The following is a 72089-nucleotide window of genomic DNA, read 5'->3' on the forward strand; positions in this document are numbered from 1 at the left end:
AGACTTTTTCTTTAAAAAAGCAACCCCTACATTCCTATCACATTCTATGGCCATCATGGAAGAAGTTTTAATAGAGATATAGAGTTCTACTTCTAATATAAGACAACTAAATCAGACTCCTTGAAGGTATTGCCCAGTAATCTACAGTCTTACATGGATCCCTAACGATTCTTAAACGAAATAGTGTTAGTGCTTCCAAGCTCATCAAAATCCTAGAAAGTATAAAAGAGAAATTAAAACCAGCCTTTTACTTATATGATGACTAGATGTTATACAGGTCTGAAAATGTGGCTGTGTATGTTTAAATTCACTGAATGCACTGTCCAGTTTATTCCACCGTAAGAGCTCCATTAATCTCCATATGCCCTACTGTACCCGTACAAGGAAAGACCAGAGTTAAAAAAGAATCCCTCTGCCCAACAACTAGGACCATCTGCCTCTGCCTTGCAAATATTTTATAACACAGATTGGAAGAGAATGGGTCACCTTTGAGCCCCTTCCATTCCCTACCCTAGTCAGGGCCCCCGTCATTCCACAAATGAGACCCTGGAGGGCTGGTAGAAATGAGAAATTACTTTACCAAAAGCGACTCAGGGAAATTAGGGCCTCCCTACCTTGGAGGCATCAAGAGACAGTGGACAAGGGCTGAAAGAAAAGAGACAAAACGCCCATTCCAATAAGGAAAGGGCTTTAATCTATCAAAGTAATTCTCCTCCTTTCAGGAAGAGAGAACATGAAATTGCACAAAATGACTTACAGAATGGCACCCAGTCTGATTAGCGTGGTGAGGCCCAGAGCTCTCTGCACTTAGTATGTAAGGTAGAAAACCCATTTGAATATCCTGCTTTAAAAAATTCCACATAAAAAGGAACTAAAAAAATGTGTTCTTCTCTTCAAAGAATAGAAATGTTGGCAAAAGCACGTATTTGGGGGAATAACGACAAAGAGGTATGGTGCTGAGCAGGGTCATAGAGAGTCTGTGATGATCAGAAAGAGTGACAATTTTATTCCCGACCCCATACTGCCCCCAGATCTCTGTCTCCCTAATCTCACAGATTAACATCCAATCCCTTTGTTGTGTCCAGTCCACTCCAGGGCACAGACTAGGTATAGTAAAATTATTCTATAAAACAGGAGAAAGTAAATATCTCAAGTTTTACATGCCAATGGTTTCTGTCTGGGTTCTCTGCCTCTATTTTCACAGATCCAAGGTAACCACAGATTATCTGTACATACATAGGAGTTTCTGGTCTCTTATATTATATATGGACACTGAAATTTACATTTCATGGACTTTTCTTGTATAATAAAATTCCTCTACTTTCAACAATTTGAAAATGAAAATTAATGTTTTAAGCATTCAGCATAAAAATAAACAATGGGCCAATGTGAATCATAGGTTATAGTTTGCCCACCCCTGGTCTAGACTACAGTGTGTGTGTATGTGTGTGTGTGTGTGTGTGTGTGTGTGTGTGTGTGTGTGTGTGTGTGTGTGTGGCACTTTGTGCTCCTTCTGTAAATCCATCAAAAGAAATGTCTGTCTTTCCCAGTGCAGGATCCTTTACATCCAGGATGGATATTGTTTCCCTATTCTTTTTACCTCCAATGTCTTTTATTTCCTTCCTCAGTATCCACACAGTCATCTAATCTTCCAGCTCATCACCTTTTCTTTGGTAGCTTCCATAAGACATAATCTTCCCACATCCTTTATCTATGAGTCTTATCTCCTGTAAGAGATTCTAAGCTTCTTAGAAATTAAACAGTATCTAGCATCAACGAGTATTCTTCAATTACTTTCCTATAACAGATCTCTAAGATAAACATGGATATTATCCCCAATTACAGATGTTGGAATTGGATCTTGAAAGAGGTTATCAAGTTTCCTGAGGTTATTCAATTAAAAACAAACAAACAAACAAACAAACAAACAGAATAAGAACTCTTCTTCACGTACCAGGTGTAGCCCACAGGCCTGGATAGATGGAAGCCTTCCAAAATGCATAATTTTTATTACCTCAAACCTATGGGGCTCAGTATATCTAATGTGTTCCACTTATATGTCTTATTTGTGAAACTTTGGGAGATTACTCATAGGCATAGATCCAATTCATGAGTAATGACAAAGAGAGGACAGCTGACATCTGATATCTGAGAAGATGCTCAACCTTAGCTCCATAAACACATAAGGGACAATGTTGGTACCATTTTGTGAAGGCCTGATGACACCAAGAGCATGACTCTGAGATCTATGATGCATAGACAGGTCATGGTAGGAACACTAAGTCCTGTCAAAATCATCAAGTTAATTCTCGGCAGAAATCTAAGGGAAGTCTCTACTGTTTGGTCGGATGCCCAATTCAGAGGCCTTTGGTGGCATTGTCATGTTTGGCTTTTGAAAAATTCTGTTTGAAGATGTCAGATCTTTGTTATTAAATATTCGTATACTGCAGGATTCACACCCCAATGATAATGGAGACCCAACAGCCTTCCTATCTCAGCCATGTTGCAGTAAATCCTCTATTTTATCTGCTACTCATGCCTGCTAGTCTTGCCATGAACCAATTTCCCTGTTTGTTGCGGACTTGAAACATTAAATATAAATCAAACAGCATTGCTGAATTCTTACTGAGCTTGTCATCTTGTGCTGGATAATGCTGGTGTGAAACTAGTAATCACTAAAACCAGTCTTGTCCTTAACAGTGTACAGTCAAGGAAAGAGACAGATGAGAAAACAATGCATGGGTTATGCTGTTTTGTGCCAAGTGAGTAGCATTTCATCATCAAGAAAAAAAAGAGGATTGGGGGGAGGGGGCGCTGGCAAGATAACCGGTTTAGTGAGTAAAGTTTTTGCTCAGTATGAGGCCCAAGCTTGAGTCATCACAATACAAAGAAATCCAGGCATGGCAGCACGCATCTACTCTTACGATGAGATGGGAGGTGGAGACAGGAAAACTCTTGAAAGCTCATGGACCAGCTACCCTGGAGTATGAAGTTGAGAACACCAAGATAGACCTTGTTTCAAACAACATGAAAGAAAAAGAACAGCAGAGGTTTCATTCTGACCTTTATGTGTACACCTTGGCACAAGCACATGTACACAAACAGACACAACACACACACACACACACACACACACACACACACACACACACACACAAATATATATATATATATATATATATATATATACAAATATATATATATACAAAAGAAAAGCCTAAAATGATATGCCTTTCTTTCCAGATACCTTGATTTTAAGCATAGTCTTGGTCCCCTTGATCTTATTCTCCTGTGACTACTTGAGACCACAAACTGTGATGTGCAACATCACCCTAAATCAGTCTTAGGAACTCCTGGTATTTGATTTGTTCCTTACTAGGCTTTGTTTTGCTAGGTGATGTTCCATTTTGCCCCAGGCTGCCATGTGTTGTTCATTTTCTATTTCTCTAGAATGTGGTCTCTGTGTATTTCTCATCCTTAGATTTGCTGTTCTTGTCTTAGCGCTAATAAATCAACTAATACATTCCTGGGTGGAAAGAAATGTTAGTCACCATTGGGAGAAAATAATATATCAATAATGCCATATGCATTTTTGTTAAATATTTAGTGAGCATCTAGTGAATGCTAGGCTCTGTGCCAGCCACTAGAATGCAGAGGCAATGATACTATGCATTAGGGTATTCACTGCTGATAGGAAGGAATTATTTGCACTCTGTGCTAAGTTCCATGATTCACTGAATACACAGCCATTTAAAGCTTCTTCTCTGCCATAGCTCCTGTTCTGGAAGCCAGAGTTCTGGAAAACAATAATTTAAAAAATCCTTCTTTATGGAGCCTATTAAATCTTAGTAAATATTCTGGTCCTTTCCCTGCTAGACACATGGTACTATCATACTTTCCTGTCTATCTGAGTCCTACGAGGGTGACTTGACTCATGATAGTCAACAAAACATGAGTGAACGTGACACGTTTTATATCCAAGCAAAGCTCTTTAAGACCCACTCTGCAGCTGCCATCACCCTGCTTCCCTACCGTGGTGAAAGGAACATGATTCCAGATTGTATTTCCCTCAAGTGACTGAAATGAACAAATTACTTTGTGGACTCTTACATGTTATGTAGTGTGAATCAGAAATAAAACTACGTGTGATATTTAGACACTGAAATTGGGGGAAGTGGCATTGTATATTACTTCTATATCATCCCACCTCACCTGACCAGTGCAGGATACAAGTAAAAAGCAGACTTGGAATAGAAAAGAAAAAAAAAAGGCAAACTAAGCCTAAAGCTGACAGTGAAGTTTTCCAAAGGAAACGATGCCCTACCTGCCTAGATGTAACTATTAATGAAAAATAGAGATTACTGAGACCACAAAGAGAAGACATGGCCCTGGGCAAATGACTTCCTCTCCCTGAGCTTCTCTTTCCTAATCAGCAAAATAGACATAATGATGGCTACTTCAGTGGAATGTTGGGAAGGTCAGTTAATACAATAGAGTGCAAATGGTTCATACTGGGTTGTTATAAGCATCAAGAGTCATCATCATAATTAATAAACCAAAACAAAATAGCTTAAAATAACAAAAAAATAGAAATCAATTTGTACGTAACTTGTTAGTTAGGGATAATTTTTGGATATCTCTTTTCTCTTTCCCTCCTCTCTTCTCCTCTCCTCTTCCATTCCCAACTTGACTTTTTATGCTCCATCCTCAAGCAGATATTTGTCAGTTACAAGGCTGAGAAATAGTTCTGAGAAGCTTTAAGTTGGAATAACTTGAGCACTCCAGACCAAGAATACTTTTCCCTAGCAGCTTTATGAGTGTTAAAACATAAAAGACCCTGTCACCAAATTAACCACCACTCATACCTGTGGGACAAGGAGAATGAACTGTTCTATAAGGTGACAAAGCACCCATGCCTGTCTGGCTCACAGGATCAATAGTTTCACCAGATTCACCTTGAATTAGAATATTCTGTTTTCCAAGGGAAGAAGTGATAAATAGAAAAAAATATGTAGAGATCTCCCCTGAACTGAATGTTCTTTAAAGCAAGGACAGCATATAGATCACTTGATGGAGTATGCTAAGGAAAGTAGAGAAAAAGCAATCTGGTTTTGTTAGAGCACAGAGTGAGATATGCAGGTGATGAATCTAGGCAAGTGAGTTGGAGTAGAAGACTCAATGGCATGTATTGCATAGTATGCTAGCTAGTTTTATGTCAATTTTACATTGCCTCCATAAGATCAGGGAGCAGCCAAGCCTGCAGGGCATGTTCTTAACTAGTGATTGATGTGAGAGAGCCCAGGCGATGGTGTGTGGGGCCAGGTCTGGTGGTCCTGGATTCTATAAGAGAGCAGGCTGATCAAGCATGAAGAAAAGGCCTGTACACAGCAACCCTCCGTGGCCTCTGCATCAGTTCCTGCCTCTAGATTCTAGCTCTGTTTGAGTTCTTACCCTGACTTCCTTCAATGATGGGCCATGATGTGGAAGTGTGTCTTAGGGTTTCTATTGCTATGAAGAGACACCATGACCACAGTGATTCTTATGAAGGAAAATATTTATTGGGGTAGCTTACAGTTTCAGAGGTTTAGTCCATTATCATCACGGTAGGACATGGCAGTATGCAGGAAACATGGTACTGGAGCTGAGAGTCATACATCTTGATTAGCAAGCAACAGGAAGTGCACTGAGTCACTGGGCATGGCTTGAGCATATATGAAACCTCAAAGTCCACCTCCACAAGTGACAAACTTCCTCCAACAAGGTCATACCTACTCCATAAAGCTACACTTCCTAATAGTGCCACACCCTACGAGCTTATGGGAGTCAATTACATTCAAACTACCACAAAGTGTAAGTCAAACAAAGTCTTTCCTCCCCAACTTGCTTTTGGTCATAGTGTTTCCTCAAAGCATTGATAATCATAACTAAAATGCATACATATATCTTGATCATAAGACAGGCGATACAAAGTGTCACAAAATTCTAAAATAATCTAAGCCACAGGCAGGTAACTCTGCAGACACCCTGGTGTTTTACTGCAAGGAAATGACCAAGGAACATACAGTATATAGATAGAACTGGGAGGAAAGAGGAACCCATTCACCTCCTGGGACTGTGCCTACTTCTCATATGTGTGCTAATCTGATACTTGGTGATTGCCAGAAGCACTTGAAAAGCCAAATCTATTCTTTTTCATCACGGTTGAAAGTGTCACAGAGTGGTCCACACCCCACTCGTCACTTGAAGGTACACAGGCAGGGAACAGATACAAAGGGTCCACTTGGGCTTTAATCTTTTTATAGAAGTGAAAAGTATGGCTTAAAGAAGATAAAACTCCACAATGCAAAAAACCAAAGCATAGTGCCTGTGTACAGTGGAAGCCCAGTTTTCACAAGTTGAGAAAGGACTGAGTTGAGTTTAATGGCCAGGCAGATACTGAGTCATATTCTTGCTTCCAGTCTGGCTCTCTATCCACAGGAATCTACATCACTCCTCCTGTGCCTCAGTTGCATCATCTATACGATAGATATTTTACTGTCTCTTCCTCACAGGATTTCCATCAGCATTGATTGTAAGGGAATATAGTAGAGTCCCCAGTGACCATGGGGTTCATACCCAGGTCTTATCTCACTAGTCAACCTTAACCCCCAGCCCCAGCTAGAAAGCATCTTCTTCTGTTATGTATGCCAGGTATTTCCCTTAATGGGTCGAGGCTCCATGGGTAACTAGCTCCCTCTCTGTAGCCCTTCATGTCTCCAGTCAGCCACTACAGTTCCTGAAGAGTCACTAGCCCTTGAAGCATCATTCCCACCTTTTGGAAAATGGCTTTGAACAAAATCAGTAGTTTCCATTCATGAGCTAAGAGCCGGGATGCTTTGTGTACACTACACAGGATTTTTTTTTTAACACTAGTACTTGGATACTTCTGGGTACAATGAGAGCTCTGCCCATAACAGAAGTCCTCACCATTTCCTGGCGCCTCCCCAGCTATATTACACCGTGTGCATTACCCATATGAGCTGTGTGTATATTCTTCTAACCACTGCAACGTCTTCCCTACTCAGAAATCGAGGTCCAGGGGTCTGCTTGTTTTCTTTAAAAAAAAAAGTGTTAATTTTCATTCCTTTGCCTCTTCACTTGGCCTCTCCTTCAAGAGTGTGTAACTTTTCCCTCCTCTACTTCAAACCAGATTCTATGCATCTTTGATAGACTTTATCTCTTAGTTTTACTCATCCTATATTTCTTGAAGAAATATAATGAAATCAACCCTAAGTTAACGTCGCAAATAACAAATGCTTCGGGAAGATTTCATTGATGAACCACACCCTGGGTTTATACTAATAATGTGCACACTCAGTATCAAGACTTCCTACCACTAATGTGCCAGACATCATGTTAACCTGTTCACAAGACGCAACGGCTTTGACATGAAGGTGCTGCCATTTCCACTCTGCAGCGTAGGTCATCGCGTTTCAGAGAAGTAAAGCAATTTGCCCAAAGGCACACAGGAGCAAGTGGAAGAACTATGTTTAAAAATCACATTCATTTGACTTCAGAGTCACTGATTCACTTTTTCTTATTAGTATATGTAATAGAGTAATAATATCAAGAGGTAATTATCAAGGAGATAGATGCACATTCTGATTTGCAGAGGGCTTTTTCAATTACTCCTTTGATCTCATTAGGAGTCTGCAACAGAGAGAAGACATAGCTAATTCTTTCCACTTATGTATTAGGAAGGAATTTGGGGAAACTTCATTTCCTCTCTACCCAGAGAAGCACCAGCTATGCCTTAAGATTTTAAAGAAACAAAAGTCTCCTTTTTTGATTTAGGGCTGTCATCAGGGGCAAGATCGAATACATATCAATCTGCAAATATTTTCCTCTAAGTGTCTATTTCCGGTGAACATAAATTGGACTGAGTTCTCTTTACCTGCTAGAGCTGGAAAATCCATCCTTACAAATTGATCACTTAGCTCTGTCATTCTCGGAGAACAATTAGCTGATCTCTGGCAGCCTCCTTCTCTCTGGGCGTGCACCAGCACTGCCACTAACAGTCACTAACTCCAAGGTTTTTCTCAAGGGTGATCCACTTACTTCTCCATGCTTCTTTTTTTTTTTCTAGAACCAGAATGGGACACAATTCCATTTCTAGCTCTCTAATCATCTCTGTTCCTGCGTCTCTCATATAATCACAGCATACTGAAATAGCTCTTTTTTTATTTTGCCTCTTCTATTCTCAATACCTCTGCTCTGGGTCATACCATCACTGTTCTAGGCTGTGATCCTGCTTCCCACTCCTCTCCTTACTTTTTTCCCCATACCTCCCACACTTATCTTCATGTCTCTGGTCAGAGTGGTCTGTCTGCTCAGAGGCAAAACAGAAACTATCTGTCTTCTTCACAGAGGGGGTCATGCATGTACTCTCCATTCAGATTAACTATTCTCAACTCAAGGAAGATGAAAAAGACACCCACCCCCACTCCATATTGTGTGTGTGTGTGTGTGTGTGTGTGTGTGTGTGTGTGTGTGTATTTCTATTCTGCATAGAGTGGAGAAATATGTGGGGAAATTTTATGAGTTCTCATCTATTAAGAGTATACTGTGTGCACTCTGGTGAGAGCTATGTGTCATGGAGACTCCAGAGTGAAAATGGACCTAGGCCTATTACTGCCCAATTCACTTGTTGGCTGCATCACACATAACTGGGGAACTGGTTTTGCTCCCTTGGGATCCTTTCCACCTTTCTCTATCCTACTCTGTACCCTGGTTGCTTTCTCTTATGGTCTAGGAAACATCTTGCAAGAAACTATATCTGGATTACCCCACCATGTGTCCAGCCTTTTACCAATCTAACCCAGGGTGCACATCATTGAGAGCAGTATTTTTCTAGATCATAGCCACTGATTCCAGGTCCTGGGAGCTGTGCCCTGTTTTGCCCATAGCCTTAAGTGACCCACTGTTCTGTTCTTCAGCCACTCTTTGTAAGCAAACCTGCATCTGTCCTTTCTCCTCTGTCGTCCAAGTTAAGTGTGTTACCTGATTCCTGCCTCCCTCTCATTTCAGAATAGGATACTAAGTCACGCCCCTTCTCTGAGTCTGAGTCACCTGTGCTACAGGGTTGTAGTAATCAGGGTATAGTATAGAAGGGAGGGAGGAGTAATACATGGTGCTGAGAGAGGTACACCAGGGAAAGCTCTAAAACAGCCCAGATTCTAGAACATGTCCTGCAAATGAAGGTGCCTTTCATATTAGTAAATACCCCCTGAATATGTGGAAACTAGTTCCAGTACAGGGCAAATGACTTGCTGAAAGCCCCTCTGCACTTACAAGGGTAAAAATTCAAATCTGAGGCCTTGAGGTTTGAAACCAAAGCTGAGCTATGATTCAGTAAAGCAGTGAACCAAGGTTCAAACACCTCCCCTGAGATGCTCTTGCTGTGGCTCAGCCTTAGAGAAAACCTGCAGTCTTTTGAGGGCCCACAATGCACCTGGATAATCACTCTGTGGATGCTGGAGTGAGGGATGGGGGTTCCTCCTTGACCCCTGCAGGCAATCAGCTTAGCCCATGAAGCATGAGATTTAATTACCCTTATCTAAGCTTAAATAACTGTAAATGTTATTGTTGGTCACACAGAATTATCTCGCCCTTTGAAAACACCCAGCCATTTCCCTGACTCTGTGATTTCCTCAGCCAGGGAAACAATGTTGTTAATGTCACAGAAGCCCATTGCTAGGTGAGCCCCAGTGTCTTGTAGACAGTTGCTGTGAGATTTTGTAGCACCCAATATGCCAATGTGAGGCTTACTAGAAAGCAGCTTAATGGCTGTTTTCATGGCATCAGGCTTGGAGAGAAGTGTAGAGAGAGCACAAATATTCAGATTTCTCTCCTTGTTACTGGTACTCACTGGGGAAGCTGCTTAGCCTTTCTGGTTTTCTCTCTTCCTGTGACTCCTCAGCTTCTCCCAGTGTTTCCTGCTGGAAAGGTGGGAGACAAATGAATAGTATTTTGAAAACAAACAAGGAAAGTCATAGGCTAGGTATGGTGATGCATGTTTTTGATCATCCCTCACTTGGGAGACAGGGGCAGGCAGATCTCTGTGAGTTAGAGGACAGCCTGATCTACACAATAAGTTCCAAGCCAAGGGAGACTGTGTCTTCAAACAAACAAACAAAACAGCTAAGGGAAATAATGTGGATTCACCATTAGTGCATTGCTGCAGTTACCCCTACATAACCAGAGCAGAGGCTGGGAGAGGCAAATCCAGATTATTCAGTACAGCATGAGAAGGCAGTATGCATTTACACAGCAAAAATGAAGACCTGGACATACAAAGTAATAGTCCAAGCACAGCCATTGACTAGCTGAGTTAACAAAGCAAGTTCTCTTTCTTCTCTGAACTTCTCTTTTTCTTCCCAGTAAAATTAAGATAACCCCAACATATAGTATTTGATTAATATGATAGACAGTATAATGGTTTGAATAATAATGGCCCCCAAAGGCTCATATATTTGAATGCTTGGTTCCCATTTAGTGGAACTATTTCAAAAGGATTAGGAGCTGTGGCCTTGAAGGAGGTGTGTCACTAGGGAGAGGTTTTGAGTTTCCAAAGCCCATGTTATTTCTAGCTAGCTTTCTCTGCCTCATGCTTATCTCTCAAGTTATAAGCTCTTAGCTACTGCTCCAGCACCATGCCTGTCTGCCTGCTACCGTGCTGTCTGCCATGAAGGTCATGGACTCATCCTCTAAAACTGTAAGCCTACAATAAACTCTTCATTCTGTAAGTTGTGTGATCACGGTGTCTTCAAAGTACTAAAGTTCCTGAAACAGACAGACAGGCAGATTATAGATTGATGACAGGAAGACAGATAATTAATTTTTAGAAAGCTCTGATAAATCATAAGCAAGTGAGAATAATTATGGTTTAGCTATAACTATTTCAATAAACTATGAACAAGTAAGCAGATTGATATCCGAGATGATGACAGTGATGTTGAACATGATGACAATGCTTAACATCAGCTGCCTTTTCTCAGTTTTCATTAATAGTATACTAAGTAGAATTTCTTAATCAACTATAAAATGTCAACCTGTGATAATTATATTAAATGAATTATCAAAACATTCTTTACAGTCCTGAGTTGGTACTATTTCACCCATGGCTACTAAGAAAATGAGGCTCAGAGAAATTTACTGGTTGGTTCTAGATAGCGAATGGCTAGGGCTAGAAACCAGTTACACTTGACCATGGAGCCTATGCTCTAAATAAAAGAGGAGGATTCTCCATTGTGATAGAGAAGTCAAGAGTGGTACTAAGGAGCAAGATTCAGTGCAAAGAAAGAAATCTCTGGGAAGTCATGGGTAAAGGGCAGGGAAAGAAAATGAAGGATCTCAATCTAATGAAGTAACCATTTGTTAAAATGGTCAGTACCATGGACCCTGCCCTAGGTATCCTGCAGATAGACCCAGGTTAGAAGCCAAGGCTCACAGCCATTATGGTTATAGTTCTAAATATCAGGCCATCTTAACTTTATGAGCAACAAAGCAGGGAAGCCAGAGCTAAACAGACCTTGACAGAACCCTAAACCCATCATCTCAAAGCTGTGAGTTATAATTGTGTATTCTGTCCTTTCTAGACCTTAGTTTCCCAAGGTGTGGTATTGAGTATATATAGGTAGGTGAGTGACACAAAAATAGCATAAATATAATCATGCCCATTCCTACAGTTGGTACAGACATCATTAATGGATCTCTGAAACACTTTCTATGCCCAAACTGCAGAATTCTACAGTGACAACCCCAAGTAATCTACCAGAGTCATGGCCAGACTGAATTGCAAAGCAGCAGAGTGTCTGCTCCAGTCTTAGGCACCGTGGTTCTGCTACTTTATTTTCTGGCTTGTGATGTTATTATCTTTCCTGTCTCACTTTAAAGATACTCAGAGACGGCGATGGTTTTCAACCAACAGGCAGTGGATGAGCACAAAAATTAAAAGCCTACGGTGTCTTTGTATTTGTCTATTTAAGTGGCTTTTAAATTAATTGCAGTCCTCCAAGTTCTAGGGCTTCCTCAAGTTGGCTTGTCTTATTTAGAAGACAGAACCCCAAGGGCTGACATTCTCACATGAATCAAGGCATCTCTCTTTTTTCTGTTTTGTGGATTGAGATTTCAAATGAAATTTCATTTTTATCATCTATTCATGCAAAAATAATTCTTAAAACAAATGTGTCAGATTGTACACACTGAAAGAAAGGAAGGAAGAGAGGAGAAAGGGAGGGGAGGTCTGGGAAAGGAGAAAGGATGTTATAAAGCCACTGACCTAACCTGATTTACAAACAGAAAGTCCAAGACATTGGACAAGACAAGGTTAAGGTCAGTTTTCTGAAGTACTAGCTAAATCAAAGCCCTTTTCATGGTGTCCTAGTTTCTTCTGCCCACGAAAAGTTGGAGAATAAGCAGAGTGGAGAACCCATCTTTAGGCAAAGAGAACAAACAGGGACTAAATAAAAAAAATTAGAACATTGACAACAAAACTCACTGGGGCTAGAGACACATTGCTCACAGGTTATGATCCTCCACTGTTCTTCCAACAACTTCAATTCATTTCTTAGCACCCACACTGAGCTGTCCAAAACAATCTGTAGCTCCATTTCCAGGGGACCTGCTACCTCCAGCTTCCCTGGACACCTGCATTCGTGTGCATACCCATACAAATATAAACATATACACACAATTAAAGTTGAAATAAATTTCGGGAAAAGTAAAGAAAGTTGAAACCCACCAAAGGATGATACCTTTTAGGAAAACCAAAGCCAAAAATGACAGTATTCAAGCTATTATGAAGATCCAGCTAACATACTAAGTGACAATGTTGGAGCATGTGTGTAAATCCAGGGAGGCATGCCTGTGCCTTCCTAGGGGTGTATATGCAACCCATGCCTACCATCAAGCCATCCTCTGTGGTAGTATTGTATTCCCCAAATACTGTGCACTCTAATAAACTTATCTGGAGTCAGAGACAGAACAGCCACAATATTAAACATAGAGGTTAGGCCGTGGTAGCACACGCCTTTAATCCTGGCATTCCAGAGGCAGAAATCCATCTGTTCAAGGATACAGCCAAGCATGATGACTCATGCCTTTAATCCCAGAAAGCGAGCCTTTAATCCCAGGGAGTGGTGATAGAAAGCAGAAAGGTATATAAGGCATGAGGACCAGAAACTGGAAGCATTTGGCTGGTTAAGCTTTCAGGCTTCTAGCAGCACAGTTCAGCTGAGAGCCATTCGGACATGAGGATACAGAGGCTTCCAGTCTGAGAAAACAAGATCAGCTGAGAAGTTGGCCAGGTGAGGTTAGCTGTGGCTTGTTCTGTCTCTCTGACCATCCAGCATTTCACCCCAATAACTGGCCCCAGGTTTGATTTTATTAATAAGACTCTCTAAGATTCCTGCTACAATCCTCTGAGACATTTTATGATTGCTTCAAATTGCCCTGGAGTCATCTGCTTCCTTACACTTTTGGGTTCCTATAGGTCTTTATGCTGGCTCAAGTGTCAGCTTCTTCTCAGACCAGGATGCTTGTGGAGGTTTATGGTGCATCTGCAACCTACTTTGAGGCAATCTTGTCCCTGTGGGCAGATTTTTCTTCCTCTCAAGAGTTTAGGTCTCCTTTATCATTGACAAAATCATTCTATATCTACATTCTACATCATTTATTAGAATGACTTGCAGCCTGCAGTCTAGCTAATCCAACAATGGCTGGTTATGAGCAGAAAGTCCAAAAATCCTGTAGTTGTTCAGTCCACGAGGCTGGATGTCTCAGCTGGTCTTCAGTAGACACTGGAATTCCAAATAAGTAGGCTCTAAGCCAGGGAAGGGATGGACTTGCTAGCAAAGTGAGAGCAAGCAGGCAAAGAGTAAGAGCTTCCTTCTTCCATGTCCTTAGAGGCTTCCAACCGGTGTGGCCAAATTAAAGGTGTATCTTCCCACCTCAAAAGATCTGGATTAAAGGCATGTCTTCCTTCCTCAAATATGTGGATTAGAAGTGGTTCTTTCTAATTTAAGCAAAATTCTCTTACAGGTATGTGTAGGCAGACGTTTCTGTCCCACCTGGTCCTGCAGCAGTTCAGTCCCAAATAAACACACAGAGGCTTATAATTATTATAAACTGTTAGGTCTATGGCTCAGTCTTCTTTCTAGCTAGCTCTTTCATCTTAAATTAAACCATTTCTATTAATCTGTTTTGCCATGTGGCTTTCTTCATGTGAACCAAAGAACACCCTAAGCCCCAGAGGAGGCAAAGTACCAAGATGCTAATGTGTGGTTGAAATATCTTGTGTGGTCTGAAAAGTAAATTTGATTTTAATTATTCTATTAATTATTTATTAAATATTTATCAATATTAATCATATTCATAAATGTGACAAAGCAACTGTGATGGTTAAAATTGATCTTCAACTTGACTGTATCCAGAATCAACTATGAAACAGATCTCTGCACGTGACTGCACAGATGTTTTTCCTTTTGTTAATGGAAATGGGAAGATATACCCTAACTCCAGGCAGTGCCATTCTATGCACTGTGGTCTTTGATGAAATAAAGGTGAGAAATGGAGCTGGACACCAGCATTCAGCTCTCTCTCTCTCTCTCTCTCTCTCTCTCTCTCTCTCTCTCTCTCCTTCCCTCCCTCCTCTCCCTCCCTCTCTCTCCCTCTTTCTTTCTCTCTTTCTCCCCTCTCTCTTTTCCCTCCCTCCCCCTCTCCCTCTTTCTCTCTCTCTACCTCTCTCTTTCACTCTCTCCCCCTCTCTCTCTCGCTCTTTCTCTCTCTCCCTCACCTCCATCTCTCTCCCTCCCTCCCCCCTCTCTCTTTCTGCTTTCTGACTACAGATTCAATGTAAACAGCTTGTTCAACCTCTTGCCACCATGACTTCTCTGCTATGACTAACTGTATCTTTAAATTGTGATGCAAAATAAACCCTTCCTTACAGAAAAAGGAGGAGGAGGAGCAGAAGAAGAAACAGCTATTGTCTCATTCAGAAAGTAGAGTAAGTGAGTTGAAAGGGTTTTTTCCCCTACTAGAAGATGGTTCTAAGATCCTTGCTCAAGATCAAAGAACAGATGTAGTATGAAGACATTTCTGTCATTTGATATCCCTTAGGGATAAAAGATAAAGACCAGTCAGCCCCCCAAGCCTTCCAGTGATGAAGCAAGGGATTCCTGCATTGTTTACATATACAAATTCATAGCTCTTTTCTCCCAAAAGCAGTCTTCTTTGGTGTGTGTTTATAACACAGCATGTTCTTTCTCACCTCAAAGGCTGGAACTTCATACTCATCTACCCACCCACCTAGAATACGCTCCACCCTCATGCTTTCCTTGGCCAGTCCCTTAGGTCCCAGCTGAAATGTCACTTCCTCAGTAGGCTTTCCAAAAGACCCAGAGCCACACTCTCTGTCAAGTTATTTCCTTTCACAGCACCCCATACTTCATGGAACTGATTAAAATTTGAACTTTTTTTAGTTGTAGGTTTATTTTTCCTTTATTTGACTCCTCCACAAACAAACAAACAAAAAAATCATTTGCTGCCTGAGTGGGTGAGTGAGTGATGTTACTGAATTAGAACCATCTGAAAAAAATGTCTTGGTTCTGAGTAATGAAGGGAAGATGGAAATCACTTTATCTTTCTGAATCTTATAAACTTTCTATTGATATCAGAGTGAAGGTGGCACATTCATCTCAAAAGATACATTTTGATCAAAACCACAATATCACCGACTACAAAGGCATTTCTTAATTTATTTTGTTGCACCAAAACAGTATCCCTAATAATTCGCAGGTAGTGCCATCAAAGAGGATGCTTCTAGGAGAGGGACAAAGATCTTCTTAGAGCATCCTTAGCTTCATGCTCTATCAGTTTATTAATCCACTAGTGAAGTCAGAGTCCTGGTGATCCAGTCACTTCCCCAAAATCTATCAGTTGAGTGTCTGTGAGAGGCACTTCAGGTTCAAACAATTTTGTTTCATCTTCTCAACATTTTTACCAGCTAAGCTTGATGATTCTACTTGTTGATGAAAGAGGAAAAATGACCTGCCTAGCTCAGTACCTAGTGAGACAGACAACTAGGTTTTCAATCCAGCCTTACCCAACTCCAAGACATGTTAATTCATCTACAACCCAAATATTCACTTGTTCACCACCTACTCTGGGGCTAGAGCACTGTGCTAGACTTTGAGATTATGTATTATATAAAACAGAAGAGAGGAAGTTCTGGTTTTGCATGGTGCATACCTTGAGGATACCAATTGTCCCTGCTTCTACAAGGATCTCGTGCTACTGACAAGTCAGTCAGAAAGAGGCAGCACTGGAATATTTGAACTCCTGTGTTCAATCTGAAATTTCCTGCCTGGCTCCTCTGCCTTCCCTAGTGTCCTCATCCCTAGATCCAAGGTGCAGATGCCAAAAGTCAGGGCTTAACTACACTTGTCTGAGACGGGACTCTGTCTACGGTCTTGAGTTGGCCCTAGGACTGAGTGTAGCCATAGCAAGCTGGGCCAGTTCTAAAATACACCAGTGTTCAATAGTTTCCCATGTCTTTGGTGTATCCTAGGAGAGATAGATTGTGCTTCCAAGAGCCACTGCCATAACCAGGGTGTTTTAAGGGTGTACCCAGGCAAAGCTTGCCATTCATTGTGTGTGTATTCTTAGGGCCTAGGAGATTTCCTCCAGTCTCAGACACCCCCAGACACCATTTTCAGACTCACTATTCAGGAATTTAGAAAAAGATGAAACACTGCTGTTTTATCTACCCTGGGACCTCAAAAAGCCACGTACCTTGCGGAGCCTTGGCATTTGCAGCTGTAAACTAGGCCCTTAGGGTTCATCCTGGACTGTTGTAGCTCTACAGTCTAAAATTAAACAACACAATGTGGAGCAACCACCAAGGCTTCCTGGATAGGGATCACTGAGTGGCCAAGCCTACTTCCTTAAGTCTACTCATATACTCTGCCTTTGCTCCCTCTCAATAGCTCCATCAGCTGAGTCTTAGCACATGCTACATTTTTTTTTATACTAAGAACCGATCCTGGGGTGCAGTTCTCACACTCTTCTCGTGTGCTGCCTATTTTTACCCACTGCACAGCTCACTGCCTGGGTGGCAGGCACCAGCAGCTCCAGCTGTGAGGCACACAGTTCAGCTTTGCTTTTCCTCCTTCAATCTGCCAGCAACACTTCCCTTCAACACTCAACCTGGGGAATGCAGCCCTAGGCACCATTCCTTCACAGTTTCCTGAAAGTGGTGGGGAGAGCTTTGTGCCCACTAGATGAAGAAATAAGGAACATGAAAGCAGGAAGAACAAAGAGAGAAAAACAAAGAGATAAAGAAGCAAATACGCAGGAGTAAAAATACAAAGGATCTGAAAGACCCAAATTTCTACTTCAAAAACATCATCTTTTGTTTTATCCAGCAAACATTATATATACAACACTGTATAATGAGCACTAGAAATATAATAGTGGACAATATTAGCCCACTGCCATCCTGGTGAGAGAGACTAATAATATCCATTAACCCCTGTATTAGCTACTTTTCCTGTTGCTGTGATTTAAAAAAAAATACTCTGACAAAATGAACTTAAGGAAGGACTATTTTGGATCATAGTTCAAGGGTATACTCCACCGTGGTAAGAATTCATCAGGGAAGAAGCCTGAGGCTCCTGATCACATTGCGTGTACACTCGAAGAAACAGAGAGCAAAGAATGCTACTGTTCAACTGTTAACCTTTTTATTCAGTGGAGGATCCTACCTCATGGAATGGTGCCACCTAGTTAACGTGAGTCTTCCCTCATCAATTAACATAATCTAGAAAACCCTTCAGAGGCATGCTATGAAATAGGCTTGTCTCCTAGGTAATTCTATATCCTTTCCAATTTATAAACAACATTACCTATCACAGCCCCCCTTAATAACCTCTATCAATTAAAGTACCCACTTTAAAGATTAACTAAGACTTTAATTACTTGCCTAAAACCACTAAAAGGAATTTGGAAAATCTGAGATTTAAACTCAATACCTCCTGACTCCTTAGAACACATCTTGGGTCTACTTTTCTGTCCTCTGTCTTCAGCAGTGGGTCTGCTCAGTTGGAAACACATCAACAGTCACCTACACACATGAATAGTTAAGAGTAAAAAAGTCCTTCCCATACCATTTCACTAGCTCAACGAAACCAGAGAGAAGTAGAGCCAGAAAGGGTGAATGACTGCTGAGGGCTTCGTGATTCAAGGATCAGGGCTGGAACTAGGGCTTTCAGAGACTGGTCATCATCCATCTTTTATGTCCCCATGGACCATGTTACTCTTCTTTTCCTTTAGTCTTTCTGTAAAGGATGTATTTTTGATGATGTAAAGCAAAGTATCTCCTCTTTCTCTCCATTCCAGCTGGATTGTTTCATGCCTACTGCAGCCTAGCAATGCAAGAAGAGATTCAAGAATGTTTTTGCTAGCTGGGGAAAAAAATACACTTTCACTCAACTGGGATGAACAAATTAAACTTTTAAAAGAAATAAAATAGATTGAGACTTTGTTTAAAGAGCAAGGAGACCTCTAAATTCTCAGTGTTCTCATTAGACATCAAGAGTGCAACCAAGAAGATTCGGCATCAAGTTTTATTCTATGCCTGGGGTAGAAAAACTCAAGAAAAGACACAACTGCACCTTCCACCAGTCAGGCAGGCTGAAAAAAAAAATGTTTTGCCAAGGGATAGCTGTTTGGAAGTCATAAGCTTTTAAATAAAGCTTTAATCTTTAGGAAAAGAAATGAAGTCTAACAACGAGGCCTAGCCCAAAGGAGAGTCAGGAATACAACAGCATAAAGGAAAAATCTCTTGGGTCTGGGCTGAGTAAAGTACCTGTCACAAAGCTTGAAGACCTTAGTTCTGATTCCCAGCCCATATTTAAAAAAAAAGTTCAAGGCCTAGTTGCATACTTGGAGAGTGCAAGAGAGACTAGAGAATGCCAAAGCTTGTTAACCAGGCAGGCTAGCTGACTGATGAACATTAAATTCACTGAGAGGCCTTGTCTCAAAAGGCTAGGTGAGCAATAAAAGAAGACATTCACGTCAATCTCTGACTTCCATACACATATACACACGTGCATGCACACCACATACACACATGCACATACATACACTGCACACATACAGGTGCTCACACATATACACCAAAACATAAAATCTTCACTGCACCTCAGATATGGGGACAGTGTCTGAAGCCATCAGGCTGTTGTTTACTTACCACTATCAATGCACTAAGGCCGAAGAAAACAGTAATCCAGTGAAAGAAAACTAAAAGCAACTGATTCCACATTACCAAAGCAAGCTCCTCAAAGGAATGCAAATGTCTTCTGGGTATCCTTTGAAACTCATCAGTGGGTCAGCCAAGACCCAACTACACAACAAAGAAGCTTCCAGGGAGACAACCAACATTGAGATTCCAAAGTCTGTGCTTGATACCAGACTAAACCTGAATGTCCCACACACAACCAGTTTCATCGAGGAGTCTTAATCAAGGACAGAAGTGTATATCCAAACAGGAGGGGAAGAATTGTCTTCAAGGTCAGCAAGTAGTGGCTTCAATACAGCCACTGTCCCACTATCAGAAGGATAATTCCACTTCCTCCTGAATTTAGCAGGAAAAATAGCAGAAAGGAAGGAAAACAACATGTATGGATTCTATATATCTGAGAGATCCTGCATTATTCCAGGAAGGGTTATTTAAAATTGAGAGAAACTAAATTCTGAATTCATAATTCATATTCATATTCTCTCTCTCCCCTCTCTCCCTCTCTCCCTTTCTCTCTCTCTCTCTCCCTTTCTCTCTCTCTCTCTCTCTCTCTCTCTCTCTCTCTCTCTCTCTCTCTCTCTCTCTCTCTCAATGTTTCCCTTCCTCTTTAAGGCTTTAGTGATATGAGGGTTGAAGTGATATGAGTAATTGAAGAGACTTTTCTTTTTTCAAACATTTGTGTCTTGCATCCATAAATCATTCATGAGCAGGGTATTTGTTTTGATGACTCCCTGAAATGTTGTGATGGGAGAAACAGGGTATACATAGAAGGACTAAACCTCAGGTTTCAGGGATATTCCTCTCAGAATCCAGCATCTCAGCCACTCATTGCCATGTTCTATATCACTTTCACCATCTCTCAAATATGCTCGAAGTTAGAAGAGAACTGAGAGCTTTCACTAGCATGCCTCCCCAAGCACACTCCACTCATCAATCTGAAACATGATGTCCAGACTGGGGAGTGTTCCAACAAGGTAACGAGGCTCGTGATGTTCGTACCAGGATGTGCCCCAGATTTCCTGCTTCTGAGTTGAAAACTCTTTTCAGAGCACAGATTCCCCCCCCCCTTTTTGTTCTCATCTCTACTGTCTCACATTCGCAACACCTCCTTATTTTTATCTCCTTTATTTCTGTCAGGATTTGTTATTCTGACTGGGTAAATGCTGAGGACCTTCCAACTGGAACATTCAATGGCTCAGTTTGTCTTCTTGCTTGTCCTTGAGTCACGCCACTTAGAGTGAGCAAATACTTGCTCATTTTTAGAGGAAGGTGGGGTGACCACCAGTTTGGTGAAATAGTTGTCAGAGCCCTGCAGGCTGTCCTGAATGACAGACCAGTGTGGGTTGTCTCTGTCCCGCTTACTCTCCTGCACCACCTCCACGGCTGCTCTGGCATCTTTGCTAGTTTGTTCTTTCGCTATATGTCTTTCTCTTTTCAGGCAATCTCCAGAATTCCAAAAATAATCAAACTTCAAGATTTCTATTCCAATAATTTAGATTTTATGATAATTCACTCAGACCATTAAAAGGTTTGTTCACCAATGTGAGGAGGAAGGCAATCTTAATACCTTAAATAAACCAGTCACTCTGGGGCTCCATAACCAAAGCAAGCAGTAGTTGGCAATGAAGATGCAGACCTAGGCTTCAACTAGCCCTAATCTATATAAAATCACCTAGCTTGTTAAAATATCATTTTCGACTGTTTGATTTTAAAAGATCTCCAAAGAGCTGTATTATGTATGATCATGTTAGCCTCGTTTAAGTTTTGGTCTATGTATACTCATAGATTAATGCCAACTTTTTTTCCATTAAACTCTCTTTGGAACTGGTGATTTACAATATCCCCTTTCTAATTTTTCTAAATGAGTAAAGCCTCCACTGAGCATGTGGTACTGAAGCACCATAAGTGTCAGGAAGCAACTCAAAATATGTGTTCTTACTCATAGCATTTCCCAACTTGTCCAGTGAATTCAGGTAAGTAATGAACTTCACCCATCCTCTGCCATCCAGGAAATAAAGACACTACTGTAGGTTTATTTATTGACCTAATTTATTATTTTCTTTACCTCCTAAGGCTATAAGATGACAGAACGAAATCATTCAGGTAGCCAATCCACAAACACAGTACACACTGAATATTGATGCACAGAGCCTTTGGGGATGTAAGAGGGAAGTATTCATTCATTCATGCAATAAATATTAGTATATCGCCCATGTCCTAAGCCGTTGGCACACACTGAGAGAACAACACAGATATATGGTTTCTGTATGGGTTAAGTTCTTTTAGTGAAAGACCTAGGTGATTAAGAAAACAATAATAGAAAATAATGACACCTAGATTTTTGGGAAAAAAAAATGAGATGGAGAAACACATGGATGAAAAAGATGGGTGTGGTTTAATGTGAGTGGCCTCGGAGACACACAAAAGGAAACAGTGTTTAAACTAAGACTTGAAAAAAATGACAAAGAATGGCAAATGTGTGTGGGCAAGTATTTCCAACAAAAGAGCCACTTCAAGCATTCATGATTTGGCATTTGGTGCCACACTTGTTTTGACACTGAATTATCTCAAATCATTTAGATTTAAAAAAAAAAAATGTGGATGTCCCAATTCCTTTAACTCAGGAATGTTCAATTTAATTTAATAATGAAACACTTTTCCTAAAACTTTCTTAAAACATCCATTTTATAGGAAACCTAATATGGAAAAACAGATGAAATCATAAATTAATGAGAAGCATTTATTTTCTACTTTCCTTTTCACAACACTTACTTGGGTGCCCATCATCAAATGCAAAAGTCTTTTTTCCATAAAAGTAATAATATAGGAACCTGAAGTAATACTCAGGTTTAGTATGAGTATTTAATACAGTGAGTTATTTTATTTGAGGTTAACCATATTGAGAAAAACCTCCCTTCACTCAGAAAATTAGTCATACTCATTACAGTAATCTATAAGATTGGAAAAGAACATTGTGGGGTTAAGTTCCATCCTAGGATTATAGATTTCTAATTAATGACAAATTCATATTTTTATAATAGATAGATGGATAGATAGATGATAGACATACAGATAGATTGATAGGTGATGATAGATAGATAGATAGATAGATAGATAGATAGATAGATAGATAGATAGATAGATAGACAATATCACATGATACCATATATCAGATGAAAAACTTTGAGGCCATAGTTACATGAAAACTCTGCCTGTACCTAGTACTAGTAGGGTGATCTCCATTACACTGTTTAATCCCTTCAAGCATTAATTCCTACATCTTAAATATTAGGATTAGAACCCTTGCCCTGTCCATTGCTATGAGACTTCAAACAAGGTAAAGTCCACACAGTGATGAGTTTGGAGTATAGCATGTTATTATCGCAGGTCCTTAATCAGTGTTTCTTCTTTGATTTCAGCCCTGCTCAGTCTTTTCCTATATAAACGAGTGAAAGTGAGATCAGATCTTAGATTTGTTCAAATGTTTCACTAAATGCTCCCAGGTTCTAATAGCATCAGCTTGTCAGGCTGCATCTTCTATGTTTGTAATTCAGGTAGCAAATTGATTTGTGAAAGCACTCTGGGCCTACTCTGTCCATGTCAGATAAGCTCTGAGCATTAATTATGCACCAATATTGACGTTTTTGTCTGACAAGGTCTAATGTCACCATATTCAAATCTGGCTGCTTCCTTATTAGAAAATCCTTTGAAATGTGGCCTTGGAAGAGACAGCAAGTGTCACCTGCAATATTTGAAGTGTCCTAGGATTGAAGCCCTCAATTAGAATTAAAGACAATGCATGTCTTTGTCCTGTGCCCTGAAGAAAATCAGCTGATGTATTTCATGAAAGCAGACTCTGGTATGGCTTCATCAAGCACTGCTGGAAAGATGGCAACCAACCCTTTTGGTGAACTGTACACATGATGATGCAAGGGGATTGAATACTTTTGGATCTACCACATGCACAGACCTGGCACTTCAGTGTGTTAGGAAACCTACCCCTTCGCTGATTAGTATGCTCCTACATATATATCCATCTAGATCTATATCCTTAGAACTGGGATCAACTTTATTGTTCCTGCCATCCCCACCCAAAGAATTCTTAGAATCATGCAAATATCAATGACTTTGACTTTAACCAAGAGAATAAACTACAGACAACTTCCACTGAAGGTTCGTATTAGATGTCTTTAATCCATTCAACAAATGATGTAAATAATTTGTGCTCTGCCTACATGCCAGGCATTCACCTAGACATTGAGCACCCACCAACTAGGGCTGCCCTGGGAAGTGCATCTCTTAGATACTCCAATTTCCCAGATTTTGGCTTAAATTTAGGGCAAAGTCAGTTAGCTAAACTCTTCTTTTCTGTGAGTTTAGGGCTTCAATTAATTTAAAGTCGTTTTCTAATTCTATCTCAAGAAACTCCTGAGAAACATGCTCAAGAGTTCTGAAGATAATTAATGTTTCTCTCGTTTTTAGCTACATTGTGTTTTCATATCTGAAAAATAACAGGGCTCTTGGGAAAATGATTATTCTGTATTTTCTGAAGGGGAATAGGACAAGAGGCTTGCAAGTGCCTATTTGCTCACTTGGTAAAAAGGACAGGACTCTCACTCCTGAGAATGAATGGTTAATGTTAGTGATACTTTAGTTATCTGGGGAAAATGGAGGAGGAGGAATTTTAGCATATTCCAAGATATTTTCAACAATGTTCAGCATGTACTTTGTCCAAGGAACTATATAATATTTGGAGATTACAAACAACATGTAATATGACCCATATAGTCAAGAAGTTCACAGAAGGAGAATAAATCAAGCCTACGTAGTATAGGAGTTAAAATGGATAGCTTTGGGATATGAGAACAAAAAGTTTAGATAGAATAATGAATTAGACATCTAAAGATGCTTTGTTCTTTTCCTGTGTCACATGAAGAGACCACTAAAACCTTCTTTATTGAAAATCCTCATCAGAATGAAAGAATTTCGAAGAATTGTTTGCAAGTATTACTTAAAATCTTGAGAATGAAATGTGGTGGAAACAGTGATTTCCAAATGGAAATGATGGGACACGTTGGTTACATTTTCTATAAATTTAAGAGAGCAGAGTGTAATGGTAAATGCAGTAATAGCTAGCCTTCATTGCTCACTTAATTCACGAGGCCCTACTCAAAGGCATTTATGAACACTAACCAATTTAAATATTAAAATTAGACGTATGAAGTAAGTGTTACTTTTACTTCCATTTTAAAATAAGAGCAGGGAGGTGCATAGATGTTCAATTATTTTTTAAAGCATCACAAGAAGTGACATAGACCAGATGTGAACTGGAAGTCTGACTCAGAAGCCACTCCAGTATTTTGTACACTTAAATATCTTTAAAATTCACCAGGCCATCCACTTTCAACTATAATGATGGATAATCTATAGTTTCTACCTTGAACTGTTAATATTTTACAGAGGCAAGGTCATCTTCAAGGCCAAGCTCTTCCTCTCATTTCTTAACTTGCTGGGACCAAGGAGCAGTCCACCTGCAGGTGGAATGCAGAAACAGGTACTCCGTGTAGCTTTATAGCCTTGGGCCATGAGCTCTAATCTCAGTTTTGTCAGAAAGGCTTTCCTTGAGAGAACAGGTCGGTCTATAATTATTAATAAAGTAATACCCAACACCTTAATCTTTTACTGATGCATACATAAAGCACTCTTAGTTGGAGCCATAGAGAAAGGAAGAGTGGACAGCATAGCAGGGTTTAAGCATTTCTATGTCTCTTGCTGAAACTCCATGCCAGCTCACCAACACCTTATTTTCAGAAGTGTTATATGTTAGGCATTTCACAATCTATTATCTCTACCAAACCTCACAAATGGCATATGGTAGGCCCCTAATAAACACTGCTCCTTTGATTGGCTCTATTTTGTTCAATCTTGCATCAAGTGTGAACAGGTCTATGACTTATTCAAACTCTATGAGACACTACTACTACTTCCATTCCATCTATGGATAAATAAGGCTGTAATAGCTTAAATTAGTCACTTCGTGATTCAAATGCAGGATTATTTGATGCTAACCCTTTTAGTCTTTTGGATAAACTCAAGGACACGATCAGTATTACCTTCTTTCTTTCATTCTCCCACCCGTTCTACTTTGTCCTGTTACTTTGATTTTGTCTCCAGTGCATTGTTCTGAAAAGCACTTAAGACATTTGATGATGTCACCTCGCTTACATTTCTGGTGCTGGAACACATTTGGCATGCCTTAGATAATGAAGCTTACTACGTGTCATCCTTAATGGCAATAATTTTACTTATAGTATTTCTTTGTATCTATAAAACAAATTTACAAGAAAGGTTACAATATAATATTAAGAAAAAGAAAGAAAGAAAGAAACAAGAGCCCAAAGTGGCAAATAGTCTTCCTAAAATCACACAGAAAAAACTAAAATTCAGACTCAGCTTCCTCAAGAAATCGTTTGTGGAACCCAGCAATGGCTCAGAAACGTTGGTACCAGCTGGGAACCCCTCCCAAGTGTACTCTCCAATAGCTTCCTCATCACATTCATTGCAAGACTTTGATCACTACCGATTTCTTCATGAATACCTTGCCCCTGGAGGTTAGACATGGAGTCACCATTTATAAAAAGAGCTACCTGAAAACCCTATTCCTGTCTGCTTCCTGTGAATCCCATCTCCCACCTTGCTTCCAACAAGCAATCCCTCTTCTCTTGACACTGCCCCTCTGTGTCTTTAATGGAGCTGCAGTCAACAAGGCACCACTTTATGAGACTTTTCTTAGTCAAATTACCAGAAAATGGGATGGAACAGGCAGAGTTCTTTCTTCTAAGATGCTCCTGAGAGACTCAAGATGATTTGAGTAAGTGGACATCCCTCCCAGAGAAGGACATAAATTTTATAATGTGATAATAACTGGAAAAGTGATAGAAATAGGGGCAGGAGTGATAGCTCAGTTAATGAAATGATTGCCTTGCAAACATGAGGACCTTAGTTTGAACCTTCAAAATGCACATAAAAAATAAAATGTACAGTGGTGTGGTGACAAGTGTTTGTATCCCAGTACTAAGGAGGTAGACACCGATGGGACCCTGGGGTCACTACACAAGCAGCTTAGTCTACTTGGTAATCTTCAGACCAATGAGAGACCTTGTCCAAAAAAAAAAAATGGGCAACACATGAGCAATGACAACTGAAGTTGTCTTCTGGCCTCAACATGCACTCACATACATTTGTTCTACAGACACCTGCAAAAGACACACACATGCACATACACACCTGAACAAATGTAACAGCAATAAATCAACAATAAATGATACATGCTACTGCTCAATTCTCTTTATCCATTTTATACAGTCCAGGACTTCAACCCAGAGGACGATGACACCCACAGTGTGCAGGTCTTCAGCTCCACTTCTTTTTAAAAAACACCATTTCCTCTGTCTTGACAATATTCTCAATAATGACAAAGTTCTAAGCCTCCTCTTCATGGTCTACCTTGGAAATTTTAGGATAACTCCTGTCAAACACTATATTTATAGAGGTCACTAAAAAAGATCAGGGCATTTGCAATTCATCACTCTAACCAGACTCCCTTAACCCCATGTTGCTCTGTTTATCTCTAAATACCACTCCCATCCCCAACTCTCCCATTCCTTCCTAAGTACCTTCTTCATATCAGGTTCTCCCATTAGCAAAATCCTCTATATCTCAGCTACAATTTCAGTGTCTTTGGCACAGTCTTAGTTTCCCTAAATTCTAGAAAAATCCTTCAGAAATTTCTTCTCCAAGAGTCCTGGCTGTCACCATACCTGAAGAAGCAAAGAAATAAACTTTCAAGACTGAGCTACTTTGGGGCACATATTGGTGACCTCATTTTTGATAGGAGTTTTTGATTTTTTTGTAGCTAAGTATACAGGAACTGAAAGAAAATCACTTAGATTTAGTCTCCATTCCACTACTATAAACAGGGTAGACCAGTCCCTTAACCAGTCCAAACTCTGAAATGTATAATGGTTTAACAGTACCTGTCTAATATGTTAATAAAAAGAAAAATATCTACTTCTTAATCACCTTTTCCAGAATATTCTACTTGACTACTAAGACATGCGTCCTAGAACCAAAGTTTATATTATTAGTCTATGCCCACTGGCTCTACTCCATCAAGTCAATTTAAAGATTTTAGTATATTCATTGTAACTATTGCCACAATCTAATTAAAGAATATTTTCAACACCCTCAAAAGAAACTCTACATACGTTATCAGACACTGCCTCCCAGCACTCTTCCCCAGCCACAACCAGGTACTAATCTATTTTTTGTCTCTATAGATTTGTATAATTCTAGAAGTAAGTAGAATCAACAACCATGTGCCTTTCTGTAGTTTGTTTCTTTCAGCCAATATGATGTTCAAAAGTTTTACTTATGCTATAATGTGTCTTGATACCTCACTTAACTTATTGCTGGATAATATCCCACTAGAGAGATATACCATACTCTGTTTATGCACTCATCATTTGATAGACATTTATACTGTATGCACAGTTTTGCTATTATAAATAATTCTATAATTTCTAATTATGCACAAATATTTGTGAGAACATGTTTTATTTCTCTTGAAGGCATTCGTGAAATACATAGAGTAAGTTTACATTTAGCAACATGACAAACTATTAAAGTACTTTTCTAAGCAGATGCACCTTTTTACATGACCAGCAATGAATGCAGACTCCATATCTCCACATTAACTCCAACACTGTATATGTATCTATCAAATGCTTGTAGATATTTTACTTCTAACTCATTGTTGTTTTGATTTATATTTATCTGATAACTACTAATAGTAAATGACTTTCCTAACTTTGTGGGCCACATGAACATAGTCATTCCTGATAATGATCTCCATTATCATGGCATTTTTGTTGGCTGATCTCTGATTTCCTTTACATCCTTCAAAGTCCATGTCCTTTGCCTCACCCCAGCCACCATTCCCACAGACATACCTACTGTGATCATCAAAAACGACAAAAATCACTGTGTTCTCAATTTTAGGAATCCTGCTCTCCTGTTACCACCTCCTGCCTTTCTAACTCACAGTACATGTTTCCAAGACTCCTACCATTCTTTGTCCCATTGTGACCTTCATTTCATATATCCAACAGACTATTTTATATTTTTTGCACTTTTGTGTCTCATTTTCTGTCACAGATAGTTCTGTGTATGTGGTCCACAGATAAAATTCTCTTTCTGCCTCCATCTCACCTAATCACTCTTGCTTCAAAAAAAGTTTCAAACCTAGCCAATCTAACCTTCACCCTCATTCTCACTTTTACCCACTGGATTAAAAGGAGACAAACGCATGCGGTTGGAGAGGTTGGAGAGGTGGCTCAATGGTTAAGAGTGTTGTTAGAGGACCTTGGTTCAGTTCTCAACACCTTTGTATTGACTCCCACCCACCTTTACCTCCAGTTCCAGAGGATCCAATGCCCTCTTCTGGTTTCCTCTGGTTCCTGTACACATGTCATACACAAAGCTCATGCAGTAATACATGTACATGCACACATATACATATGCACACACGCATACACACACACACACACACACACACACACACACACACACACACACGCAGAAAGAAAGTGAGAGAGAGAATAAATCTTAAATAAATATAAATAAAAGGCGGAAGAGGAACACATACAAACCTACTATCTTGTGAACTCAGGGCCACTATGGTCAGGAGCAGCTATGAACTTCTGGTGTAATTGCCTACCTGAGTCACTCTTCCATTTTCTTTGTAACTGTCTCATAAGACCTCTTTCTCCTCAAATATCAACACATCTTTCCTGATTCTCAGAGTCAGAGGGTTTTTTATGTCAAGGTGCAAACACTCCTGAAGAATTGTCCATTTCTTTCATGATTATACTAGGATATCTGTACCTGACCATTCATTTACATCCTCCAGTTGGCATGAATGAATATTCCCTAACCTACTCTGGGCCCAGGGTTCATATTATCAAGGGACAAGCCTCAATAATGGTACTCACTCTCTCCTACACTGTCAAATGTTTCTTTTGTATGGGTCTACTCCCATTAGCAAACAAACATTGTAATATACTTTCTCTTCAATTATGGATTACTCAGTTTCCCTTTGATGCATACTTCCTTGAGAGAGTTAGCTAGTCTGTATACTTGTGGTTTTTGTATCAGCCCCCACCCTCTGTTACAAAAAAAAAAATGTGATTTAAGTTCTTTGTCCATACTATTTCACCAAAACTGTTCTTGTAAATGTTTGTAATGTTTCTCCAGTCTTCATGTTACTAAGCCTAAAAGTAAATTCTTTGTATTTATCTTACTTTCTTTCCTGCAATACTTGAGTCAAGCATCTCATCCTCCATTTTTTCTGCTCCTAGCTCCTAAATTCCTTAAACAAGTCTCTTTCTTCCCCTTGACTTCTTAGTAGCAGAGTACCCAGTGTTCTGCCCTGGGGTTTCTTCATCTTTTTCCAAGTACACTTACTCTCCACATAAGCTCTCTCATAGTGGAGTGACTACCAAACCACTGACTAATACTCAGGTTTCCTATTTAATAGGTATATATGGATATTTCACTGGAAATCATCAGTTCTAGTCACTGACAGACAGATTAGATAATGGTGTCCCATGAAGAACTGACAATCTACATGGGTGAAGCATTGGAAATCCAGTGAGCCAGTTCACAGTTGAGAGTGATTCACAAAGCAGCCTGTCTTGAAGAATTAAAAGAGGAGAGTCTGAAAGGGAGACTAGAGAGTCTAAACATGTCCATAGGGAAAACTTAGAAGACCAGCTAGCCAACCTGTGGAAGGTTTGCTGGAGGAAGAGGAAGAAAGCTAACACTTAAGACACATACAGCTAGGACAGGTGCTGCACTGGTTCTTTTCTATGCATTTCCTTTAGTCTTTACCATGAACCATCAACAGTTACAGGATGAAGTCAATGCTGGACCTAGATAATTCTGGAGATCATAGACATAATACCAGGAAAACACCATGTTAAATTCTTAGGAACACAGACATGAAGGCTGGAAGAAGAGAAAGAATGGATCTGGGAAGGAGAAAGGACACACTGGTGAGAATTGTGCATGTACCTAGTCATCAAACCTGGAATCGGGTGATACACTACAAGTCCAGCTGTAGATGCCAAGAACTTTCCTGGCCTACCTCATTTTGGAATGGATCCTAGTACTACTGCAGATGAAGGCAAGTAGAGAGAGACGGGAATTTGTATCCTCCAAGACATGGCATAGAGGAGCAGAACCAGACTGATTCTAGTATGTTACCCACAAAGACTTTTCTCTTATTTCTACTCAGACTGACATCAATGACCAAAATCAGAGAATAATGATACTTCCTCCCACAGAGCCCTTGTTTTTTATTCACAGCACTTGTATTAGGAATTTCCATTGTAAGTGATGAAATGTCAGCTCAAAACTGGCTTGTTATAAAGAACATTGATTTTAACAGCTTGAGTAGTATATAATTCCATTTAAATTGTGCACACAGGTCAATTCAATGGTTTTTATGCTGCCACAGATACATGCATCCATCTCCACAATTTCAGAACTTTTTCATCACCTCCCAATGAGCTCTGTATTCTTTAGCTATCAATGCCTCTCCTCCCATTCCTCTGAGCAAACACTCATCTATCCTGTCTTTAGAGACCTCTCTGTTGTGAAATTTTTCTATGAATGGGATTATATAATATGTAGGATTTTCTGACTAGTTTCTTTGACTTATCATAATGCTTTTGAAGTTTATTTGTAGCATAGCAAATCTATTTCCATTGAGTAGGTGTACCACATTTTTTCTTATCTATTCATCATATTATAGATCCTTGAGTTGTTTCTATCTCTTAGCTATTACAAATAATGATTCTTAAAACATTACAAGTCTTTGGTTAGAAAATTTTAACTTTTCACACAGATTAAAAATGGAACTTTCAAGTAATTTTTGTAAGTCTGTATGAAGAAGTTTCATGTTCTCTCCCAAAGAGGCTGTGCTACTTTATATTTCCACAGGAGTACCATATGAGCTCTAACTTCTTCACATGCTTGCTATTATCTGCCTCTGAACTTTGGATCTGGCCATGTTAGTAGTGAAGAAGTGATATCTCATTAATTTTCATTTGCATTCCCCTGATGACTTGTACTGAGCACATTCTCACATATTTATGGACTATTCACCTATTTTCCTTGGAGAAATGTCTATTCAGATCCATGGCTTTGTTTTTAATTGAGTTATTGTTTTATATTACTGAAGACTATTTCTATATGAATATTCTCAAGACACAACTAAGTTTTGCATAAGGCTGGATCCAATGGCACAATAATATTACCAATACTTATGTCCTTCATACATTCATATACATATATTATTACTTATGCCCTCAAAAGATATTGATTTCACCCTAAGCTTGTTTTTTTCCCAATGATTTAAAAGTGACCTCTAGAAGCTGTTGCTTCAATATTTCTTCTGTCTTGACCTGTGGCATAAAATAGAATCCCTTTCCCAACATAAAAATCTTGTAATTATCTTTTATGTTCAGAGTACAAAATTATCTCTGAATCAGTCACAGTGATGATGAATGATGGCTCTTACACAGGATGGATTTGGGTATTTAGATTGTCTTTAGCACTGAGATTGGGTTCAGTTTCTGCATTAACATTAAAAGCACATGACTGCTACACAATCATGGATGGTTTGGATAGGTGTTGGAAAAGGCCACCCTCATCATCCATTCATCCACTTAGCACTACTATAATTATGTTTTTGTACAAATACTTTATCATGTCTCTCTTTCCCATGAAAAGATGAAGACATCAACTATAATAATTCTGCTTATTAGTTTTCCACTGAAAGTTCTGGCCTGGTTATGGTGTATGTACGTGTTTTATGTGAGCTATGACATTCTAAAGTTGAAATTTACTATGACTACCTGTAGCTTAGAAGTAAAGATGTTCAGCTCATACATATTAAAAGGCTTATCCAACCACCAGTAAGAGGTAGCGCTGGTATTTGAATACTGTCTGATGCCTCAGTATTCTTGAGTATAATATTTTAAATAAAGGCATGGTTTTCTCTTATTTGACAAAAACATTAAGGTCAGGGTGAAACTGAAGAATCCAGTGGTTGTATGAGTTTCCCAGCAGGCCCGCCCATCATGCTGCTGCTTCTGCTGCCTCTAGCTTAGGAGTGGTTGTCTGGGTCACAGCATCAGAGCTCCCACACATCAATTTGACACATCCTTTGGCCTTTACTGAGCTCTCCTCCCAGGAGGGCAGATCAGCATCTTGATGTGCATGAGTGACTGCAGAAATCCAGAAAGAAACTTTGAAACCAGGCCTTAAATGCCTTGTGTGATAAATAATTGAAAAGTCCTGTAGGTTTTTTTTCTCCTATCCTTCAAATCAAAAGAGTAGTAATACGAGATCAAAACCCCCAGAAGAATATGAAGAAAAATACGCAGAAATGATATGGGTGCCTGGAATCGAAAACATCTTCTTTTCCCATGCATCAAAAGAAGCTCCAGTTTATCAGACATTTTCATGTGGGCTGCAGCACATTGGGATGAGAATAAAAAGCATCACAGTGAATTCTAGGTCATTAGACTGGAAAGTCAGCCCAAATGAAGCTCCATCTCATCTTTCCTTTGAGACAGACACATTTGCAAAGGATTTCTTCAATTTTCAACTATTTCCTGACTTTTCTTCCACATTTGATGGAAAATAAAACCTTTAGGTGGATGGAAGTTTAAACATTTCCTTACTTTGCGAGGTGTTTTCTCTTGTACCAACTCACAGGAGGCTTACAAGTAGACTGCAGCCCTGTGAACGTAAGAAAGTTGATATTAAAAGCTCTGTTTTACAAGTGATAAAATTGAGGCTCACAGTTGTACATTGGTGTTGAATGCTATATAGATGGTGAGGATCAGAAATGAAATTCCATTAAGGTATTTGACCTTCTGTGGCTTATAGCATAAATATGTCATGCATCAGGGAAATGTACACGTGGACTTTCTTTGTTTTCTTTTATCATTTCATTTCTTTTTTTCCTATTTTTGAGACAGGGTCTTATATAGCTCAAAATGGCCTCAAACTTGCTAGATAACCAATGATGCCTTTGAACATGTAGTTCCCTTGCTTCTACCTTCTGTGTGCTGGGATAACAGGTGTGCAACATTGTGCCTAGTTTCTACTATGCTGAAGTTTGAACCTAAGGCTTCATATATATCAGACAAACACTCTACAGATTGAGCCATATTTTAGGTTTTAAGCATAGACTCTGACTTTGTAAGTTATTTATACCTTCATTTTCTTCATTTGACTGTAAAATTTTGCTAGTTGCTATAATGCAAGGCCGGGGTAAGGTTTACATGTAGTGCATGTAATGTTTACAGATGAGAGACTTTAGATTGACCAACAACTAATAATCTACTTTTGTATCTAAATGATGATTGAGGAAAAAAAAAAGTAAATGTAAGTAGGTGGGTGGAATGTCACTAATGGTGGTTAAAAAAAAAGTGGGGTTCTTAATGTTTAAGGATAGACCTCAGAAGACTTGTCACTGAGTTACATGGCACATTCTGTGATCAAAAAGTGATAATGATGATGTTGTTAGACTCTTTCTGATTAAAAGCTCTCATCATTTGAGTAAGTGGATGGAGCCCCTTAATAACTTGCCACACAAAGTCAGTAGCAGCTAGGCAGGAACAAACCTGGCAATAGGACCTCACTTTCTGACCTCCAATACAACTTTCTTCCCATGACACTGTACTACCTTACTTGCCAGGAACTAGAATGTTCCTTCAAGAAAGGTTTTGAATATTTTTCTTGGCCAAATACAATAGAAAAAAAAATTGGTTATAAAAGATAATTAATAATTAACTGATGTATTCATCCATATTTCACAAAACACTCATTAAGCTTTCTGGGGGCAAGACATTTGCTTGAAGAGGTTTATTTGCTGATGATATCAAGAAAAATCTGAGAGAATTTAATCTGTAATAAGAACCTTCCAGGAAGGCCGGACAGCGGTGGCACATGCCTTTAATCCCAGCATTCAGGAGGCAGAACCAGGCAGATCTCTGTGAGTTTGAGGCCAGTCTGGCCTACAGAGCAAGATCCCAGACAGGCACCAAAACTATTCAGAGAAACCCTGTCTTGAAAAATACAAACAAACAGAAACAAAACAAAACAATAAAAAGAACCTTCCAGGCAAATGCAAGGACCTTGATACAGGAAGATGTTTGATATGTTTGACAAATAGAATGAAGGTCCCCATGGATTGCAGTTTTTAAAACCTATCATGATTACTATGTAGGCAATGGGGGAGCAATAATAGAAACAGAGAACTAGTCAGAGTGCCAAGACAATGATTTAGACTTAATAAGAAGCTAGTAGCTTGGAATAAGGACATGGTCACAGTAGAGAAAAGAAGTCTAACTCTTGGTGTATATTTTTAGGCAAAGTTAGTAGAATTTTCTGATGTATTAATGAATATGTGAAATAAAGAAAAGAATAAAAATGATATCTAGATCTTTGCTTGTGCATTGCAAAGAATGGAGAGGGGTACACTCTGATTATTAGAGTGGGAAGATCATGGAGGAGTTGGTTTCGAGATACTACAACTAACAATGTGTTTTGGGATATGGTAAGCTTAAGATACTCATTAGACACTCAAGAGGCCATGAATAGTAGCATATTGGTTGTCTAAGACTGAATTCCAGGAGAGTTATCAAGTGTGCAACATAAACATTGAGCCATCAGTCTGTATCCTGATAGCTTTGTACCCATGTGTGATAGTACATGATAAAGCCTAAACAGATATTTATTAAGTAGATGAATGTTTCTCATTGTAATGAAATAATCGTGTATCTATCTCTTTGCCTCTTTGCCTACCTCTCTCTCACACTCTTTCTCTCTTCTTCCCCTCTCCTTCTCTCTCTCTCTCTCTCTCTCTCTCTCTCTCTCTCTCTCTCTCTCTCTCCACACACACACACACACACACACACACACACACACACACACACACACACGAGACACTCTCATCTTCTACACTAGAAGCTGTCTTTTGACAGTGCTTCTGATTATCTTTGTAACTCTAGGATCCAGCATGCAGCCTGCATTCAAGTTAGTCACTCAGAACATATTGGTTGAATTCTTTTCCCATGAAGTCAGTCACCCCAGCTAAATAAGATCTCAGTTCCTCTGAATACTCAAAGATTCTTAGAAGAAACTCTTGACACATGTACCCACCTCTGCTCTTTACTGTAAGGCTTTGCAAAAACAGCTTTTTACTCCCCTGATATTATGAATGCTTCTGGAGGTGGGTCCCCACCTGGCACATCTACTGGAGCACCTATTAATGGCATGAAATAAAAGGCCAATTGGGGAGGGGGAATTAGAGATGACTTGCCACACAAGCAAGCAGACCTGAGTTTAGATGCCCAGCCACTCAATAAAATTAAGGTGTGGCAATGTGTGTCTATATCACTAAGAGGCCCTCTGGCCAGTGGATATAGTCAAATCAAAAAGCTCCAGGTTCAGTGAGAGACTCTGCATAAAAATAAAGGGCAGAGCAATAGAGGAAGACATACAGTGTAGGCTTCTGGCTCCCACATGCATCAAACAGAGAGTGCACCTTCACACATATATTCATAAACTACACAGAGAAATACATGCACAAAAGACACAATAAAAACTCAATAAATTTATTTATTAGTAGACAGACAACTGAATGGATATGAGAAAAGGAGTTATATATCAGAGGGGAAAAAAGGCATACATTTTGAAGGATCAAATACAGTCTGGCCCACAATCTATTTCCATGACACTGCCATCGAGATATATTTGTAGGTAGCATATTTGTTTCATCATCTCATTCACCTATCAGACTGTAGATCCCTGGAGAAAAACATCCACATTTAATGCATCCACTATTGCACCCTCCGTGTTTAACACTTGGTAAGCTCTTAATAAGTGTGTTGATGGCTGAACATTCATGCATAGGTAACTCCCCAAGTATAATCTCTTCTCTCTACCTCTCTTACTTTCAGTCCTGAAATGACCAGTGGAAGTCTTGTGCTATCCAAGTGGGTAAATATTCAACCACAGGAGTGAGCATCTCTCCTCAGTGGCCTCTGCCTGCATCTTTATGCTTCTCCAATTGGCTTGAATCATTTAATCTGCAGTTAATTCAGAAGCATCCAAGCCAGCCTCTGATAAGTCAGACGATCTAGAGAAATAGCTGAAGTACTTTTATGAGTAAAATCTCTTCAGATTTCAGTACATAAATCATTTGTTGTGGAAATTGCTCGTTGTCTTTAGGCTAAGCTATAACGTAAAAACATTCTATTTATGAACCAAAAGTCAGGGGATTAGGAACAGTTTGAAGGAAAGAGACTACGATATAAAAATAAGATTTATTGCTTAATATTTTCCTTACATAGATCCTCCTCCCCTCTTTCTTACTTACTTTTCACAGTGGAATAAGAATTCAATTTTATGTTTGTTCTATAGAGTCATTGGAGGTGGGGGATGAGAAAGAATTCAGGAAATACTTTATCTCCCTATCAGCTCAGTCAATCCTCGCTGGATGTCAGGTTAAAAGTCACTTCCTCAGAAGAGCCTTCCTTGATAGCAGGCTAAAACATATAAATCCAGTTAGCTGCTCTGAGTTACTTATACTGCTCTTACCACAGTTCTAATTGTATATTTACATGTTCCCTCTCTTTATGCCTATTTCCCTCAGTAGATTGTAGATTTCTTTACATGACAACCATATTTGGTGTTCACTACTTAACACAGTGCCTGCCATGAAGTAGATGCTGAGCAAACATCTGTTTAAAATAAACACATGATGAGAATTTTCCCAGAGTTAATATAGAAAGCCCACCACAGGACAGAAGAACCATTGAATTTCTCTTAAGCATTTTAAATGCTGATGATGAGACCTGAAATGATACTCTTGAAATCAAACAAATATGTTCACTCTGTAGTAGTTATCATATATACCAATTTTATAACACTTTCAACAGTGTCTAAATATGGCAATCTAGGCATGACCCTATACAAGTAATAAGCAATTTGTGTCCTCAGAAGCTTAGGGGCTTTTTCCTAGATTTGATAGCCAATGATAGATTTGGATGTGTGTGTGTGTGTGTGTGTGTGTGTGTGTGTGTGTGTGTCTGTGTCTGTGTCTGTGTGTGTGTTATATGTATGCCTGTTTGTTTAGATATGCTGTGCATGTGTGTGTGTCCTGTGTATGCAATGTGGAAGCATGTGGAGGCCAGAAGTTGACACTGAGTTCCTTCTTCAATTGCTCACCACCTTATTTTTTGAGACAACTTTTCTCACTGATTTTGTAGCTCATTAATCCTTCTAAACAGAGTGATCAGCAAAGCCCTAAGAGACTCCTCTCTATGCCTCCCCAGCACTGGGATTACATACACACACCACTAGACCAAGCTTTTTATGTGAGTGCTGTGGATCCAAACTCAGATCCTCATGCTTAAGTGGCAAGCCTCCTTCTGACTAAAGCATCTCCTCAGCCCCTCACTAATGGCTTTGATGGGATTAAGACCCACAAAGTTTAACTCTCAATTTCAACCTCTTGCCCTCATGCTAAATACCCTTGCCTGTGAAGACCCGTGGATACAAATATAGTTCCTTTTCTGTTGGAAACATTTTTCTCCTTTCTGGCTTTACACCATGCAAAGAGAAAAAAAGAAGTACAAACACCTGAAGACCAAAGAGAGGGTTGTGCTTTGCTTTTCCCTTTAAAACTTGCAGAAATTCACTAGACATGTTTCTGACATGGGGAATATATTTTAGACCGTGCTCATGTCTGCTTGCAAAAGAATTTTTCAACAACCTTGCAAGGAAGTCAGCTCCTGGGGCCAGGTCTTGCTCTCTACCAGATTTGTCTTTTGGTACACTGATGTAAACAGTAAGGTTTTGTTTCCAACAAACACTAACAAAGGTACCATGGACACAGAGGGACATATGCACTACACACACATACAGGTGCATGTGTGGTGTGTGTGTGTGTTTGTGCACTTTGAACTAAGAAATAATCCCACCAAGTGCCACAAGAGTACTCATATGTCTGCTTTTAAAAATAAGCAATAGCATCCTCTTTCACCATCACAGCAAACATGGGACCATATTATTAAGATAAATTATTAATATCAATACCATCATGTACATGTCCTCATAAATAGTACATAGTAAGTAACCCATGTCAGTGTATCAGTTTTCATCACAAACTCATTTTATATCCATTTCTTCACTTTGTTACCATAAGAACCCATCTGTTAATTGATTTAGATTAAAATAACATCAACCCAATAATTTCACAGGCATCCATAATCAGTAGATGTGAATAAAACTGTTCTGAACAGGTTTACCAATGAACAGAGGTTTTTCTGTTCTCTAAGATAAATGTGCATGAGAACATGTTGCAGGGTCATATTTGTGAATGACTCCATCTCTCGGCTTTCTGATACCATTTTTCTTGTTGTCACTGTTTTTTGCTTTATCCATTCTGATAGGTGTGAAGTGAAGTTTCATTTTGCTATTAATTTGCATTGATCTAACGATTAAACATTTTTAATTTGCTTACTTGCAAATACAAGTGCATCATTGTCTTTTAAATTTTAATAACAGATTGTACTTAACCCAATGTAGCAAGAATATTATCAATTAAACTTGCAATCAGTATAAAACTTGTTAATGATAGATTTTACGTTCTCCTTTCATGGCATCCTGGTAACTGAGAGTGTACACTTGAAGTGTACATTGGATAGATTGTCCTCTGTCACGTGCTCCGTAGCCACAATGCTGTATACGGGGAGGAAAGCACAGATTTGGAACTGCGAATATTAAAAGAATGGCTTGGGGCACAGCTCTGTTGTAGGGCACATGCTTAGGCTTGAAGAGGTTGCCTCTAAATTCAATCTCCAGCACCAAATAAAAAAAGGCCACCCTTTCTAATGAAATATGACTTTGTATCTTTTATCTGTTCTCTCATTAGAATATTTTCTTTTCCACTGATGCGTTTTGAGAATTAAAACCTTATGTAATATATATTATATACTATTACATGAGAATTAAAATAATGTTTTATAGATATACATTATGACATGAGAATTAAAATCATATGTAATATACATTATATACTGTAACATTATACATAAAACATATATTCTAGATAACAGTTCTTTGCTTGATTTATAGTTTATAAACATTTGATCTTATATTTTTATATTCTTAACAGAAGTTTGGGCAGAGTAAAACTTTTTACTTTTACATGAATCCCAACATATTACATCTTTATTTTTTATGAGTTGTGCTTGGGGCACTGAGTCTAGTCTAAATTCCTTAACAATTTCTCCTACATTTTTCTAAAAGTTTTATTGATTTTCATTTTATATTTGTCTATTATTCATCTTGATGTATTTTTTTGTGATGCATGTGTTAGTCAGCTTTCTATTAATGTGACAAATACTTGAGGGAAGCAACTTAAATGGAAGTGTTCACTTTGGTCCATGGCTTCAGGGCTTTTGATACATGGAGACAAGGAGGATCTGTCGGATCAGAGTGGCTTACTTCACTGAGATCAGGAGGCAGAACATGGTTTACCTGTGCTACCATGTTTTTACTTCCTTTTTAGTCTATCTAGGTCCAAATCTATTGAGTAGTGAGTGCAATCCACATTCAGGATAGGTCTCCCCAACTTAGTTTATCCTCTCTGTAAACATCTGCATAGACACAGTAGGAGGTGTGCTTCACCCATGTACTCAGTAATTCTAAATCTAATCAAGTTGACAGTGAAGACTGCCCAACATGAATCTAACCCTTGTCAACTTGACACCCAAATATATCACTTTGAAGGATGGAATTCCACCATCAAACCCCCAGAGAGTCATGTCCTTTTCTGCTGTGGGATGGTCTTTCTGTATGCTGTAAATATGTGTTACTACCATTGGTTAATAAAGAAGCTGTTTGACCTATGGCAAGACTGTGATTGTGCACCCCAATAAACTTATCTGAGGGTCAGAGAACAGAAAAGCCACTATATTAAACATAGGTTTAGGCAGTGGTAGCGCACGTCTTTAATCCTAGCATTCAGGAGGCAGAGATCCGTCGGGATCTCTGTGAGTTCAAAGCCATGCTGGAAACAGCCAAGCATGGTGACACACACACCTCTAATCCCAGGAAGTGATGGCAAGAAGCAGAAAGGTATGAGGTGAGGGGTGAGGACCAGGAACTAGAAGCCTGTTAAGCTTTTAGGCGCAGCAGTTCAGCTGAGATCCATTTGGATGAGGACACAGAGGCTTCCAGTTTGAGGAAACAAGATCAATTGAGGAATTGGCGAAATGAGGTTAGCTGTGGCTGGTTCTGTTTCGCTGATCTTTCAGCATTCACCCCAATACCTGGCTCTGGATTTGTTTTTATTAATAAGACCTTTTAAAATTCGGCTACATAAGACAGGTTATAGCCAGGCGGGAAATCCAAGCAAAAATACAGGGAGAAGAAAGGCAGAGTAGGGGGAAACAATGCAGGCCACTGGGGAAGCAAGATGTAATGGAACACAGGTAAAACCACGAGAAAGGAGGCAATACACAGATTAATAGAAATGGGTTAATTTAAGATAAAAGAGCTACTTAGCAATAAGCCTGAGCCATAGACCAAACTGTTTGTAATTAATATAAGCCTCTGTGTGTTTATTTGGGGCCGATCAATTGCAGGACACAGGAAAACTTTCAGCTACTCTTCTCATAATGAAAAATATGTTCTATCTACCTTTCAGTGTTTTTATTTCCTTAAAAGTTCAAAAGTTGTTCAGAAATCCAGGCCCAAAGTATTTTCTGGCATTCAAGGCAAGCTCTTCACCATGAGGCCATATAAGATAAAAAAAAAAACATATTACATGTTTCCAAAGTTTAAAGATACAGTGCAGACATATAGAAGATTAGGACAATAGCAAGGAAGAATGGGAACAAGGCCTTGCAGACACTCCTTGAAGCCCAGATGGAAGCCTCCATGATATCACAACTTTCATTCTGCAGGCCTGCAAATCTAATATCATGTAAACAATGACAATATCTGATGCCAATTTAAACAGTAGGTATGTCCTTTTGGACCACAGTGGCAGTGGCTTCTAAGTGTCTGCCCACTGAGCACAGAGATGTCAAACTTCTTTGTGTGTGTGGGGGGGTGTCTAACAGATGTACTTGTCTCAAGGGAAAGTCTTCCAAATTAGTTATTCTTTTATGCCCTGAGCCTGAGATGGGAGAACATTGGACAAATTTCAAGAAGCCTCTGAGGTGTTTTGTTTTCCCAATGCAAAGAGCTTCATTTCTTTTTAATGTTACTAATTTTGTTGGAAATTGTATCTTCCTTAATACCATTGTCACACAGGGTTTTCTAACCAAAGTGCAAATTCTCCAAGTCTTCCTGATCAATGTTTTCTTCCTGGATTACACTGTATACCTGGATACCAACTGATACTCCATGCCATAGCCTCAACTTTATGGTGCCATGAAGCTTCTTATTCTATCATCTTTCTACTAAATCATTATATTCAATCTCCCAGTCTTAAGGTATGGACAAAATGTGTGCCATATAGCACAAATAGTTTCTACACTGATTCCTAATAGAGACCTTGTTTCTGTCTTAAACCTCATGAATATACATCATACTGCACTCATTCCTACTGGCATTCTGAAATTCACATCAGAGTTACACATTAAGCTTTGCTTGTAACATCATAGGCTTTTCTTAACTCACATCTCTGAACTTTTTCCAAATTCACCTCATGAAATAGTTCCAGGAATGTCTGAGCCACTTTGTAAAGATAGCCATGGCAATGACTATTTCCCTGGTACCGACTTAGTTTTCCATTACTGTGATAAGTACCTGAGTGAACAACTTAAAGGACGGATTAATTTTGAATCAAGGTTTCAAAAGTTTCATCAGAACAGGGAGTACATACTACATGATGGCCCAGTAAACTAAGCAGAAAGAGTATGCCCATACTTATAAGCATTGCTCTTATTACCCTCTTACAGTATTAAATATTCAGTTTATTGAATGTTGCCACACATTCAGGGATGGGCCTTCCCTGTAATTAATCATCACTAAGAATTCCTATTGTGTTTCAGAATTCCCTTGGGTGTTTTTTAGTCTAATCAAATTGGCAGTCAATACTGACCACTACAATAAAGGAGGTTTACAGTGTTATTTTATTTGTTTATCATATGTGCTGATGTGCATGCGATTTTTTTTCCTAAAATGTCCTATTGCTCCAGCATGGTTTACTAAAAATGCTTGTCTTCTTCCATTAAATGAGGTAAGTGCACTAGTCAAAACTTCGTTGGCTATGTGTGTATTTCTAGATGTGCCATTCTGTTCCAATGATCTGTGTGCCTATCCTTCTGCTAGTGCCTCATGTCATAGTTACCATTGCTATTCAGTGCACCTGAATACTCGGTAGGTAGAATTATACCCCTCGTTTTTTACTTCTTTGTCAAGATAATTTCAACTATTCTAGAGCCAACGATTTCAATATACACTTTAAAATAAGATTATTTATATCCACTAAAATCCTTTCTGGGATTTGGATAGGAATTTGTTAACATTTTGTATCAATTTGGCTAAGCATTGACATTTTCATTATATGAGGAATATAGTCTGTGACACTGTGTTCCTTCTATTTTTATTTTCTACATTTTATTTTATTTTGTTTATTTGTTTTTCAGCATACATATCTTAAATTAGATTAATACATGTTCATTATTAGCATATAGAAATGTATGCATATGTATTAATCTTGTGTCCAATAATCTTGCTGAACTCGTTAGAGAATTTTTAAAGTGTTTTGTTTTGTTTTATGTTGACTCTTTGTAGTTTTCTTCTACAATTTGAAATCATTGTATTTCATGCACTCTATTTATGTCTTTTCCTCCTTTTTGTCATATTGCAATGGCTAATTTTTTTTTTTTTTTTTTGGTTTTTCGAGACAGGGTTTCTCTCTGTAGCTTTGCGCCTTTCCTGGAACTCACTTGGTAGCCCAGGCTGGCCTCGAACTCACAGAGATCCCCCTGGCTCTGCCTCCCGAGTGCTGGGATTAAAGGCGTGCGCCACCACCGCCCGGCTTGCAATGGCTAATATTTATAGTGCTTGATCCCAGTCTTCATTATCAAGTACTGTAGTTAATAGTTTTAATATTTTTTCGTAAATGGTCTTTATCAGTTTGAACAAATCTTTCCATTTATATCTTGCTGAGCTTATATTATGAATGAATTTTGGATTTTCTTAAGTTCTGTCAATTGATATAATCAAAAACTGTCTTGCTTCAAATTGATGTAATCATAGTCTCTCTCCTCCCCCTGAGCAAGATGCCCAAGGGAAAGAAGGCCAAGGGGAAGAAGGTGACCCCGGCCTCCGCCATCGTGAGGAAACAGGAGGCCAAAAAGGTGGTGAATCCTTTCAACATATTTCATACATAAGTGTTGCAAAAAAATAATTTTTGTGGCAGTATTCTTTCCTTATATTTGGAGGCTGTCTTAGTTATAGAACCCAGGACCACCATGACAAGAATGGTACCACCCACCATGGGCTAGACTCCTCCCCATAAATCACTAATCAAGAATCAAGAAAATGCCCTGCAGGCTTACATACAGCCTAGTCTTATGCAGGCATTTTTTCTCAGTTGAGGATCCCATCTCTCTGATGACTATACCTTTGTCAAGATGACATAAAACTAACCAGCACAGGTCTCAAGTATGCAAATCATCAGACTTCCTTAAAAACTATTAGATTAGAAGATTCCCTAGTACCTCTTCTCAAACCAATAGAATCTAATTATCCAAAAGTATCTAATTTTTAAATACTACTCTCTTGTAAGTTAATATATTAACAAACGATTTTAATGATAAGGAAGGCTTAGAATAATTATCCTAAGTTCTATATTCATGCTATCCTCAGAAGAATTGACATAAGTTCACATCATTCCTTTCCACAAAAACAAAACAAAACAAAACAAAAAAAAAAACACCTGAAGAACATAACCTCTACCTTCTGAACTTTTAATGAATTTGGAGACTTCCAAATATGCTTAGAAAATATATCTTCTATCTCTAGAGCTATGACTTAGTGGTGGAGTGCTTGTCCAGCCTGTGTGATACCCTAGTTTCAGTCTTCAGTATCACATACAGTAAATCTAATAAATATTGGCACAAACTTTTTCAATTTTGCAAGGAAAGAATATCTCTGTTTTAGCTTTACATTTTCTTTAGAATCTCAAACAAAAGAGAATCTCAAACAAAGTAAGTAATAGAAACATAGCAGTAAGAGAAGCCAAGAAAAAAATTCCTTAGAACTATTTATAAGGAGAAAAATTGACATCTTCTTTTCAATGGCTATTTGAATATATTCCATTATTTTGTTTAGAAATGACTGACCATCTCTAGTAATAACCCCTTTCAATGGGACCAGCAGCATTCTTCCTTCTTCTTATTGATCTGCCTTGTGTTATGTGCTGCCCAAATGTACACTATTTCCAAGCCTATACTGTCATTTTTGGTTTCCCAATTACTTCAAATCTACAAAATACTTTTTTTTTCTAACAAAGAGTGTTAGCACAATGAGGAAAAGGATACAGAATGTGCACTCAATTAGACCTGGAATTAAGTTGGTTCTCCCTCAAAGACTAACTATATGACCTTATTACAGCCATTGACTTCCTTGAGGCTCAGATTTATCTGCCAGGGACTAAAGTGTGTTTCCTAGACACTCTCAAAGAGTCATTAAGATCATAATTAGATAATGGATGTAGATACAAGATCTGAAAATCCTATAGAGATTTCAAATGTTATTAATGTTTACCAAGGAGGATTTCAGGGCTCCTTGAATAAGTATGAGGTTCCCATTGTTTAATGATAAAACACCATCTCTTTGATTCTGCCTTGAAGAATGTTCAAGAGTTCCTGCCCTCTTGCCCATTAACATTCTTTCACTCAACTAACAATAACTGAGTGCCTACTTTTTACCAGTGCCCATGTTGGACACTAGGAAAATTATAACACAAAGTACATCTTCTCTTATCTTTGTGGCTTAACATGTGGCAGAAAACCATAAAAATGGAAGAGGAGTGGATGAGGTGATGCAGAGGAGAAAGAGGAGGGACTGGGAGAAGAGGAGGGATGGAAAACTGTAGTTGGTATGTAAAATAAATAAATAAACAAACAAATAAACAAATAAATCAGAAAAAAATGAGTTATTGCACAAGTGTGGTTCATGCTTCGATAGTCAGATGAAGAGTGTGCCTATGTATGTCATAGCTTGGGTACAAAATGTGCCCCACAGTCTTATGTGTTTTGATATGAATTTCAAGCTGGAAGTTCTTGATTTTTTTGGGGGGGGCGGGGAAGGGGGCCTATGGACTTTTTGAAGAAAGTGGCCAGTTTAGTAGAAGTGTCTTACTAGATGTGAACCTTAAAGTTGATATCCACTTGCAATTTCAACAGAAGCTTTTACAATGAAACCAGTCACACATTTCCACAATCATGCCTTCCCTCTTACAATTGAACTGAACTGTGAGTCAAAATTCACTCTTTTTTTTTTTTTTAAGCTGCTTCTGGCAGATTTGTGGTTAAAGCAAGAAGAAAAAATACACAGAAAATCAATGCTGGGGTGGAGTCACTGTTGTGAAAACCCTGCTGATGTGCTTCTTGGGCCTTTGGAATTGGATCACAGGAGAACTATGGAAGTAATTAAAACTATGAGCTAGAGTGCTGTTGGCAGGGCTTACTGGATTATTCTATTGGAAGGATAGACCAAATGCCAGTATAAATGAAAACAATAAATGCTGTGTGCGGGGAGGGGGGGGTTGTCTCAAAAGTAAAAAAATGACTACCAAGACTTGCCATTCTTTGCCATTCATGTTCCATTCTTACAAAGAATCCCTCCACATTCTTCTTGTTTCCTGAATGTTTGAATAAGACTGGATTATGAAGCAAAGTACTAATTTATTTGATGAAAAAATTTCAAAATAAGATAGCATTCAGGTTGTGTCATGGTTAGTGCTTGTTCGGTTTAGTCAGATTTAGAATGAGAATCCAGATGCAAACATGGAACAGAAAAATGTGGGGGAGTGCAGTTTGGTGAGCAAATTGTGGACGAGAAGATGTAAAAGAACTGGTATGGTTTTTAAAGATATTAGAACAAATAAGGAGACGCCAAGTACTTTCCTCAGGAGCTAGAGGAAAAGTACCTTGAAGATTAGATCCCTACGGCTCCAGTATATAAAAGTACAAATGCATGTAGGAGATTTCTCTTTGAATGAATGTGCACTAAAGGAGGATACCTAAACAGATTAGGTTCAAGGACACTGCTAGGACAGGACTACCTACAGAAGTACTTAGGTTCAGCCAAGCAAACACTCTGAGGCTGGTATCTGTGATCCAAGCTGGCAAGTCTATATCTTGAGCTAACCGTGAAATTTAGCATCACCAACAAAGTGCTGATTCTTGGGCACATGGAATATAAGAGTTGAAGGATCATTGAGGCTTAGACCCAGGTTCCAAAAATGCAAGTGATGCCAACCAATATGTAGCAGGGTTTCATTCCCTAAAGAGGAGACCAAAGGGCCAAGATATGAGGCACAGATGGTGAAATATAAGTTTCAGTGGACAGCCTATAATGTTGAAGATACCGGGAACATTTATCATCTACCAAGGAAAGCAGTAGGCATCAAATAGAGCTGTTCTAAGAAAGAAGCCATGTGTACAATGGGCGTCAAGGCTGTAGAGTTATGGCAATGAGCAAACCCACTGGAGCTCACATGATGCCACTGAGTCCTAGATACAGTACATTGAGCTATAATGTTTGGTATTTACCATTCTGAAATTCAGTTTTGCTTTGATCTATCTTTACCATGCTTCCATTCTTCTTTTTTTTTTTTAAAAAAAAAAAAAGGGATTGTGCTATTGTATGTTGGAAGTCTGTAACTGGTTTTTGTTTTGTTTTGTTTTGTTTTTAATTTACAGCTAAAAGCTCCTGTTGAATTTCAGAAGAGACTAGATTTTTGGACCTTGAACAGTGTTGGGATTGTAAAAACTATGTGAACTCTTAAAGTTAGACTGAATACAGTTTGCATTATCCGATGGCCATGAGCCTATCAGGCAACAGGCTAAATGTTATGGTTTGGATCTGAAATGTCCCATGTATTTGAGTACCTGCTTCTCAGCTGATGATTACATTTTGGAGAGGTTTATGGAACCTTTGAGACATGTGGCCTTGCTGGCTGAGATAAGTCACCAAGGACAGACTTTGAAGATAGTATTTACTTCTGGCTCTCATGCAATCTCTCCACTTGCAGTCTCCTACCACAGTCTGACCAGCCACAGGGCTCCACAGCCACAGACAGGCGTTAGTGCTACTGTCCTGTCTTTCCTGCCACAATGACCTGCATATGCTCTGAACAGTAAGTCAAGCACCCTTCCTCTCTTGTGTTGCTTCTGTTGGGCATTTGGTCACAGCAAGAAGAAACATAATTAGTGCAATATTTAACATGGGGTACAACCACAGGGGTCAAATGACATCCTCAAGGAAGTAGCAGGTAATTGAAGTTACAATTTGCTACACTAAGGTTGAATTGGAAGAAAAATCCAAGCTTGAGAGCACCCTGAGTCAGATCCAAAAGTGTATATTATTTGAAGACATAGAGAATTTGAAAGACCACTGAGGCTAGAGGGAAAGAGCAAAGACCAGCAGGTCCTGAAAGCTATGCAATTTGGCAGGACCTGCCTCCTACTTTCCTTCATTCAAATTCCTTGGCTTTGCCATCCATGTCACCACTAGTAATGATATATATAGTTTCTGCTTTTAAGCCAAAAACTACAGAAAATACATACACAAAACTTACCCTTCTTATAAGGGGCTAATGTTCCCTCTCTGTCATGGTCTGTAGCAGGCAAGTATCCTCAGTACTTTCTTTGCCCGGCATAAGATCAGGTTCACTAAGGGTGGGGCTCTGACATCTGTACCGTCTCCCTGTTACCCTCAGCCTACCACACGGTTTTTCTTCTGATAGACCTCCACCTTTACTGTCTGTCTTTTATTTTGCTGTAAGTGTAACAGAGCTGATAAATGTCTATTGGATTGTTTAACAGGAAAGAGAAAAATATTTTTTGAGCCTCAGAGGCTGCCTTAAGGAGAAAACAGAATCAATCCAGAAGCTGAAGAGAACCCAAAGGATCTGCCACCAGAGTGCTGCAACCCAGCCAGCCACAAGCCTGTGGTTGTGACTAAGGTCTCCCCACCCCCTTTTATTGAAAATAGATTTTTTTTTACATAGTACATTCTGCTTGTGGTTTTCTCTCCATCTACTCCTCCCAGCTCCTTCCCACCTCTCTCTCCTCCCATCCAGACTCACCCCTTTTCTGTATCTCCTTAGTAAATAAACTGGCTTCTAAGGGATATTAATATAACATAATATAGTAAAGCAAAACAAAAACTAACACATCAGAATAGGACAAAACAGAAGGAAAAGAGCTCAAGAAATGGCAGAAGAAACAGACATAGACTCAGAAACCCACTCATTCCCACACTCAGGAACCCCATAAAACCACTAAATTGGATGCCATAATATGTAATTTTTACCGCTAGAGTAAAATGAGACAATAAAAATACATATAAGTACATAAAAAATTAAAAATAAATTTTACCCCAGTAGAGAAAAGAAACAATATAAAAATAAAATTAAAAGTAAGATAAAATTTTAAAACAAAGAAAAAGGAAAAGGAAAAGCCCAGAAATGACAGTATTAGACAAGTCTCCTCCAAAGATGCTGCTGAGTTCTTTTTCTGTTGTCTATCTATTGCTCGGTATGCAGTCTACCCTTAAGAATAGTCTGTTTCCCCAGTGAGAGACTTCATTGGAGAAAACTAAATTTTCATCTGTGGGTGGTTATCAACTGGAGATTGCTTCTTGGTTAGGAGTAGGAGCATGTGTCCACTTCTTTTCTCACCTCCAAAAACCTATCTGGTGCAGGCCCATACAGGCTCTATACATGTTGCCTCAGTCTTTGTGAGTCCATATGTGTGACAATCCTGTTGATTTACAGACCCTTTTTTTCCTTAGTGTCCTTCCAGGGCTCTTATGCTCTTTCTGTCTTCTCTTCTTCAGGGTTCTCTGAGCTTAAAGGAAATCTAAGGAGCAGCAGTACTCATCAGTTAGCATGAAGGTCCACTGAAATACTATCTATAACTTAGGGTATATTCCTTTAGCATCCAGCAGAGCACACCTATCTCACTGCTACAGTATCCCAGGGGATTTCATTATTTTCACGAGCATTTCTCAACCCAGGACCCAAGTGAGAGCCATGCTGTCAAAGACTTCACCTTGTTATCAGTTGTTGCCCAGCACTTTCCAACAGAGGCAGCTATTAGCATCCTGTGGACAACCATGTCTGGGATGTCTGCTTTATTCTAAATCTTGTCAGAGGACAACCCTACCCTGACCCCTCTAGTCCAGAAAGTCAGGCTAGTGGCAGTAGCACTCTGTAACTTCTGTCAGCACTGATGATTGCTCCAAGTAACGTGAAAGAGACAAATACTACCAGCCTCCAAGACCAGCTTCTCCCATACCAGCTTGCCATTGACTGAGAAGGAACTCACCTTCTTTTCTAACAGAAATATTTTTTTTTTCAGTGCTAGGGACTAAACCTGGAACTTCGTTTGTTTGTTTGGTTGGCTGGTTGGTTTTTTTCAAAACAGGATTTCTCTGTGTAGTTTTGGTACCTGTCCTAGATCTTGCTCTGTAGACCAGGCTGGCCTCGAACTCACTGAGATCCACCTGGCTCTGCCCCAGTGCTACGATTAAAGGCATACACCACCACCTCCCAGCTCTAAACCTGGAACTTTAAGCATAGCATGCAAGTGGACTACCTCTGAGCTACACACACACAGCTTCTTTTTCATTATTTTTTAACTTTGAGAAAGTCTTTCTGAAACTGGTATTGAACTCATTCTATAGCTTGGTAAGCCTTGAGCTTGGGGCCTTCTGCCTTAACTTCCCAAGTAGCTATGATCGTAGGCATAAGCCACCAGGCTCAGTAAACATTCCATTTTAATGCAAATTTGAAGCTATAAGTTTATATGTTTGAAGATGTTCAGAGTTGGGATGTGGGTTTTTTAAAGGCGTTTGTGAGATGGAACACCTTTATCTCATCTTTGATATTCATACTATGAACAAAGGGATGCCACTTCCCACTCTCTGACCATCTTTCTCCTCTATAAAAAGAGGAGGAAGAGACCAGTGTTTCTGTACCTCTAGCATAGACACTCCCCATTGCAGAGTCCTACAAAAACTCCACTGTGAGTCAAAGGTTGCTTGGATCTGTGTGGTGATTTATTGGGTACCCCAATCAAGCTCGTCTGGGGATCAGAGGACAGAACCTGCCACTAGAATTAGACATAGAGGTCAGGCAGTGGTGGCACACACCTTTAAAACTATCACTTGGGAGGCAGAGATCCTTCTGGATCTCTGTGAGTTCAAGGACATACTGGGAACAGAGACAGGTGTGGTGGCACACACCTTTAATATCAGCACTTACGATCTCATATTTTTGCTTGGGAAGGACACATGCCTTCAATCCCAGGAAGTAATATGGCAGGACACAGAAATGTATATAAGTAGTGAGGAAACATGAATTCTCTTCTTGAGGCTGAGAATTTTGCCGAAGTAAGAACATGGCTGGCTTGCTCTGCTTCTCTGATCTTTCAGCTTTCACCCCAATATCTGGCTCCAGGTTTTCTATTAGTAAGACTGTTTAGCAATTCGTGTTACAGAATTGTGCATAAGTGTTATCAACTTCACTCATATTGGATTTCAGGACTCCCAAACATTCACAAACCACCAAATATTAGAATTACTTGGAATTACAATTTTTCTGAAGACATTAAAGTTAGTACAGAAATTAAGCCAGGGAATCTGACCTGCCAACACTGCTTTATCATCAAGGTATCATCCACATTCATGTGGATATCTGCAACCTAAGCCAGAGCCCAAATGTACCGTGTCTGCCCCTAATGAAGAGGCAAAAGTTCAGGATGAAGAACTAGATTTGAAGGAAGACAATGGTCTGAAGGCACATAGGCACTAGGATGGAACAAGGCTGCTCCATGATAAAGATATAGCTATCCATAAATCCAAAAGTATGAAGGACATATTGAAACACCTGGAGGACTCTATTCATGCTTAAAAAGAAGAGTAAATGATTCTGAATGGAGTGAGACTGTGCATGATGGTCTTTATCTTCTAAAGATTTTTTTTTAATAAATGAAACAGAATCCCTTCATTTTAGAGATGATTGAATTAAAGAAACTGTTTCATAACTATGTCTCATATAATTCACATGAGTTATTTCATTAGATATAAAAATCATTAACTACATTGTGCATAAGGGGAAAAAACAGAAACCAAATAAGAAAAAGTGAACTTGGACACATTGTCTCCTGATACCCAGATCCCTTGTCTCCAGTGGTTACCAGTGTAGCAGAAGCTGCTGCTTGCCTAGCCAGTATCCAGCTCCTCTTTTGGCTTCACTCTGAAGCCCCCATATCAAATATTCATGCCATTTTCTGAAACTCATGCATGTGAGGAGATAATAAATGACTCTTCTAAAGACACTGTTATTTGAGGGGCTTTTTCTTGATGAAGTTAAACCTAATCTTAATGATTAAACCAGATGTCTTAATTTGAGAACTGATGTGAAATGCAGACACTAGCTGCTGGGATACCTGGCTCTTCCACTCAATTCACATGATCATAAGAAAGAAGAAGGAAAAAAGGATGTCACATAATTCATCAGATTTAAAACCTCATCCATGGAATGACACGCTATAATTTTATGCATCACCCAAGAAGGAAAAAAATGTTGCCAATTAAACTGTGACATGACATTGATTGTAAAATGCAAATCAATTTCAAAATGTTAAAATGTGCAGGGAAAAAAAAACAACCTATGAATACGGTATATCAGTTAGGGATTTATCCTTGCACAGAGTTTAGATTTAAAGTTTACCACATCTGCACATCCTCCTTTCCCTATTTTAGTAAGGACCCTGAAGCCAAGAGAGGTGCATGGACTTGTTCAAATTCAGCGATGGATCCATGGTGAGACTCTCAACTGAAAAATCAAAGCTCTTTAATAGGTCCCAATAGACACCGAGTTTCTGCTTGTGTTACCTTGACCACTAGTGACATGTTTATTTAATCAACCACCTGTTTCAGTTTTGCTCTTCTAAAATATGCAGTACTGAATGCGCTGTGACAAAGGCCCTCACCCCTATCCCTCCCACACAGAAAGGGACTCAGCCATCCCGGGAGATGACAAAGGCAGATTTCACAACAGATTCATGGTCACACATTACAGGGCCCCCATGAACCTTTGTCAGCAGCTCTGAAATAGATGGAGAAGAACAGGTGGTCACCAAGAACTGCAGGCAGGAGCCTTCTGAAACAGGGCACTCAGTTGAGACAGAAGTGTCTGATGACTGAGATATGTATACAAAGAGAACTCAGCCCACATGCCTCCTCCTTTCCCTACTCAGGGAGGAGACACTATGAATAACAGCCCCATGGTAGGGAAAGTCAAGGACCTAGACTCTCAGCTGTCAGGGAAAGGTACGAAAGGAAGCCTAGGAAAAACTGCATGGGTTCGGCCAACATTATAGGTAAAAGTGGCTGTCACCTCTCATCATCTGCTTTGGATCTAGAGAGACCATGCTGGTGATGGAGTATGATAGTAGAAGTCAATTCAGACATCAGGGTGAAGTGGTCAGAACCTGTATCAAAGTAGTGAAGGCAGAGTGAGTTAGAATCTGTACCTTACATTGAGGCTTCGAATGCATGAACTTCTGACATTATTGCCTATTCCTGGTACTGTTTCCTCTTTTGTTCCTAAATATAGCCTATACTTTAGTTTCATTTTTGCTGCTAGAATAAAATACCCTGACAGAAAGCAGTGTAGGGGACAAAAGAGTCTATTTCAGCTTACGATCACAGGTTATAGCTCATCATTGTGGGGCAATTAACACTAGAACTTCAGACAGCTAGTCACATAACATCCACAGTACAGAACATATACATATATGTTCATTTGCTTGCTTGTGCTCACCTCACTTTCTCTACTGTTGTATAGAGGACTCCCTGCCTAGGGAATGGTGCCACCCACAACAGGCTGGGTCTCTACATATCAGCTAACTTACTAGACTATCCCTCACAAATGCTCCCAGGGACCAAACCAGTGGAGATAATCCCTCATTGAGATTCTCTTTCCAAGTGGTTCTAGGTTGTATCAAGTTGACAATTAATGCTAACCATCATTTGCTGTATGCTTACTCTTGGCATTCCTTATTGTAACTCATCCTTTTTTTAAGAATACATATGTTAGGTATGAATACATACATAATGTATGAATGACTATTAAACTGGTAGGGTGCTAGAGAGAACCATGTTCACATAAGGAATCGAAGGCTGGAATTAAATGATGTAGATGTAATAGCTGAATTTCAAATGCCAGCCCAAGCCTGAAACCCAAGGCAGCACTTCAGCCTCCCACTGCCCCTGGTATTTTCATCTGCATTCCATGCTCTAAGTGTGTTGGCTTGCATGGAAGACAATCAGGTCTTTCCTTTTTGTTCTGGCCCAAATCTCAAATTTTCAATTCATGTGCATTTCATGTGCCAAGTTGAGTGGATGCAAGATTTGGATTAATGAAACGTTTACACAATAAAGCAATATAGAGAATAATGGAGACTACTTTTCAAAATAAAAGTAGCATGGACTAGACTCATAGTCTGCAAGAGCTCAGGTGAGCAGCTGGGTGACTGCAATGAATGCAGAAGAATAGGTTATAGAAATAAGAATGTAGCAAAATGAGAGAGCACTTGCCTAGCATGCACATGATCATTTGAAATGGTCTTGTTTTCACAGGGCGATGACTGTGTTATAACTGCATCCTCACCACAATCAAAACTAGAATTATGTTTGTTTTACAAACAAAAAAAAAATCCTCAATAAAGTAGCCAAGGGCAGTATCTTTCCCAAAAATTGTACAATTAGATGTATTTCTAGATGAGATAAGAGGGAAGCACTAGTTTCCAAAACTCTTTCATTTTTCCTTGTGATCAATCCCAAGCAAAGCATTCCAAATGGATTTTATTGAACAATGGTCCAGTGAAACCATAAATATCATCTAATATTATATCTAGTATCTAATAGCCAGCAGAAACTTAGGAACCAAGACCTACTATCCTCCCACTCTGCAGATGAGAAGGCTGAGGATCAGACTGGGCAGTAGTATCCCCAATGTCCCACAGCACTGGGAGAAGGTGGCAGGACTAGATCTCACATCTGAATCTGGTACACACCAAATATTTAAACAGCTTTTTCCAGCCCAGCCCAGCGTTTTTCTACCTTACCAGTGTGGATTTGGTTGATTTACAATAACAGTGGCTCATAGCTCCACAGGGTAGAAGAGGACCTGAGGGCTCTGCTGTATGGATAGATATTTCCTTGCAAGGACTACATTGATGGAGTAAGCAAACTGTCTGCCTCTCTCTGTAAACCTGCCTTCTGCAAATGAATACAAAGCGAGGCCTTCAAGCACTGAGGTGTTATTTTCTCAGCAATTCCTGGGCCATTTAGGGTATCAGACCTTGCTCTGTTTTTTAGTAGGGGAGCTAGCATTCAAAGGTTTGAAGACACAGTTCCAGGAGAGGTGCGGAACACCAGAGAGAGGGATGAGGTCAAGGGAAGAGGAGGCTGAGGGGGAGGGCGGAGGAGGAAGGAAGTTGCAGCTAGGAAGAGGGTGCTTTAGAAAGAAAACTGGGATGGGTAGCAAGAAGGTTACCCTGACTCTGCTTTTAACATAATAAAAGTAAACACTGCTGTCTAGTCAGAAAGACAGCTAGAAGATACAGATTAGAAACAGGGCACTTAGACCCCTCCCCACCTCCAATCCCTTACCACTCTGAATGCAGGGGAGAGAGAAGGTGCTGGGCCCAAAGACAGGGGTGGGCTGAAAGGAAGGAGCAGCCTGAAAGCCGATCAAAAACACTTTCAAGTTAAGATTAAACTCTGCAGATTGCAGGAGGCCAATTTAATGGGACACATTTCCCAGTGCCCCCATCCTCTCCCTTCGCTTCCCCTGGGAAGGGGCTAGGTTGTGATGTTGTACATCAGAGAGACTCCTGGGTACCAGATCTTATCCAAATGAGCAGCAGCGCAAGGCTCAAAAGATAGAACAGGGAAAAAATAGTTTACAAAGTATTGAAAGGGAGAGAAGGGAGGGGAGAGGAATGGTAATTACCCTGCATCCATCCTATGAAGGAGCAGGACACCAAGGGACAAGTTAAGCCATTAGCTCTAAAAGACAAGACAAAGCTGGAGGAGGAAACAGGGTACCTGCTTAGTTCCAGGATCAGTTTGGATATTCCACCTCACCTCCCTTCTCTCCTGTCTGTCTGTTTTTCTGTCTCTGTGTGTCTGTGTCTGTGTCTGTCTGTCTGTCTATCTGTCTCTATCTCTGTGTCTAGCTCTCTGTGTCTCTCTGTCACTATGTGTGTGTGTGACTGTGTGTGTGTGTGTGTCTGTGTATCTGTGTGTCTCTGTGTGTGTGTGTGTGTGTGTGTGTGTGTATTGCTAGGGATTTGATCCAATACTCTATCATCAGACTACATCTCCAACCCAGGCCACTCTCATCTTACAGATGTCCTTAGTTGGAAAATAAAAGGGCCAAGAACTGTTAGGACTGTGCTGTACTAAACCAGTACACACAGTGATTAAACCTACTGGGTATATCCAAGTAATCCTGTTCTTATAAGCTGTGTGACCCTAATAAGTATCATAATCTCTCTGAGCCTCAGTTTTCTCCCTGTGGAATGGCACTGATAGCCATTTGTACCTGTGGGGGAGCATGGTGAGGATTAAATCAGCCCATTTAGAATGCATAAAACAGTATGTGGTCCACAGCCAGCATTCACTATATGCATCTATTATCATTACTAAATGGTCATACTTGTTTTTCCATGATGTGTGGGATTTGGGATGGAGTTAGTACCAGGCTCTGAAAGCCACTTAGCTAATCTCTGAGCCTCAGCATCCTCATCCTTAGCCCCAGGCCTATGAAATGTGTGCCTATAGAGGGCTTTGGGGGAAAAAAAGCCAATGCTGTTTGTTTTCTGTTATCTGTGAAATGTTGGGTGCTTTGTAGAGACTATAATGTTTCAAGAAGAATGAGTTGCAATGATCTTTGGCACAAAACAAAGCCTGTAATTAATAGAAGTGTGTTATGCACCTAAAATATTTAAGAGTATAGATTACATGTGATTTGTTCCTACCACGAACAAGAACAAACAAACAGGAATATTAGACACAAACCTTGGGAAGCTGCAGATAAATCTATTTCCTTGATTGTTGTGATAGTTTATGGGCTTGTGACACCTTTTAAGTCATCAAACTGTATGTGTTAAACTTGCAGTTCTATGCACTGGTTGTTGTGCGATAATGATGCTTTTAAAAGGAAGTTTTACTTACAAACACAGTTCTACACTTTGGATATATTTTATTCAGAAGGAAAATGGTAATTATACAAAAATATTGTTCAAAAATTCAATATCTATTCAGTAAGCATAATTGAATTTTGTTTGACACTAGGTACTGTATTGCTAAGTTTCAATAAATGAGTGAATAAAGTTCCTGTTAGGGCCACAGAGATTTCTCCCTCCCACGCTCTAACATGATTCTTCACCTCTTAGATCTGTGTGGTTACACCTCCCAGGTGACAATATGCAGTGTGTGGTAAAGTGTGGGGTGCCACAGTGTTCCAGGAGCAAAAATGGTCATGTGCCTTCTGCTTAGAAGCTTTGAAATTAGAACCAGAGCCGAAGAGACATTAACAGTCTCTAACAGGAGTACACCTGCCTGCCTTCACCCACAGACCAGTATGTCCTCTGATATACTGCCTGGCTTGCAGACAGAAAGACAGACCACTTCAATACCATTGTAGTCTTTAAGATTTCAGAAGGATCAATCTGCCACCAACCCCACCTTCTGAATGGCAACATTTCATGACCTCATCCATCATGGCTTCCACTCAATTCCACCACTAGCAAAGGAATGGGTATGCCTATAAAAACAATGAAGGTGAAGGGTTTTCACCTCAGTCATTCATGGGGCAATCTTGGCCCTCCCTTCCTCTCTCTCATGTTATGGTCTGAATGTTTGTCTTGCCAAAATATCCATGTTAGAATATAAGCCTCAAAATGATGTTATCATGGAGTAGGGCTTGGGGGGGGGGACTCCTGGGGGTGGAGCCTCATGAATGAGATGAGTGAGATAAGTATCTTTATAAAATACCCTAAGAATGTTTCTTCACTTCCTCTATCATCAGAGGACACAGCTAGAAAAAAAAATTCATGAACCAGGAAGTGGCCTCAACAGAAACTAAATCGGCAAGCACTTTGATCTTAGACTTGTCATTGTCTTGAGCTATGGGAAATAAATTTCTATTGGATCAAGGCCACCCAGTCTCTACAGTTTTGTATAGCTGATGAGACAGTGGCATTGGATTCAACATTATCCCTGATATCTGGACTACCCAGTGGTTAGTGTCACTGTTTCCAGCCCCAAGGAATACAGTATGGCTTCTGGTGAGCGGGTGCTTAGGAGACCCCTGTGATACTGTCCTCTGGTGCTCACTCTCTTACACTGCCCCTCCTCTAGAGTGGGAGCATGTCCTGGGATTTATTTAAACCAATGTGACAAATACAACTTTTTGGAAGTGATTCAGGCTCAGTCTTGCAAGAAGTCTTTCTCCCCCCCCCCCCGCCCCGAGGAACTTTTTTTTTAATTTTATTTTATAATTTAATTTAATTTTACATGTCAGCCACGGATCCCCTTGTTCTCCCCCCTCCCACCCCCCATTCCCATCTCCTCCATGGCAAAGACTCCCCTGAGGATTGAGTTCAACTTGGTAGATTCAGTCCAGGCAGGTCCAGTCCCCTCCTCCCAGGCTGAGCCAAGTGTCCCTGTATAAGGCCCAGATTTCAAACAGCCAGCACATGCACTGAGGATAGGTCCTGGTCCCACTGCCTGGGTGCCTCCCAAACAGATCAAGCTAATCAACTGTCTCACTTATCCAGAGGGCCTGATCCAGTTGGGGGCTCCTCAGCTATTGGTTCATAGTTCATGTGTTTCCATTCATTTGGCTATTTGTCCCTGTGCTTTATTGAACCTTGGTCTCAACAATTTTCACTCATACAAACCCTCCTCTTTCTCGCCAATTGGACTCCTGGAGCTCCACTTGGGGCCTGGCCATGGATCTCTGCATCCGGTTCCCTCAGTCATTGGATGAGATTTCTAGCACGACAATTAGGGTGTTTAGCCATCCTATCACCAGAGTAGGTCAGTTCGGGCTGTCTCTCGAGCATTGCCAATAGTCTATTGTGGAGGTATCTTTGTGGATTTCTGTGGACCTCTCTAGCACTTTGCTGCAAGAAGCCTTTCTTATTTCTGCTTTTCATATGACAAACAGTCCCACTGGGAGGCCTAGACAGCAGGAACTGTTAGTATCAGTTACAAAGTGAAGACAGCCTCTAGCCAATAGTCCACAAGTAAATGACAGGTGAAGGAAACTAAATTCTGACCACACTGAGAAAAGCCTCCATCACCCCAAAACTACCAGGCCAGAGCTTCAGGGACAGAGGTAGACCCAGCCAGCACCCTGGTTCCAAGTGAAAGAGCCAGTTACACCATGAGTGGACTCCTGGCTCGTAGAAACCCAGGAATAATGGGAGCATATGGTTGTAAGGCACAAAGTTCATTCTCTTGTTGTTACCCAGTGTAGATGACTGATACAATAGAGCAAAGTGTGCAGCTAACACTTCTACAGAGCTTCATGTGAATAGTGAATAGACTGTAATGAAACTTACAGTAGCCCAAACACAGCAGGAGATTTTCTTTTTCTACATTCCAAAGGAAGGCTCCCTTCACATGCCTCTTGCCACTCAGGTGACCCCTGTTTTACACTATGTTGTCTAGTTGCCTACCCAACTCTAGCTACAATTGACTTAATACTCTCCACTAGAGACACAATTGAATCATTTTGCATTTTTTCCAGTAGACAAATTTGACAAAGTAAGAAACAAGGAAAATTAATTTTAACCTAGTTGGTTTTACAGCTCTGCAGAAATAATTTCAAACTGTGGAATAAGCCACATTTCAAGGGCTCGTCAGCTACATGCAGCTGGTAAGGATATGGAGAGGACAAGGTTCATTGGACCTGTGCCCTAAAGGCAACTGGTCCATAGATCGGCTGTCAATCAAAGAATCAACCTTCTGATCTCACTTGACAAGGTGAGCTGAGCCATTCACATATTTTTCTCTAGGCAGTTTGAACTCAGCAATATAAAAAGATGTCAGTTGGTGTTAGGATCCACAGCTGAAAGGTGAAAATGGGGTCTTTAGAGGCTAGGAGGGCCAGGGCAAGTTTTAGTATGGGCAAAAACAAGCCAGAAATTATGGAAGCTGAGAAAACTGAGTAATAGCCAAGGGTAGACCACAGAATGTAACTGCAGGTGTGCAGAGGGTAAGTTACAGGAATAAACAAATAGCCCTTCCTTCACTCATTCAATAAACAGTTACAGAGCACCGCCCACAATCAAGCCATGCACAAGAGACTGGGGGTGAAGAGCATGGAAAACAGATCAGTTCTGACCAGCTTGTAATTGACAGACAACTGGGAAATGACAGATGCTGAGCACAGATGCCACAGCTTCTAAGAAAGAGCTTTGAGAGAACATCACAACTATATAAGTGGAACTGGAAGACCAGAGAAAGCCTCTTGGATGAAGTGATAGTGAAGTTATCAAATACTGAAAATGTGCAGAATAAAGAGGAATGAATGTCTTGGGGGGCACTCTAGAAACATGGAGGAGGGAAGAACAGGGTCATTCAGAGGCTATGTAGTGATGTCGGCAGGAGCCTTGGTGAGGGCTAGGGGCCTGATTTGAGATGCAGAGAGCAAAAGGGCACTGGTGTAGAGCAATGGATACCTGACCATCTGCAGGACTTCTGAGAGCCTCTGTGCATTCCATTTTACTCTCCCATCAAAGACTAGGCCCTGGTCCTATTCTTGAGTCCTAGTTCTCTGATGTCATCCATCTTGTTGCCCCAGTTTTGACTTTGTGTATGTCATTCAAATAAGTTCCTTTTCTTAGCAATAGTGAGTGGGATTCTTTCTTTCAGATAGAAGTGCCAGCTTTGTGTTGGCCTGGGTCCCCACTTATCATGAATTAATGGAGGCAATGTTCACATCCATGTCAAGTTCTGACCTTGAACTTGAGTGTTGGTCTAGGTGGTCACCACTTCTTCCTCACAGTTCCTCCCTGGCATGATGCCTGCCTCCCTGTCTAAGCCATAACTACAAAAATCCTGGGAAGGAAGCTGGCCACCTAGGGTCCACAGATATAATGTCCAAGGCTTCAGAATGAGCAGCAAGACTAGTTTATTCTAGGAGGAATTAACACACTATGGAATAGTACCTCACTCAGTTTATACACATGAAGCTAGCACATGCTCAGGAGGAAAAGGAAGACAAATGTCTGTTGACAAGAACAAGAAGGTTGTGGATATTCTACCCACATTATCTCACTAATCTCCCCAGCCAGCCAGTGAATTCTAGCATCAGAACTGAAATTCACAGGAAGGAAAATCGAGATCTTCATTGAAGTACAGTTGCTTAGGCTTGAGAGATGACTCAATAGCTAAGTAACATTAGAATTTGGATCCTGAGAACCCACCCAAGTGCCGGCCTGCCATGTCATGTCAGGCCCCTCTATAATTCTAGGCCCAGAAGGGGCAGATGAGGGATCCCCACAGCAAGCTGGCTAGCAAAACAAGCAGTATTGGCGAGCTCTGGATTTGACTGAATGACCCTGCCTCATTGAATAAGGTGGAAGAGTGATTGTGGCTGATTCCTGATATCACCTCCGGCATTCATGTACACGAATATAACCATATGTATATGTACCCACATATGTGTGTGCCCATGCACATGGGAAACATACATACACACACTGCAATCATAAACAAACAAGCAAACGAATAAATAAATAAATGGGGGGAAAAAACGAACAAATCCAGCTTGCTCCAAATCTCCCTCTATTGTACTCTGAACTGACTCCTGAGCTGATAAGAGTGCCTTTATGTCCCTAAGCTCTATGTAGCAAGATCTACTCAGAATGTCTACCCAAATACACCTAGTGCTCCTGCAGGGCATATCCCAGGAAGCTACATCCCCTGGCATACACTAGTTGCTCGAGAGATTTATGCTGTTCAAATGACTGATAAAATGGCCCAAAGATGTCAATACTCAAAGCACAAAAGGATGCTAAACTTTCAAAATCCAAGACAAGTGGGAACTCAGAAAGGGAAAAAACAGTCTAGAGCCACAAGCAAAGGATATGGGAAGGTTTAGTGATGAGATGATGACAAGAAATTAAAAGTCCCAAACAACCTCTGGCCACCTGGCCAGCCGCCCTCATGAGACAGGGACTTGGAAAGTGCTACCTAAAATTAAGCCCTCCGTGGAAGAAAGACAAATGAAAAGAAACATCTATCATTGGCATTGTTCTTGATCCTGTTCTTTTCACACTGAATGCCTGGTTCTCAGTAGAGGACCCATTAATGAATCTGAGTAAACAAATTCTTAAATCGCTAGGAGAATGAATGAATTGTTGAGGGAAACACTGGATGAAATATCAGAAAACCAGGGATCTAATTCTAGCTCTACTTGTAACTGGCCTGGAAAGGGTGAAGACATTCTAAAGAGACATTAACATGTCCCCATGTGGCTATCAGACTACAGAGAAGGTAGATCACAAAACATCAACAAATCCTCAGGAATCCACACTGGGAAACAGTTGAACCCTGGTGTCAGCTATAGGAAGAACTTGTCTCCTAAGAGATTTCATATATTTCTGACAACTTGTCAGACTACCTGGCAGGCAAGATTAGTCAAGATAACAATGGATCAATAACTGGTGTGACTATATCTTGTCTGGGGGTGCATATTTTTTACCTTCTATTTAAAACTAAACCTCCTATCCCCAAAAGATGAGTTTGACAGGATCACTGGACCTCCTTGTTCCTCTTCTCAAGAAGCCACATTGAATATCTTCTTTCTTTCTCTCTCTTTCTTTTCAGTAGTAATTATTTTTGTAATTGGTCTATTGGAGAGACGTGGCTGAGTGGAGTTTGTTAGGGCTTCCAAAGCACAAGCTCTCACAATTCCAGTAACAACCTTCTGTGTCTTCCCTGCTGTGCCTGGAGATGCCACACATCCGGAGAGCCCTTTAAAAGACTCAAACCCTAGCTGCCCTGTTGTGTGATGTTGGGGAAGCTGTGGACCCCAGGACTCTTCTCTTTTAAACTCACACTTTTCCTTGTTTATGAGATGCAAGCTCCTTTTCTAACTTAATCTGTTAATTTTCCAATGTCTTTATCAGACTTTATCAAAATGTGTATCAGTATGAGAAAAGGAATGTCTGTCTATCACTCCTCCCTTTAGGCAACAGCAAAATCCTGTAAAGGCGGTAACACATTTCATATTTTAATTTTTTTTGCATCTTCCTTTGCTGAGCTATGTTTCTTCATGACTCTTTTCACTCCCTTCTAGAAGAAGGCCCTCCTCCCTCTCCAGATGGAAAATATGCTTGTCTCTGGTGGTATAGAAAATGCTTCATGCACATCACGATGTCGGTTGGAGAAATAGTATGAGGGAAGTGTCTGTTCCATTTGCAGTACTAGGAGAAAGCAGGTCAAACAAGGAGCAAATCTCAAAACTCTAGAACAATCTAAAGCATAGTGAATTGAAAGGTGAACTTGGACTCTAATTTTTAAGTAGCAAGTTAACTAGCAAATGACCTTGAGATTGTCTTGTTTATTACTGATTGGTGCTTGTTCTGGGTGCTTTACAAGGCTTGGCTCATTAGGCCTTACCATATCTTCATGAGCTAGGAGCTATTATTATCTGTATTTACCTTTCAAGGCAGAAATAGAGCATTTTGCTTTGTCCCCAGATGCCCTTGCAGTAAGCAGAATTGGAATCTGAACCTGAGCTTGGATTCCCCAGAATCTCTACTTTTATGTTCTATTCCCTTAGTATAACAAAAGCATGATCCTCACTTTTTTGTTTTAATTTATTTGTTGTCTGTTTTGCTTTTCAAGTAAACGTTTCTCTGCGTAACAGCCCAAGCTGTCCTGGAACTTGCTTTGTAGACCAGGCTAGACTTGAACGCACAAAGATCCATCTGCCTCTTGTCTCCTGAGTGCTGGGATTGAGGTGCATGCTGTCACTACCACCCGATCATGATCCCCTTTTTAATATGCAGAAACATGAGGCACAGAGACATGAATATGTGGCAAACCTTACGGAACTACTAATTAGAAAACCTGGGACAAACGCAAGATCCCCACTCTCATCCAGTAAGCATGCCTTAAGGAGAGCCATGCTCCATAAGCTAGAGGCTTGTGCACCACCAACACCACTGGAAGTAGAAAGGACTGAACAAAGCGAAGATCCCACTCTCCAGGAGATAGTGTGTAATGAGGAAGAAAGTTGTCAGCCAAAAACAAGTAACCAAATATCAGCAAAAGCAATGAAAGGCAAGAGCAGGATATTTAGGAATTGGGGCAGAAGCCTAAGTCAGGAAATGATGGCATCATATCCCATTCAGAACTGCTTATAGTAAAATCTAAAAAGTTCAAGGCAGATACCATGTGGGTAATAAGCAGACTGCACCATGCAATATACCCCTACAAAGCATTCTTCCAGGACCATGACAGAGAACTACTTAAAGTAAGAGATAAATTTGCTATAAGTAAATCCTACCTCATGGCAATAATGTGTGGACTCCATGAGACAAGTCTGAGACAGAAATGGAATTAGTATACTAACCTCTAATAATGGAGGAAAACTGTCTTCCTTTCAGACCTTCTGTGAAGGTTTTCTTAGGGTTTCTATCACCGTGATAAAACACCATGATCAAAAACAAGTTAGGGAGGAAAGGATTTACTTCACTTTATAGCTTACAGTTCATCATACAGGGAAGTTAGGGCGGGAACTCAAGGCAGAAGAAACCTGGATACAGGAACTGAAGCAGACGTCATGGAGGAATGTTATTTCCTGACTCTCTCCCCATGGTTTGTTCATACCATACAGGACTACCAGCCCAGGGGTTACACTACTCCCTTTTGGGATGGGCCCACTCACATCAATCATTAAATAAGAAAATGTCCCATAGGCTTGTCAAAATCCAATCTGGTAGGGGAATTTTCTCAATTAAGGTTCTCTCTGATATTTTCTCAATTAAGTTTCCCTCCCTCTTCACAAATGACTATAGCCTTGTCAAATTGACATAAAAACCAGCCAGCACAGAGGTTAAATAAGTTAGTGCACAAAAGTTCCTCAAACAATGATTGATATATAAGCAAGTGATTGATAAAAGTTACCTGTATGGCTGGCATTATTGTTGCTGCCATTGTAGTTACTGTTACATTATTACTTGGTACCTCAAAGTGCTAATTTTAGGTAAAATGCACCTGAGGTCAAAACCACTTCCATTAATTCCCAGCTGTAAGATGAAGGACAAGCTGGATACTACCTTCATTCAGTTTCCCCATTAACAGACTTAGACATATAGCAGTGCATCCACAGAAGAACTGAAGACTATGTACCTGATGGACTCAGCCCTGTCCCCTCCTCCTGGTTGCAGATATGGCTAAGCACTCGAGGCCTAGAGAGAGAGAGGTATGTAATAAGTCTCTTACATAAATAGTGAAGAATTCAAAGGCTAGAATGTCAACCACTTCTTCAGTAAAAAACGGTACTGGAAACCATCCTTTCCTTATGTGATCCTGCCCTGTTCTTATAGTCCTGAGCACTCCCTGGAACTGAGGCATCATTACCTGTCATCAGAGCTCTACAAACAAGGAACTGGCTGTCACAGGAGAGAGGAAGCTCACTGTTAAGGAGGTGTTCAACCAGGGAAAGCATGATAGAGATGCAATGGGTAGATGCAAGCATTTAGGTGGGAAGACTGAGGAACAGAATGAAACCAAAGTTAGGCAGGTGCTGTGAGATACAGCAATGGTCTTTCTAACTATTTCACAGAAGCCTAGTGCATGGGTTTCATGGTTGGTCAGGCAGGGTCAAACAAATGTGAGTTGCAGCTTCCTTCCAATCAGCAAGAGACTCCCCCATTTACATTGATTTTTTTTAGTTGAGGTACATCAATTAAATGCTGCCACAAAAAAAAATATTTAATAAAATGCTAAGAAACATCAAAGACGTGGGCAATGAGTATCTATCTCTCATATGTCTTCATGGCTCAGTGCCTTCACTGGGCAGTTTTGTGTTTTGATCACGTTTGTGTGTGTGTGTGTGTGTGTGTGTGTGTGTGTGTGTGTGTGTGTGTTAGGTAAATACAGTCAGTGGATCTACGTTTGGTTGTCTGGGAGGGCTGGCTCTTTTGTCATGCCTTTCATGCTCCTTAAGGAACCCATGGGATTATGCAGGTATGTCCTTCAAAGGGTAGTGACAGAAGCAGAGAAGCACAAGCCCAATGTTCAAGCTCCTTTCCAAAGCCTCTGCTCTTACCGTTTCTACTAATGCCTCATTGGTAAAACATGGGAAGTGAGCGACAGTTGGGGGTTGAACACTACATTATGAAGGGCAATATGAAGAGACTGGAAAATGAGTGGGATTGGAATACACAATGTGAAATTCCCCAAAAAATTATGTTTAAAAAAATAATCAGCTGGCAAACAAGAGAGGAAGACATCCAAAGTCCTACTCCGGATTCTATACATATAGGCATGGGTGCACATGTTTGTACATACATCTCACATGCACACATACACATACCAAAAACAATAACATAGTAGCCATAAATATGTACAGTTTGTACATCTGCTAGAAACTTTAGGAATTGTAGCCATAGAGATCATTACACTGGTCTCATACATGTTGGCAGCAGGACTGTAATCTGAAACTGCAGGTCACTGAAGTCCCTGGACCTTTGTTGGACTCACAGACCTCTCCCATGATTTACACTCTTTGCAAAAGTGAATACTACGCCAAATGTAGTGCTCCAGAAGAATCCATGAAGAACCCTGAATTCATTTCCCTCATTTGCAAGAACTATACCCTTGGCCCTCATTTGCCTTCCAAATGGATTTGTCCTCTTACCCTATAACTAGACTACCAGTTAGATAGTCAATAGTGTACATAAATGGGGCTGTTTGAGGGGACATGGTCTTTTGATGTCCATGAGCATGACTTTGTTTATTAATATCTGAAATCTGATCAAAGTGAGAGAGAACATCACAGAAAGAGAAAAATACAGTGCTCTCAGAGATGCTTTCTTCCACTGAGAAAGGGGTGTAAAGTTTCAGAGAATGAGACTAGGAAGAGCACCAGTGGAGGAATAGTAGACCAGTTTCTAGCTGTCAGTTTCTAGCCTCTTGAGTTAAGTTCTGGGTGTGGGTGCGTATTAGTTACTTATTGCCACAAAAAAAAAAAAAATGCTGTGTAACAAACACAGAATCCTAGTGACATATTGCAATTTATATGCACAGATATACAAATCAGGTAGAAGTTGATCTGTTTGGTCTAGGAGCTAGGCACAGGCAGGGTGGTTCTTTTCCTATTTATTTTTTATTCTCCTTAGACCAAAGGGCAAGCTGAGGTGTTGGTGACATGGAAGGTCTAGGTAGCAGGGACAAATGTAACAGGCCTGTGAAAGCTTGGAAATGTCACTCCATTGTTTTATTACAGTTTCTATTGACAAAACTCAATTACATGGCTGAGCTAAAATTCAGGCAAAGTGAATGTCTGTAGTAGAAAGGTTGGTATATGCCCTTCCTTTAGAAAAAGAATTCCAAGTCATAAGCAAATGGCATGAATATCAGGAGCAATAAAATCATGCAATGTTTGTGGAGAGCAGTTGCCAGGTAACCAAATTCATCACCCATGGTAAAGGGAGATACAGACAGATACCTACATTCAAAACACCCTGGAACACTGCGGATGCAGACATAGCAACTGTACTGGGGCAGCTAAAGAGGGTTCACAGTTCAGGTACAGGGCAAAGGTGTGCGTGACAACCACGGGAAAGCCAGCAGCAGTAATAGGTGACTCCAGATAGAGGCCAAAGGTCCGCCATGCGGATACCTCACCCCTCACAGTGCCCTCTAAGAACCAAATGCCTTCCTGATAATCCCAGGCTGATAAAAGTTAGGGCTGACAGAAATGAGTCCACACACACACACACACACACACACACACACACACACACACACACACGCTTGGAGAAAAAAAAAGAAGTAGAAAGTAGCAAGACTGTTAACCTGCCTGCATTTAAGCCCTAAATCAATGACATCTGAATCAGAGTCAAATCGTTTGATGTACAAGATTAAGTTTCCTGCCCATGGCAGAGATGGGGACTCGGGAGCTAAGGACAGTTACAAAGAAATAATGAAAGTCACATCTAAGTATGGTTTATAGAGGGTACTGACTGTGAACTTCAAATCTGCTACTTAGTATGTGTCCACTCTACATTGTAATCACATTTTTTCTGCAGGTCTTCTTACTGCTTTCATCAGAAGATCAATCGCATTGCTGATGGAAACTGTTTAAAGAATCCTCTCTAAACCACACACGAAGGATGGAAAAGCCACCCTTATGGAAATCCCAGCTAGGCTGTGGCCTGGCTGCCTTCCTCAACTACCTCCTTTCACAGTTACTGATAAAGGCGTATCAGGTAAAGTGGAGGGAGTCTCCTTGTCTGGTGTCTTAGGGGAGGAAGGGGACTTTTAGTTTATGACTTCGTGAATTCATCATGCCACTACTTCTTTGCCTTCTGTTTCCTTGTGGGTATGAGGGAGGGGTTGGAAAGGGGAGGAGAACAAACTGGAGTCAGGCTGTCCTTGTTTGACTTGCCAGTATTTGGAAGGCGTTTCAGGGTTTTCAGATTTTCTTTTCCCTCTTTCTCTTTTCTATTGGAATGAAAGTGTAATGCAAAATTTTTAGCTGTCTCTAAATACCAACCAGCTAAGCTGAAAGACTCCCAAAATAAACAGCTTAGCATCCCAGAAAGTTCCCAGAGACCTGGAGGTTTGGGACATGAAGCACACACCTCTTGCCCTCTTCACTCATTCTGCTCAAGCAGCATTGCATTGCCAAGAAAGACAACATATGTTTGCTTTGCAGCCAGGAGATACTGGATGCGTTGCTAACCCTTTGGCTTGTGGTGCAGGGCCCCAAAATAGACTGCTATGCTGCCAAGAAGATGAAAAATCGGCACCACCCCCAGTATGCATTCATATGCCTTTCTACCTTTCTCATACCCTCCCGTCCTTATGAGGATAATATAAACCTCACACCCTACACTCGTGCTTTCCATATCTTAAACCACATTTGTTTTAGGTAGACAACATTTGGTCATCATTGATGTCATCACTCCTATTGCCTTCCCTGTTCAGGCACTACTAATTGATCACATCACCTACTCTTTTGATCAATTAGAATTGGCATCTACAGGGAAACAGCTTTTAGATGCCACATTTAGATTCTATTTTGAATCTTTAGGCACTGAGAATGAAAATAAGTATAATAATAGCTATTGCTTATTGAACAAGCACTGGGATAGATGCTTTTCAATTTCCACCTCTCCGATTCTTTTTTATCTTATTGCAAATTAAGTATCATTTCCTCTAATTGCGTGAAAAAGAAAACCAGAGTTCAGAAAAGTCAAGTAACAAATACTAGCTCCCACAGCTGGGAGGTGGTGGGCATGGAATGCAAGCCCACCTATAAAATAAGACAAGGACCCTGAGGTTTCAACACCCCCCCCCATGATACACTGTATTCAACTGCTTATCTGTCCCCAATACACCAGGCTGTTTACTGTTCCAGCCTTTGCTTACACAGCCTTTGGCCAGCATGTTTGTGGCCTTTCCTAACTCAGCCATACTTTCTTAGCTATGGGGAACCAGCACCTTAGGTTCTGTGTCTTCTAGGAATCTTTCCAGGCCTGGATGTAACTGTCCAGTCCTTCCTTGTAATACTCCTGTTCAATGTCTCCACACTTTGCTGCACCCTAACCATATAGCTCCGAGGAAAGGTAAGACTAAGAACTACTGATTATTCCATACTAAGTGGAAGGAAAGGACGTCTCAAGGACTGGTTGTGAGGTTTCAGTCCTCCAAGAACTCAGATATCCCCAATGAATGAATCCATTGCCTGTCAACCAGGGACTCTGTCTAAGAGAGTGGAGAGAAAGACAGAAGGACAGACAGATAGACAGACAGATAGACAGACAGAAGACACACAGAGACAGACAGAAACAGAAATTGAGAGAAACTTTTGAGTAATGGGTAAATAAAAATAAAGACTTTAGTCAGGAAGCATGGGGTCAAATGTCACCTCTCAAGATCAGCCACGGGAAGACAGATGGACATGGCAGCCTCTGCTAACTGTTTAATTGTTCTCCACACACATATGCCTTCACCAGTTCTCCAAACTTCCTTTTAGTCTTCAAATAAAGGATTCAGGTCCTCTCTCTCTCTCTCTCTCTCTCTCTCTCTCTCTCTCTCTCTCTCTCTCTCTCTCTCTCTCTCCTCTATGCTCTATGTGTGTGTTTGTGAGTTTTGGTGCTTACATGTGTACAAGTGTGTATGCACATGCATGCATCATGTGTATGTGAATAACAGAGTACAACTTCCTCAGAAGCTATCAGAAGCTATCAGCTTCTTATTGAAGACAGGCTCTCTCGTTGCTTGGCCTTGGGATCACCAAGTAGGCTGGGCTCTCTGGCTGACAAGTCCCAGCGATCCTCCTGTTTCAACCTCCCCAGAGCTAGGATTACAAATACTCACCAGTGACCAGCTTTTCACCTGGGTTCTGGGGATCAAACTCAGGTCTTTATATACTCATACCTCCCTAACACCAACCTTTCTGTTTTCCATTATAAGTCACATCAAATATCTGCATGCTATGAAACAGCTGTGAGCAGGTGCCATGCTTTACCCCCATGATCATATTGGATGCACAGGGTAATGCAGAGCACTCATCTCCAGCACACCATCCTGCTTCTCTGTGGCTCTGATGCTCTAAGAAATTCTTCTTTACAGTCTAGAACCCTTCCCCTCCAGAGTGCATACCCTCCCCTTCCCCACTCACCATGAACTTCCAACAGACAAAGGAAAACCACTTCTAATACGTTATTGCTATCCTGGACTTTTCCCTCTCTCAATAAATCCATTTAAGAGCAAAGTGTTTGATGGACAGTTTAATAGAGCTCTCCTTAAACCTGGCCACATTAATGATTTCTGGCTGGCTAAATGTCAACTTCTGTAGCTCAATAGCTATTTTCCTTTCTTAACAATCAACGTTTCACTTGGGGTTCTTTATTTGGTGGACAGGGTACCATGCTCTAATGGGTCATCCTGAGTTAGTGGACCTGGAGTTTGAGCTAGACTCGCTGTGTGACCTTGAGCAAATCATTTAACCTCTCTGGACCTTAATGGCTATAAAATGGTGATCATAATGGACCAGGTCCTGCCTACATGTTATGAGAGAGTATTTCATTGTGTCTCGGCTGTTTTTAAAGCTCCGTGGAAAAGGAGCCAAGATACATAAACACTTTAGCCTGGACGTGTTCTTTTTTCTAGACATAAAAATGCAAAATCTTGGGACTGCTCGTGTATAAGGACCTAAGTTTGGTTTCCCAAGACCAGTGGAAAGTTCAGGTGTGGCAGTGCATACCTGTAACCCACTGGAGGAGCAGAGGAAGGGAGATCCCAGAAGCTTGTTGGCTGACCAGTCTAGCTGAAAAAGTGAGCCCTGTGTTCAATGGGAGACATGGTCTCAAAATGTAAGGTGATTGAGGAAAGGCAACCCATTGTTAACTGTTTGCCTCTGCCTCCACATGTGTACTTATGGGCAATGTCACACACACACACACACACACACACACACACACACACACACACACACACAATATTACTGAAACAAAGATGCACTTGTCACAGTACCACCATTTGATCTGGGAAGCTTATCCTGGGCTATAATTTTTGGAAACTGGAAATTTTGTTTTCCATGGGGACATATTCCTTTCTCCTTATGAGTATTAATCAGTATAAACAGAATGGCTATCATTCAGGTGGGACTTTCCTTTCTGTTCTTTAATGCACTTTATAGTGTACACATTGTCAACCCCACACTGCAAGTAGGGAAGTTAAATCTCAGAGATACAATGTTGAGTAAATTTCCTGAGGTCACACAGCATGTAGGTAGTCACGTAGGGACCTAATTCTGGCCATTGCTCAGTTAGCAATCCTGACACCAGATGAGAATGGGCATGGTGTGTTTCAGAAGTAGAGGTTCAAGATGTTAGTCAGGAAGGGACCGGGTGTCAATGGACACCTCCAAACAGTAGAAGCTTGGCTATCTGTTTGCAGGGGTGTAAGAACAGTTAAGCCCAAGGGTCTATGTCAAAACCCCTAAGCATTGATCACTTTTAGTTTTCTTAAATCTCTTCTTGCTTTTGAAATACTCACTCTGACCTAGCCA

This window comes from Peromyscus eremicus, chromosome 2, assembly GCF_949786415.1.
Source record: "Peromyscus eremicus chromosome 2, PerEre_H2_v1, whole genome shotgun sequence".
Classification (NCBI taxonomy): domain Eukaryota; kingdom Metazoa; phylum Chordata; class Mammalia; order Rodentia; family Cricetidae; genus Peromyscus; species Peromyscus eremicus.